The sequence below is a fragment of the Notamacropus eugenii genome, chromosome 2 (genome assembly GCF_028372415.1).
Source record: "Notamacropus eugenii isolate mMacEug1 chromosome 2, mMacEug1.pri_v2, whole genome shotgun sequence".
NCBI classification, from domain to species: domain Eukaryota; kingdom Metazoa; phylum Chordata; class Mammalia; order Diprotodontia; family Macropodidae; genus Notamacropus; species Notamacropus eugenii.
Window position 1 is genome coordinate 148,871,446 of NC_092873.1, and position 72,089 is coordinate 148,943,534.

Below are 72,089 nucleotides of genomic sequence, written 5' to 3' on the forward strand. Positions count from 1 at the left end.
AACTCATAGTAATTGCTTTAATTTCCTCATGATTGATTGCACATTCACTTTTTAATTTTTAAAACGAATGATTTGTTTTTCTTCTTCCTTTTTTGAAGTCATATTGATCAATGGTTCATCTATTTTATTTTTTTATTAATAAAAACCAGCTTCTACATTTTTATTGGTTCAATTTTTTCCCTTTTAGTTTCAATTTTATTAATCTCTTCCTGATTTTCAAGATTTCTTTTGGTATTTAATTGGGAATTTTTAATTTATTCTTTTTTCTAGTTTTGTTTAGTTTCATGACAAATTCAGGGATCTACTTTGTCAATCATTTACTGATGTATGCATGCATGTATGTACATATGTATGTATGTATATGTAGATATAAAAGTTCCTGCAAATACCATTTGGCTGCATTCTACAAATTTTGTTATGCTGTCATTATCTTTAACGACAATATTGATTATTTCTCTGATTTGTTCTTTGACCTATTTATTATGTGGGATTAGATTATTTAGGATTAGATTAATTTTCAATCTATATATCCACTACCATTTATAGAATATAATTGTTATTGCATTATGGTCTGAAAAAAGATGAATTTGGTATTTCTGTTTTTCTGCATTTGTTTGTGAAGTTTTAATGTCTTAATATATGGTCAATAGCTGAGAAAAACGTATTCTCCTTTCTATTCCCATTCAGTTTTCTCCAGACATCTATCATAGCTAACTTTTCTAAAATTCTAGGCATCTCATAACTTCTTTATTTATTTTATGACTAAGTTTATTTATCTCTGAAAGGAGAAAGTTGAGGTCCCTCAGCACTATATCTTTACTGTTTATTTCCTCAGTTAACTTTTCCTTTAAGAATTTCAATGTTATACCATTTGGTACATATAAATTAAATATTGATGTTATTTCACAGTCTACATGTGTAAGCAAGAGTTAGTTTCCCTGCTTATCTCTTTTGATTAAGTCTCTTTGTTTTTTTCTTTGTCAGAGATCAGGAGATCATGACTGCTACTCCTGCCTTTGTTATTCTAGCTGAAGCATAATAGATTCTGCTCCCTCGTGTACTTTGTACTTAAAATGTTTCTTATTCATAATATATTTTTGTTTTCTTGTTTCTAATACATTCTACTTTCTGCTTGTATTTTATAACTGAGTTCATCTCATTCACATTCATAGTTATGATTGTTAATTGTGCATTTTCCTCTATTCTATTTTATGTTTATCTTTCTCTCTTTTTATATTCTCCCTCCTCAAAAATATATTTTGTTTCCGTCCATTGGTTTCTTTAATCTGCCTTCTCTTTTATCGCTGCCCCTTTCTCTTATTCCCTTCTTCTACTTCCCTCTTGGACAAGATAGATTTCTATGCCCAACGGAGAGAGAGTGAGAGAGAGAGTATACATATGGATCTAGATGTAGTTAGTTGTTCAGTTGTTTAGTCATATCCAACTCTACTTGAACCTCTTAGGGGATTTGCTGGCAAAGACACTGGAATAGTTTGCCATTTACTCCATTTATATGTAAATACATGTGCATGTGCTCATGCACGTGTACATGCACACACACACACACACATTTTCTCTCTTTGAACAAGCTCAGATGAGACTGACATTCAAGCAATGCTAGTCCCCCTCTATTTTCCCTTCCAATGCAAAACTTTTCTTGTGTTCTTTTTATATGTGAGATAATTTCCCCCATTTTTCCTCTACCTTCCCCTGTCTCCCACTGCATTCCTTTTTCTTGCCCATCTATTTGTGGACATCATCCCAACGTAATTAACTCACTTCTTGCCCTCTCTTTATGTTGAATCCCTCTAACTGTCTCAATAATGCTAAAGAAGAGTTACATGGGTCAACTTTCCATATAGGGATGTAAACAGTTTATTCTTATTGAATCCCTTATGATTTTTTTTCATGTTTACCTTTTTGTACTACTCTTAAATCTTATATTTGAAAATTAAATTTTCTATTGATCTCTGGTCTTTCAGGAATTTTTGAAAGTCCTCTATTTCATTAAATATCTATTTTATTTTTTTCTGAAGGACTATGATAAATTTTGCTGGGTAGTTTATTCTTGATTGTAATCCTAACTCCTTTGCCTTCTAGAATATCATCATTTAAATCCTCCATTTCTTTAAGCATGCTGCTAAATTTTGTGTGATCTTGATTGTGGCCACATCATATTTGAATGGCATCTTTATGGCTGCCTGAAGTACTTTCTCTTTGACCTGAGAGGTCTGAAATTTGACTAATATTCTGAGATTCTGATGTTTCAGAGCTCTTTATCTCTGCAATACTTCTTCTATTTCTCTTCTGTTTTCACTCTTTTGTCTTTGTGAACTTTTAGGGAAAATAATCTCTTAATGTTCTCTCTAATGTTCTTCTGTTGCTACTGTCCTTGGTTGTATTTGTTTATATTTCTTGTGTCTCTGTTATGAGGACAGATAGAAACAGAATTAGATTTGAAAAGCAAATTATTTGCTTAGGCTTTGTATTCTTTGTAGGAATTCTTTGAACACTTTTTTTTTTTTTTTTTACTAAATTTTCCATTAATAGGCTCAGATTTTCAATGCATGCCACCTTGGGTTGTACCTTTAATTCCTTTTTATTTTGTAAAATGTCATTTCATTCCATACTGTAGTTTCTGGTGAGTTTTTTTTTTTTTTTTTTTTGCTTAGTCATTTTACTCATATTTGATTCTTCATGACCCTGGTTGGGGTTTTCTTGACCAACATACTGAAGTGATTTTCATTTCCTTCTCCAGATCATTTGACAGTTGGGAATACAGGCAAATAAGCTGATTTCTCCAGGGTCACACAACTAATAAGTATTTGAATCTAGATTTGAACTTAGGAAAATGAGTCTGCCTTCCTGTAGGACTAATACTTCATCCATTATATCACCTAGCTGCCCTTTCTGGTGAGTACCATGTGTTATTGAAATTCTTTTCTTTTATATTTAAAGTTCTTTTGTTTTGCTTTGGTTTTCTGATTTGTAAAAGATTTGTGTATTCTTTCCCTTTGAATTTCATTTTCTGCATTCAGAAACTCTGAGCACTTTCCTTATATTGCTTATATGATATTACGATGGTCAATTATGCTGTTTGGGGTTAAAAAATTATCATACTCTTCTGATCTTTAGTTTTTATTTATCCACCCTTTTTTGCAGATCAATATATTTTTCTGAATGGCAATTATATATTTTTTCAGTGCAATAGGTTTTCTTTTTTGCTTCTCCAAGATTGTTCTTGATTTCTGTGTATTTATAATCCCATTCAGTTTTGTTTTTGTTTTTGTTTTTTTTTTTTTTGGTGAGGCTTTGCACTATGGATTCAGATTCTTCTATTCTGTCAATCATTTCTATTTTTCAGTCCATAAGTTCTGACAGTTCTTATTTCTGTTTTAAATCATTTAGAGCTATCATACCGTAATTCTGTTCTCCCTTGGTAATCCACAGATTTCTCTCCTTCATCAGGTATTGTTATCCTTTGTTTTGAAATATTTTTTCATAAAATTCAGGACAATTTTTTAAAGCTGTCTAGATACCATACTCTCCTCAGTTGCTAATATCTTCTCTGTTGGTTTATTAGCTGAAGTTTCTTTCTTCTGCATTTTTTTTTTTTGGAAATTTCTGTCTTGCCCCCCACCATATTCCCCTATTGCTCACTTTCCATAACACCACAAAGAAGAGATATCAACAATGACAGAATGTACATTCTGTCTGTAGATTTTTCTCTAGGTCAAGTAGGAAGTGAATGGGAGGTGGGGCAGAATTGCATTCTGTTGCAAGTCCATGGATCTTTGTTTTTCTGCTAGAGCATAATAACTAGTGGGAAAAGGAGTGAGTGAATTAGGGGTTAGGAATTACCAGGACACCCAGGTAACCCAAATGGAAATGGAGAGATAAATGATAGACCTGAATAGACAATAACATTACCAATGAAGAATGGTGCATAAAAAAGTTGTGTCAACAATATTATCCAGAAAGTGTGTGATTGGAAAATGTGATTTAGTGAGAATAAGGAAAATAGATGGAGTGCATGAAGGTATTACTTGTACCTAGATCTAGAAGCAGTCAATTGGATATGCTAAGGAGCATTTATGGGAAGACATTAACAAGAATGATACAGGATGAGATGCTATAAATGGATTTCAAAATACGACATTAGAAGGAATTCTCAGATGGGTAAGATCAAGACTTCGTTGAAGCTCAATATCTTTTTATTTTAAATCTATAACAAAAATTTAAATAAATGTTTTAAATACATAATAAAATAACTATCATTTACGTAATGCTTCAGGATAAGGAAAACCCTCTATAAACATTATCTCATTTGATCCTCACAATATTACCATGGAGTAGGTTCTAATATTGCCCCCATTTTACAGCTGATAGAATTGAATCTTAGAGAGATTTAAAGATGTTCTTAAAAATGCTTAACTATTAAGTGTCTACAGTGGGATTCTAACTCAGGTATTCCTGACTACAGGTTCATAACTCTGTGCACTAAGCCAACATGTTGCCTTTCTCACTGAACTTTGTGCATAGCAGTTTTATCTAATCCTGGTTTTAATACCTACCTTCATAAGAACAGAATGTACTAACTAATGAAAAGAAATGCTAGGGAAAGTGGCCTAGCCCTACCAGATCTCAAATTGTATTATAAAGCAGCAATCATCAAAACCACTTGGTACTGGCTAAGAAATAGAGGGGTAGACCACTGGAATAGATTAGGTACTCAAGACACAGTAGTCAATGAATATAGCAATGTACTGTTTCATAAATCCAAGGACCCCAGCTTTTGGTGGTTGACAAAAATTTCTGGGAAAACTGGAGAACATTATGGCAAACACTGGATAGAGACCAATGTCTGACACTGTACACAAGAATTAAGTCCAAATGGATACATGATCTAGATATAAAGACCGACACTATAAACAAATTATGGGAAAAAGAAATAGTGTATTTGTCAGATTTATGGAGAATGGAGAATTTTTTGACCAAACGAGACATAGAGAACATTATGAAGTACAAAATATACAATTTTGATTACATCAAATTGAAAAATTTTACACAAACAAACCCAAGGCAACCAAGATTAGGAGGGAAGCAGAAAACTGGGGAAAAAGTTTTGAAACCAGTGTCTGTGAAAAAGGCCTCATTTCTAAAATATATAGAAAATTGAGTCAAATTTTCAAGAATGCAAGTGATTGTCTAATTGATAAATGGTCAAAGGATATGAACAGGCAATTTTCAGAAGAAGAAATTAAAGATATCTATAGTTATATGAAAAATGCTCTAAATAACTTGATTAGAGAAATGCAAATCAAAACAACTCTGAGGTAACACATTACGCTATTCGGATTGGCTAACATGACAAAACAGGAGGAGGATGTATGTTGGAGAAGATGTGTGAGAGTTGGAACATTATTGGTGGAACTGTGAGCTGATCCAACCATTCTGGAGAGCAATTTGGAAGTATGCCCAAAGGACTACAAAAATGTACATACCCTTTGACCCAGCAATATTGCTTCTATGACTGTATCCCAAAGACATCATAAAAATGAGAAAGGGTTCCACATATACAAAAATATTTATTTCAACTCTCTTTGTGGTAGCCAAGAACTGGAAATCAAGCAGATGCCCATCAATTGCAGAATGGTTGAACAAGGTGTGGTATTTGAATGTAATGGAATATTATTGTGCTATAAGAAATGATGAACAGGAAAACTTCAGAGAGTCCTGGAAGGACTTACATGAATTGATGTTGAGTGAAAGGAGCAGAAAGAGGACAATGTTGTACACAGCAACAACCACAGCGTACAAGGAATTTTTCAGTAGACTTAGGCCTTCACAGCAATGCAATGACCAATATAATTCCCAATGGACTCTTGAGGCAAAATATCTTCCACATGCAGTAGAAGAACTATGGAATTGGATTGCAGAATGAAGCAGACCATTTTCTCTTGTGTTTTGTTTTGTTTTACGGGTTTTCCCACTCATTTTCATTCTTCTATTCAACATGACTAAGGTGAAAATGTATTTAATAAGAATGTATGTGTGTAGTGTCTATAAAAGATTGCACGCCATCTTGGGGAGGGAAGGGAGAGGGAGGGAAGAAGAATGGGAAGGGAGGAGGAAAATCTAGGATATATGGAAGTGATTGAAGAAAACTGAAAACAAATAAAATAATTAAAAATAAGTAAGAAAAGGAACAGAATGCATCTTAATTCTCATGATGTAAGCCATCCTTTGACTAGGACTCAAACCTTTGAAGGTCATCGGATCATGACAGAAAAGCATTTTATTATGAAGTTGTTGTTGGCTTTTCATGGATGAAGATTGTCACCCACCCACCCAAGACTGATACATAGAGCTATTAAAGAGCATAGGAACCTTGCTAAGAGCTCCAAGATCCAGTTTCTTTTCTGGAAGATCCAGATTCTTAAGCTCTTAGGAAGATCATTGTCTCACCATCAAGAATCAGCTCTGATTTTTTCATGGATCTTTAAGAGCTTAGAAGGAAAGCTAAAATAAACCTAGGAATAAAATATTCACTAGGATCATCTGATCAAAGTATAAATTCCTCAAGGCTCTCAGTTGTGCTGTAAAGAACTTAAATGTAAACTTTTCTATCTGAGTGACATTTTTCAGCTACAATGAGGTCACACTTATATTGCTGGACTTGGAGTCTGAGAACCTGTTTCAAATCCTGCGTGATTTCTAGTTACTGGTCATGTGACTTTGAGGTATTAACTTAACCTCTGTCTTCCTACATTTCCTCAGCAATAAAATGTGGGAGATAATAGCACTCTACTTCTGTGGTCATTGCAAGGATCAAGTGGAATAAGCTTTTTGCCAATCCCAAAGCACTATGGAAATACTTGTTATTATTATTGATGTCGCTATTGTTGCTATTGTTATCATCCACAGAAGATTTCCCGGTCTCAATCCTTTCTCACCCCTGCTCTATTACTCTAAACTTTGTACAGATTTCCTTGTCTTTACATTTTAGACTCATTGTCACCGGTCTGAATCCGAACTGTGCCTTTCTCTACCCTACTTCTACTATCCTTAGACTGTCTGATAGCTCATATTTTAATAACAGTGATAATCATATTCTGGCTGCCTTACTTGATGCTATAATTGTTATCTGCAGGAAGCTAGAAGGCAAAGGATCCAGAATGTGGAAGACAGAGTCAGGAAGATGTGAATTTAAACTTACCAGCCGTGTGATCTTGGACAAATCACTTGACCTCTATGCCTCCATTTCCTCATCTTTAAAAAGGGAATAAAAATAACACACACCTCTTAGTGTTATGAAAATGGAAGAAATACTCTGGATAAAGTGTTTTATAAACCTGAAAGGGCCATATAAATACCAGATATTATTAGTACTGGAATTATAGTAGACAAGGGTTCAAATCCCAATTCAGACAACTTACAAGCTGTGTGTCACTTAGCCCTCTCTCAGCCTCCATTTCTTCTTCAAGAAAATGGATATAATTATAGCACCCGTTTCATGTATCTAAAGCATTTTGCATAGTTTAAAGAACTAATACTTTATTATTAATATTATTTATCATATAATCTGATGTATCTGCCCTTAAAACTGAAGGACAATAGGAGAGGAATATTGACATTAAAACGAGTTTCTTTAGGGGAAACATTTGATATTATTGATAGAACTTTGCAGTTTTCCATGCCCCAAGATGTTTATAAATTAGCCCTACCTTTTTGGTATGAAATATAGTGTCTGACAGAAATAGCATTTACTATTCATCCACAACTCTAGAATGTCTATCCAGAAAAAGTCCTTGTGAAGACTCATATGAACTTGATTAGAGTAAGCAGAAAACAATATATTCAATTACTAAGCTAATTCAAACAGCATTAGAGAGAGGCAGCATGGAGTAGTGGAATTGTGGTCAGAAGGACCAGAATTCACATTCTACCTCTGACACATACTGTCTATGTGACCCTGGGAAAATCACTTAGCATCTCAGTGCACTAGATAACTTTTTTTCGGGGGAGTGGGCTCATCTCAAAAATGGATATAAACTAGAAAAGCAGTAAAATCTCATTTAACTATAATCACAAAATGTAACACTGGCAAACAGTAGATGGGACATCAATTCTTCATCTTGGTAGAGAGATGGGGTTTGGTATTGCTTACCATTTCCTCCCCCTTCCCCCTCATGTTATAAAAGTGGATTCAGAGTTTAGAATAGAAATGTGAGAAGAAATGTGAAATAGAAACCAAAATCAATATAACTTTAAAAAATAAAAAGCTCCACCAAGTGGTTTCTACTGATGACAGTTGAAGAGATGGCCTTGCTTTTCCTCTCTTTTGTGCCCTCTCTTACTTAACAAAAGCTCCTGGGCTAGTCTTCAGTTTAGCTGTGGTTTTACTTGTGGTTGAAATATCCTTGTAATCACATTAGTGGTGCCTCTGTCTACTCTCTTCTACCTCTTGCCCTCATGTAATTCCTTGACTATTTTCCTGAGGCCTGCTACACTTTTATCTGTAAAGTTCGATTTTGCCTACCCTTTGGAGTAGCAAAACTTACTGCAAAAGAAAACATTTCGCTAGCAAGAGGTCTGCCTGTGCATTAATGATGTGACTACGTTTTTTCTTCCAAAGAAGATAGTCTGTCTATCCCCTAAATCTGTTGTTTTTAAATTTCTAATTTAATGATAAAAATAATTTATTATTAATAATAAAAATAATATTAACCCCTTTAATGCCTAACACATCTTTCGTATTAGGAGGGAAATCCTTAAAAAAGTAAAGGTATACTGGCTAGGGTGATACACAGCACCTACCTACTCTGAGACTACTATGCTAGCTGTAAACACTTCACATGAACTCAGAAACATTGGTCAAATGGGTTCTGGTGACTTACTGAGTTAGCACCATGTTTTTTTTTTTTTTTTTTTTTATGGAGGCAGCTAAATGACTCAGTAGAGAGAGTGGAATCAAGAAGACCTGAGTTTAAATCCAATCTCAGATACTCATTTGCTGTGTGACTCTGGCCAAATTACTTAATCTCTGCTTACCTTAATCCACTGGAGAAGGAAATGGCAAGCCACTGTAGTTTCCTTGCCAAGAAAATCTCATTCAGGGACACAAAGAGTGGGAAATGACTGAATGACTAAATAAACTCTAGTTTGGTGAAATTGCTACTGTGAATCTAAGAAACATATAGAATGGCATAGTGCTAGGGTTGGAAGCTCAATTCCATGTGGACAGTCTCGGGCGGGTAAAGGTGGGAACTTCTAAATCTTAGAGTTCTCATGAGACCCCCCCAGGAAACGACTGGGAATCGAGGTGAACCGAGCTATCTCGTGTATTTCCGCCTCTTCCCGTGAGAAACGTGATGGGAGAGAGCTCTCCCCGCCCTCGAGATTGTCCCGGATCTGGGCACACTATTGTTATCTAACAGCACGGTATTCAGATGCAAACTATGCTGCTGGAGAGTTTAAGTAGGATCAGGAAAGCCTGAAAGCTCTCTGGGGCGGAGGGGCGCGGAGCGGACAGGACAACAAGGCTCCGCTTTTCCTCTCTCCTCTCTCCCCTCCCCCTCTCTCCCCACTTACACTTCTACTTCCAATCTCTTATTGTAATATCTTTGCCTCCTTGGGAGATTCTTCGCTCCCTCCTAAGGAAGAATTCCCCTGCACTTGTAACTAGACCCTGAAATAAAGCTCAACCCTTGTTCGACTCTGGAACGTCCTTTCTCTCATACGAGCATCCAGTTTGGCCAACCGAAGACCTCCGATAGAGGTAAGGGAAGACTCGGGTAGCCCTCAGGCCTCTAGGCCTGGCAGCATAGGGTTCCCATGTTCCTTCTTTCCCCTTCTATATTTCATTGAAGTTTTCATTTTTTCCATTTTTGTCATTTCTGATTATCCCCTTATTCTAATTATAATTTCCCCCAAAATTGATCTCTCAATTATAACTAGGAAAAAGAGGTAAACAAAATGACTGATAATAGTAATTGTCTAACCATATATGCAATATTTTTCTACATTTGTCCTGAGAGAATGGTATGTGTCATTGTCTGTTCTCGGCCATCATTATTGTCTTTGAATTACCCAGATTTCTTCCTTTTAGAGATATGGCTATTTAAATTTTAGTCATTATCTATGTTGCTCTCATTCCACTTATTTCACTTTGATTCAATGCAGACATCTTTCGAAAATTTCTCTGAATTCTTCATATTTATTATTTCTTATTCACAATCTTTTTCCACTATACTCATATGACATTTACAAACAATCTTTACCTTTTCTTTTCTCTTTCTCTGTCTCTCTTTGTCTGTCTCTGAGTCTGTCTCTACCTTGGTTTCTCTGTCTCTCTCTCTCTGTTTCCCCCAACCCTGGGCAAAATAAAATCAATCTTACTATCTAGAAGATGAAAGCCTTCAAAAAAAAGGCTTCAGTAGTAACTTGAGATAATTTTAATAAGCTACTCTTTAATTCTTGATTAGAAGATGAAAACAATTATTTATTAAAATTATTTTTTATCATACTTAGTTTACATAATTTTATTGTTTAAGCTCTTTATCTTTTTAAAAAGACTTCTTTCAAAGTCCAGTAATGAGAGTCCCAGACTGAGGATAGGAAAAGGATATGCATACCTGAAAATTTCAGTGTGAAAGTGGAATGTCTATTAAGCTATCCTCCTAGGGAGTTATTTGGATGACCTTTTCTTCTGCATGTCTCACAGAAAATTCCATCCAGAACCAGTAGACCCCATAGGGTAAGGAAAAATAGGTTGGATGTATTTCCCATAGTCATTTACTATTGACTTCTAACCTCTTGCCTCCAGGGTGGAAGTAAAGAATATCATTCAACTCCACATTATAAAACTTTTGTGCAAAGGGAGTTGGAGTCTAAGAAGTCATTTTTTATCTAGTAGGTTTACTTTAATTTCTCTTTTAATTGTTCACTAAAATGCTGGTGTGGATTACTCTCTATCACTCCTAAGTAAGACCCCTTCTTACAAATTAATATAATTTTTTTTTAGAGTCACTAGGTATTTCAATTCTGCATTTATGTTTCCTCATCACTGGGGAGGTATACAAATCAATGAGTTCACGAATTGACTTCAATATTAGAGGACTTAAATTTATTTAGCTCAAAGTTTAGCATGGACTAATTGCTTAATAAATATTATTTATTTATAGAAATTTATAGAAAATTAATAGAAAAGGTATAAACAGTAGCTTTAGGAATGAATATGAAATTGCTTCCTAAGACATACACATTTAACATATCTGTAACGAAACTTAGTTTGCTTAAAATACCATTTCCTAAAATATTTACAGAATGAAGTAACTATAAAATCAGAATGTAGAGTCAAAAAGTCTCACCAATAGAACTCCCCTGATATATTAGCCAGTTCTAAGGAATAGCTATCATGCCTCCATCTAATACTATTCAATGAACAACCATTTACTAATCATTATTATTATTAATCAATTAAGTCCTTTCCCTGAAGAAGCTTATAATCAACTGCTATTGAAATCTATTTAAATCTGTGTTATTTCAAAAGTGTTGTTTCCTCCATGTCTATATGATGACTTTACAACTCTTATAATTTTGCATATTATCTCTCCATTACTAAAAGTTGTAGAAATTTATTCCAACCCCCTTTTCTATGTCATCAATACTGTTAGCACCAATCCTTACTACTATCCCACGCTTCACCTCCAAGGATTACTTGTATGTTTTTTTCCTACTAAATTTGTTTTTTGTTAAACAGTTTTACTCAATTTCTATTTTTCTTCTCAATGACTCCCAGTATCTTCAAAGTCAGGTTGACTTTGTTCATGACTAACAGTGTCTGGCTAAATTCCACTGTGGTAATGCTGGATTTGTCATTAGTGCTACTCTTTAGGGAGCTATATTTTGGAAGTGATCTACTCAGTATATAGAGCAACTCTAATGTCAGAAGACTGTGGTTCATATCTCATCTCTGAACTGCATGACCTCCAGCAAGTCACTTAACCTCACCGGGTTTCAGTTTTCTCATCCATAAAATGAAAGAGTTGGTTTAGATGCCTTCTACGGTCATCTAGATGACCTTAATCTCTAGATGGCAATCTAGATGTCTGATCCTACAATTACGCCACTTTCTCTGATACTAATATTAGGCAAAACATATGTTAGTGGAAGTTTGTTCTTTGATATCTGTATTCGAGTCCTTATATTTTTTCCATGAATTTTACAAGGTGTGACATGGTGTTCCTGACTTCTTAGCTTCTCTGATTTCACCTGATAAAATTATTTGCATTTTGCTTGGTATTCTGTAGACCAGATCTTTCTAGCCTCTTCCACTCTGCCTCTATTTGAACACCCCTCCACCCTCCAATAAAAATCAGCTGTCCCAGGTGATGGGTGAGCTAATCTGCTAAATTAATTTGATCAAGGTGTTTGTAACAAATAAGGGTTTAATGCCTTAAAGTATGAGTATTTTCTCTAATGTCTGAAGCTTCTCCAAAGGAGTCAATATCTTGGATTTGGACTTGATAGATTCTGGACTCTTATTTCCACAGATTATACAGTCATAACAGCAAATTTTAGAGAATAGAGAAGCCAGTTTTTTGCTTAGAAATCTCTGGATTCTACTTCCCATCTCTGACACAGATTAGCTGTGTGACCCTGGACAGATCATCCAGTGTTCTACGGAACTCTAAAACTGTAAATTGTAGAATATGCATTGTCTCTATATGTAGAGACCATTTCCTCACAGGGAGTTTTGTATACCAAGAATCAGAGGTTCTCAGACACAAGAAAATATACAGAAGGTAGCATGATTTAACGCAAAAAGATATGATCTGTGAGTTAGAAAACAAGAACTACTCCCAGATGGAATTAACACAAATGTCCAGTTTGTAAGAAGGAAAATAAATTTAGAGGAACCTATAAGTTTCATCCCACAATGCCTAACCCTGCCCTTTTACAATGGTTGGGGAAAACATCAACTCATGATTCCAACAGTATGAATTTCAGCAGCAAAAAGCAGCAAAAGTTTTCAGCTATAAAAACTAAAGTAGCATTAATAACAGGCAGACAGCTCCCTGTTGTATTAAGGAAAAGATATTCACTCAGGTGTGTATTTCCATCCCTAGGAGAAAGCTCATTAGGATGCATGCAGCCCAAGAAATCAGGGACCTACCTGGGAAAAAAAAAAAAAGATACTTCAAATATTTATGAGTTTTTGAGTTTACCCTGTGAATACATGAGCTCACTAAACTTGGACCTATTCACTCTAAGGATTTTTTTTGTGCAAGTGGAAACTGTGTCCTTGGTTTGGGATTTTATTTCCATACTTGCTCTTATATCAACTGTGTAACTTTTGTTGGGTCATTTTCAGTTATGTTCAACTCTTGACAACCCCATTTGGGGTTATCTTGGCAAAGACACTAAAGTGTTTGGACATTTTCTTCTCCAGAACATTTTATAGATGAGGAAACTGAGGCAAATAGGATTAAGTGATTTGTCCAGGTTCACATAGCTAATAAGTAACTGAGGCCAGATTTAACTCATGGAGATAAGTCTTCTTGACTCTCAGAACAGCACTCTTGTAGTAACTGCTCCTTTTTAATATGTGTACATATTTATGGTGATATACATACAAAAAGAAAGAAACAATTCCTAGACAGGGAATAACCAAGATCTGGTTTCTGGTCTTGGAAATATCATTATCAATAGAAATAAAAACAATAACAGTACTTTGATACTTTAAAGGATTATGATCTCAAGAATGTGAAACCATTCTCTTGGTTCTACTTGCAACATATAAATATCTTCTCATCTAGGCCATTCTTGTTCATCTCTAATTTTTTTAGAGGAGCTACCAACGTAGTATGGCCCTCTTTTTAGGGTTCTAAATATTTTGTGCTTTTAGTGAAACTTTTTGCCTTTTTGTCTTCTAAAGCAAGGCAGATATGAATTAGTGGTTAAATCGTAGTTCTCTGAGTTGGGAAAAACCAGCTTAGCTTCATCTGTGATACATATTGGCTTTGTAATCCTGGGCATGCCATTTAATATTTTGGTGGTCTAGTTTCTGTAAGAATTCATGTTGAGGTGAAAGGATCAACCTGCATAGATCAACCAGGAGTTCTCTATACCAGTGAAAGTACAGTTCCAGTCCATTTCCTCTATTCCTTTTCCAATCAAGATGACAAGAGTAACTTGCATTTTTATATTACTTTACCATTTTGAAATGAAATTACTTTACCATTTTACATGCATGATCTACTTTGATCCTCTCACTGTGGGAAAGAATTATTTTCCATATTTAATAGGTAAGGAAGCTGAGAGAAGTACATTATATACTTGCCTTTCTTATACTAGGTTTCTATCAGTCTAATACTCTTACTTCCATTCCCTACAGAAGGTAGTCTGTATTCCATGAAATTGATTCCCTTTAATAATGAGATTAGGAATTTCTTTGACTTTTCAGTTTCAGAGAGTCTCCTAGAAGCACAGAGAGTCTAAGTGACTTGTCCAGGGTCACACAGTAGGCATCAGAGACAGGACTTGAACCCAGAAATCCTGGACTTCTTAGATTGATTCTACAGTCTTTGCGGACTCCAAGACTATACTTATTTTGTATAGTTTTATAGACATTTATTTATGTACCTGTTGTTTCCAAATGAGTTCCAGCCTGAGAAAAGCTTCTGTGGAATTCAACCTCAGTAACTTTAGTAAAATGGGAAATCCTTGAGGGCAAAAAATATTTTAAAAATCTTTTTATCCTCAATGCCAAGCAATAAGACTAGTATTTACTTGGCACTTAATAAATACTTAGTGATTATTTTATTGAATTTTCTGGAATTATTAAATTCCATATGTTCTCTTTCCAAATCCCATAATCTCTCCATCAAACCACATTGCCACTAACCATATGTGTGATCTGGTAGAAGTCACAACCTCTCTAAACCTCACTTTTTTCTGTAAAATGGTAAGATTGAGTGAGATGTTTTCTAAGTGGTTTTCTGATTTGAAACAATTGATTTTAATACACTATCTTCAATTTCTTAACAAGAACTTTTATAAGAATTTCAGAACTAGGTAAAGAGGGGTATTATTTTGCAATGGTTATACCTCAGATAATATCAAATGAGTTTTGGTCTATTCCTCCCACAAAAAGAGACATTCATACCTTATGGAATTTTGTTTCTTCAGTAACTTTTTATATTAAACTTTTTAATGTTTCTTTCTTTATTTTAAGTTTTCAACATTAATTTCCACAAAATTTTGAGTTCCAAATGTTCTCCCCATCTCTCCCCTCATCCCACCCCAAAAGGCCAAGCATTTTGATTACCCCTTCCACCTATCTGCCCTCCCTTCTAAAACCCCTCCCTTCCCTTATCTCCATCTTATCTCTTGTCTTGTAGGGCAAGATAAATTTCTATTCCCTATTGCCTGTATTTCTTATTGCCCAATTATATGCAAAAACAATTCTCAACATTTGTTCCTAAAACTTTGAGTTCCAACTTCTCTTGCTTCCTCCCTCTCCACCCATCCTCACTCAGAAGTCAGGTAATACAATATAGGCTATATATGTGTAGTTTTGCAAATGACTTTCATAATAGTCATGTTGCATAAGACTAACTATATTTCCCTCTATATTGCCCTCCTATACTGCCCCCTCATTTCTTCTGTTCTTTCTTTTGACCTTGTCCCTCCCCAAGAGTGTTTACTTCTAATTGTTCCCTCCTCCCTTTTGCCCTCCCTTCCATCATTCCCCCCACCCTGCTTATCTCTTTCTCCCCTACTTTCCTGTAGTATAAGATAGGTTTTCATACCAAATTGAGTGGGCATGTTTTTCTTTCCTTGAGTCAAATGTAATGAGAGTACACTTCACTTTTTCCCCTCACTTCCCCTTTCCCCCCTACATTGAAAAAGCTTTTCCTTGCCTCTTATATGAGAGACAATTTGTCTTATTCCATCTCTTCCTTTCTCCTCCCAATATATTTATCTCACCCCTTAGTTTTATTTTTTTAGATATAATGCCTTCCTATTAAATTCACCCTGTGTGCTCTCTGTCTACACACACACACACACACACACACACACACACACACACACACACACACACACACACACGCGCGTGTGTGTGTGTGTGTGTGTGTGTGTGTGTGTGTGTGTGTATAATCCCTCCAACTACCCAGATACTGAGAAAAGTTTCAAGAGTTACAAATGTTATCTTTCCATGTAGGAATGTAAACAGTTCAACTTTAGTAAATTTCTTATGATTTTTCTTTCCTGTTTACCTTTTCATGATTCTCTTGATTCTTCTGCCCGAAAGCCAAATTTTCTATTCAGCTCTGGTCTTTACTTGAAAGTCCTCTATTTCATTGAAGGACTACTTTTTTCCCCTGAAGTATTACACTCATTTTGCTGCATAGGGGATTCTTGGTTTTAATCTTATTTCCTTTGACTTCTGGAATATCATATTTCACACCCTTTGATCCCTTAACTTAGAAGGCTTCCTGTTATCTTGATTGTATTTCCACAATACTAATTTTTTTCTTTCTTTCTAGATGTTTGCAATATTTTCTTCTTGACCTGTTAACTCTGGAATTTGGCTACAATATTCCTAGGAGTTTCTCTTTTCAGATTTCTTTCAGGAGGTAATCGGTGGATTATTTCAACATTTGTTTTGCTCTCTGGTTCTGGAATATCAGGGAAGTTTTCCTTAATAATTTCATGAAAGATAATGCCTAAGCTCTTTTACTGATTCACATAGTCACATAATTTTTAAATTGCCTCTCCTGGATCTATTTTCCAGGTCAGTTGTTTTTCCAGTGGGATATTTCACATTATCGTCCATTTTTTTCATTCTTTTGGTTTTGTTTTGTAATTTCTTGGTGTCTCATAAAGTCATTATTTTCTGTCTGCTCAATTCTAATTTTTAAAGAACTATTTTCTTCTGTGAGCTTTTGAATCTCCTTTTCCATTTGGCTAATTCTGCTTTTGAAAGCATTCTTCTCCTCCTCGGCGTTTTGGACCTCTTTTGCCACCTGAGTTAGCCTGTTTTTAGAGGTGCTATTTTCTTCAGCATTTTTTTTGGGTCTCCTTTATCAAGTTGTTGACTCACTTTTCATGATTTCTTGCATTGCTCTCATTTTTCTTCCCAATTTTTCCTCCACCTCTCTTACTTGATTTTCAAAATCCTTTTTTGAGCTCTTCCATGGCCTAAGACCATTGCATATTTACTTTGCAGGCTTCAGAAGTCTTGACTTCCTCTGAAGCTATGCATTGTTCTTCCTTATCTGAAAGGATTGAAGAAAATACCTCTTCCCCAAGAAAGTAACCTTGTCAAGTCTTATTTTTTACCCTTTTTTGGGCATTTTCCCAGCCAGTTATTTTACTTTTGAGTCCTTTGTCAAGAGGAGGGTATATTCTTGGGACCTGTAAGTTCTCAGTTCCTCCAAGGTGGCACAATCAAGGGAGAGGAATTTACTCCTCTTCTGGCTTGTTCACTGCTCTGGGAGCAACCAAAACCTTTTCTGCCCAGAATCTGTGAGTAGTAGAATTCCCTCTCCACAACTGCCTCCAGCTCTGCCAAGCCAGCATTCCTCCTCACCCCAGGTTGGTCCTCAGGGCTGAGATTCAGATCAGCTACTCAGTTTTCCCAGGGGCTTTAGGCTGAGGGCTCCACAAATAGATGCTACTGCTGTAGATGCCACTACAACTACTGTCACTGCTGCTGCTGCTGCTGCTGCCTCCACCACTGCCACCTGTGACCAGGGCTGGAGAGGACCCTGCTCCCTTCTCTCCTAGTTGAAAAAGCCATCTCACTGACTTTTGAAGTTGTATTGGGCGTTTGTGGGTTGAGGGATCTGAGAACCTCCGCTGCTGCTAGGGATTCCATCCCTGAGGCCTGTTCTGGTCGTGTTCCTCCTGGTGTCACTCAGGCAAGGCTGGCCTCTGCTCCACTCCACATCAGTGAGAAAGACCTTTCCTGTCAGCCTTCCTGGTTACCTTGGGCTGAAAATCTCTTTCTCTCTGTCATTCTGTGATGTCTGCTGCTCTAGATTTGATTGAGAGCCATTTTTTACAGGTATTTTATGGGCTATGGGGGAAGAGCTAGAATATGTGCACCTTTCTATGGAACCTTCTTTCTCTGTCCCTCTAAAATTTTTAAAAAGTAGTAAAAATGGGAAACTTTTATGGATTATAAAATATAGGGATAAAATTTTGCCACTTTTCAATATCTGAGTTACCATCTCCTTGGGAAATTACATTTAATTATTCTTTTAGAGTCATTTTCAATAAACATTGTCCTGAGAAAAATTAAGGCCTTGCAATATAATAAAATTCAAATTGCTTTAAGTATCTTTTATTAGTATACTGGTGTAGACAAGTATTTTGGGACTTGCCAATTTGCTTTTATTTTGCTAAGAAAATGAATCAGAAGAGGTGCAGTAGACATTAATGGCTTCAGTGAGTTGTATTAAAGTGCTTCTTAACATTAAATTCATTCATTTTGCTGGATTTTCAAATTTTCCCAAAGATGTTTCAAAATGAAATTTATGTATTTGCTTACATGTTGCATTTTAAAACTTCTGTTCTTTCCAGTTTTAGCATAATTCTTCCCTTCCTTATTAAAATTTAAATTTGATGTTTAGTTTAAGTTTCTGCTCATCTTCATTTCATGTCATTATAACCCCATTTCACTCTGATACATGTTAGCACTGAATAATTATTTCAGGTGATTTCAGAGCATGAATTAAATAAGAATGCACTTGAAGTATTCATAAGCTGTCCATAAAAATGATACTTACAAATTCAAATAATTCATGTCTTATATGAGACCAGATATATTTAACTAAAAGAAAGAGACTGAAGGAGGATGAATAGTGAGAAAAGAGAGAGAGAAGGGAAGAGAAATAAGAGAAGGAGGAGCAGAAGAAAAAGGAAAGAAGGAGGAAAAGTAGTAGAAGAAGAAAAAGAAAAAAGAGGAAGAAGAAGAAGAAGTTGGAAGAACAGTAAAAGGAGAAGGAAGAAGTAGAAAACATAGCAGATAAGGTAAAAGTGCATGAGGAAGGAGAAAGGGGATGGGGAAAATAGGAGGAAGTGTGTGTGGAGAAATGAGAAAAGAAAGGTGTAAACATAAGGCAGAGTGACAAGGATAGAATGGAAAGGAGAAGTAAAAAGAAAAAGAGAATTGATTTTATTGGTCTAAACTACTCTTATAGGTCTTTTAAAGGTAAATCATTTTTGCACATCAAAATAATTTTCTCCTATTATCATTATTGTGTAATATCTTATTTTATATATATATGATATATGTGATATATGTATAGTTCATATTGATTAGTGAATATCAATAATTTTTTAAAAGAGAACAAGGTTTAGAAACACAGGTACCAGTTATTTCATCTAAGACTTATCATTAGCATTTATACTACTGAAGGGAGGGTCCTAGTTTGACCTTAATAATGATCCACTTATGTCAAGTACTACTTTTTGATTATTCTCACCATTACCAGAGCTCTGTGGGTTTGGTGGCAAAAAACACTTTTTCACCATCAGAAATTAAGGGAGAAAATGGGGAAATGATTACCCTAAGATACCACATAACACCATACCACAGAATCATTATACCACAATTGCAATTTTTGTACAGGAATTCTTGGACTTTGGAATCTGAGAAAGATCAATATGTTCATTATCATGAAACCCATTTTTCCCCTTGATATGCAAATATGGGAAAGGTCTGTCAATTCCTAAGTTTGATGACAACTCTTGGCAAAGAAGATGATAACTCATTCTATGGCTTAATAGATTATTCTATGGTGAATTTAGAGTTGGAAGGGAATATTAAAGTTCAATGTACTCATTTTACAGATGAAGATCTATAGCATACAGAGATTAGATAACTTGTAGGCTCCCAGACACTAGGTAGCAGAATCAGGATTTGAACTATAACCAGTTCTCTCCACTTTATCAACCAGTTTCTCATGCTGCCTTGGGAGTTGCCTTTGGGATATAGAGGATACCTGCATTTCCCATGGTCACACACTAAGGATCAGAGGCTGAATTTGGACTCAGTCCTCCTGGAATCCAAGTCTAGTATGCTATTCACTCTGAGTTACCTTTGCCTTTTCTTTTCTTTGATATTCCAGGCATAGAGGCAGTATCAAATTTACTTCCTCTGTACTAATAAGATTTTGTTTTCAATTTCATTAAAAGAAAGAATTTCCTTAATATTGTAATTGCTTTATTCATTCAACAAATATTTGTTGTTTGTACTTAATTAGCCCATTTGTCCAAAAGTCAGAGTTTTTACCTATTGCTTATTATGTATGACTGTTTAAAAATGTGCATAGTATATCTGAAATGATGATCCTTATTATTTTTAAGTAGTATCAAAGTGTGTCCAATCACAAGGAATTAATAGTTAGACACAGATGAATGTTGAACAAGATTTGTTCTCAAGGTCTCAGATGACAGATATAATTTGATTTTTGATTTATGTAAAATATGGCTTCAAGTGAAGTGAACAAAAAGAATTCCTCCTTACCCAGGAATGACATGTTAGACAGAAAAGAAATTGATTGGGGGAGGGGGTTATAGAAAAATCCCTGTAATTCCAAGGTCTGTAGAAACTTGAAGCAGAGAAGGTAAACAATTGTTTAATATAAAAATATAATGGAAATACTTTTCCTTAGAGGTGGGAAAAATATAAAAACTGATAGCTCATTCCTACAATGCTGAATAAAAACCAAAAACATTTTTAGCATTGGTAGGTTTTTTTTCCTCCCAGAAGATTTTTGAACAATTATGGAATTTTTCTGGTAGGGGTTGAAATGCAATAAAATTGTGAAAATAATGGTGATATAATTAGTACTATTTTATGGATATTTAACCAAGCATTTATTTCCCATTTCACTGTTTTAAACACTACAGAAGGACTCAGTGCAAATAATTCTTGACATTCAAAAAAAGTAACATCGTTTGAAAAGTTAACACTGAATTGAGACCTTACATTTTCACTTTTAACCTTGAGAAACTCATGATTATCAGTTAGCAGAAGAATTCTGAGATCACTGAGATAGAGATAGAGAGGACCTCAGAAGCTGTCTGATTCAAATTTATTTTTACGAAAGATGAAACTGAAGCCCAGGGATGTTAAACCAATATCACTCAGGTATTAAGTGGTGGACTTGGCATTTAAAGCTAGGTCCTTTGATTCTATGTCTGGTGCTTTTTCTAGTATACCATCTGAAAAGGATGTGACACTGAACAAAATGCTATGCTGAGTGAATGTTTCAACTGTGATCCATATGCACTAGTGACTATAGATGTGTGAAAAGTAACTCCAGAACTATATGTAGCAATTTTGATGCCGCAGACAACTTGACCCAAATATACTGTAAAATACACTTTTAAAACAGGGGTACAGAGAGACACAAAGACAGAAAGTGATATGAATTGAGGTACTTCTATACTGCTCCTAGATATTTTGCATTAGAGAAAAGAGGTACCATCAAGCTTCTTAGGGAGGAAATTCATTTGAGTTTCAACCTCTCATTTGGATCAATAAACTTTCCATATATGGACTTTCACTTTTAATTGCGCTTGCTGAGTAGAAGTTAAGTTTGTTTCTATACCAGTTAAATGAATGTAAATGGCGTCAATCAATGCCTTCTAAATTTAGGTTCCCTGGGACAAAGTCCCAGTCACTTTGCCCCACTGCCTCAAGGGAACACATAAGTGATAGAGAGAATTAAATGATAGAAATTGGATAATTGCCTAAGTAAAGTTAACTGAATAATATTAAATAAGGAACTATTGCATGTTTATAAGTTGTTTAGATAATGGTAAAGTGCCTAGAGTTTTGTTTCTTTTTGAAATTGGGATTTTTATTAGTTTTTTATTAGTATCTGTAGCTTCTTCCTATTAGTATTTGAAAGTATCTGTTAGGTAACATAGTAAGTGCTTACTAATTTTTTTTGACTAATAAAAGAGTAGTGACTACAAAGAGGGCTACTTGAAGAATAAGTACAGATTTTTCAGAAGTAGCTTGACTTAAGAAAAAAATAGAATGTCATACTAAAACAACAACAACAATGTTCTCAGGGAGGTTGCAATACCAGACAGTTAGTTTTATTTCATCTTAGCTGGAGTACACTAATTAGCATGCAAAATTACATTCATGGATCTGCTATATAGATTTGTCTATTTGATTCATCACAATTGGAGACTTATTATAGGAATGAAAATTGCAGTGTTGGGAAATATATGGAACCATTTCACTTCTCATGTCTATCTACTATAAACCCCTGGCTTCTTTTCTTCAAGGTGCAACTTACCAGCTAACTCCTATATGAAGCCTTCCCAGATCCTTCTAGGTGTTAGAAGCTTCTTAATCTTGAAATTATTCTATATTATTTTTCAATTACTTCATGTTTGCTTATTTACTTGTTGTCTTTCCCTAGTAGAAGATATCTCATGAGACGAGGATTGCATTGTTTTTATTTTTGTCATTTTTGGTTTTGTCTTTGTATTCTAGTGACTAGAGGAGGATCTTTCATTAGTAAAACACTTAATCAGTATGTGTTGAATTGAATCAAGATGCAACTGTCCATTTTTCAAGTGGGCTTTTTGGAGTCGATGGACAGTAAGGATAATAACTTTGTACTGATTGTGCATAATGTTCTCCAAGGGGCATTTTGGAGAGTTCTTAAGGTATCAGATTCAATGAATCTTGGGTCATCTTTGGTTTCGTTATTATTGACTATTTATACCATGTCATTTTGCTGGATATAGCAGAATGTCATGCATTGCTATCTATTATTCTAAAATTGGTGACAAAAAATGTCACTTCCCACTTAATCATTTTCTGAAAGAGTAGTGAGAGGGTTCTCTTCATACATCTACTGAAAGGCTAATTAAGCAAAAGTAGAGAAGCTAGATACGAAATGGGGAGTTTTCCCACCGGATAGTTTTATCCATAATAAACCACTTAAATTGTTCACTCTGTAGTTCCTGCATTTACCCCAAGGAGAATTGTATCTTTAATTAGAATGTTGAAGAAGTAAAGGTGCCCTCTCCTCTTCCATTTCACTTTTGGTGGCATGCCTGCCCCACACCTAATTAACTCTGATTCCACTTGGGCATTTGATCTTTGCTGACAACAAACAATTGCTAAAAGTTTCTGGTTAAAAGTCAAAACAATCAATAATGCAAGAATAATGTACTCACAAAGACAACTGACTTAAATAATGAAAGCAAACCACTGGGAAACTTAGGCACCTGATCTCCTAATCACTTGAACAAATCAATGAGGCTAGCAGATGGTAAGTATTATCTTCTCTTGTCAGATATGGTGGAGGATCTTATCAGCACTGGGCTCATGGCCTCTGAATACAGATTTCCCATTTTTGACTATAGCATTCTATCCACAGGGGAAGATGGTCCTGTCAATAGCAAATTACTTCAGAACTCTGACAGGTCTTTCTACCTTTGGCCTTTAGAATTTCTGTTTTCTTATTGACTTGCACAGTTGAGCATCCTTTTCATACTATACCGACTTCACTTTCTGCTGTGCTCTTCAGAAAGTTTGCCCACTGCTGTATTTATTGATGTCTTCTATTGCTGCTCTCCAACATACCACAAGCCCTGTAGGATTCTGAACTGTTCTGGCTGTTTGGAAAACTACATAAAATGTGTTGTGATCTTTTATTCCCTGGTCCCATTCTCACTCATCCCTCTTCTCCTTGACTCTGAGAATTCCCATCAAGGTTCAGTCATTTCTGATGTTGGACTTGCTAGTGAGTTGCCATTCTTCAGTCCTAGATGCTCCACTGGTTTGGGCAAATTTGATTTTTGGTACCTGTTCCAGCAAGTTTATTATGCTTTTTAGAATTTTGTTTTTGTTTCTTAAAAATAATTACCAAAGGAAATGGGAATGTAGGAACTTTCAGTTGCTTCTTAATAATCAACCAAAATAATTTCCCTTCCAGACTATTAGTAAAATGATTTCATATGTTACTGGTTGCCTGCATTTCCCGTTTGCTCCACTCTGCATTTCAGTGTGTACCTTAGGATTCTTCTCTCTATATTTTATTTGTCAGCATCTTTGTCTGAAACTTTGGTCCATTACTTCAATAACACATGTAACTTCTACCTGGCTATTATTTCTATAGCCTTTTAAAAATAAATTTTGCCCAGGGCGACTCCCGGGCCTTCGTCTTCTACTTACCTATCCCCGGTCTTTGGACGTCTCTGGCCCCTCTCCTGGTTGGGGGAGGGGAATTCCCTCTCCCTGTTGGGGGAGGGGAATAAACAGGCAGAGCACCCGAAAGGAGTTGCAGCCAGCAAGCTTTATTGCGTTTCTTCTCCTCCAGCTCTCGTGGTCATCCCCTTTTATTATCCCCTGTCTCCTCCCCTGTACCTCCCATGGGCGGGCGAGCTCCTCCCAAGTGCCTCCCCATGGGTGGAGCCAGCCTGTTACCAGGGCCATCCCAGTACCCCACAAGGGGGCAGGTTCGGACCCTCAGGAGTCTCACGGTCCTCACGGGGGACCCCGGTCCAGAGCTGTCCCCCAACAAATTTACTCTAAAATTTAATTTGTTTTCATTTTATCAGGCAAATGATGTATTGTAGTGTCTTGGGTTACTGATATCCTCATTGTTTATATTATCTATTATTTAATCATTGACTCCCCTGAATATAGAGGGCAGCAATTTTTGGTAGCAAGAAACTGGAAAAAAAGTTAAGGTCAATTGTGTGGGGAATTATGGTATGTGAATATAATAGAATATTGCTTTAATATAAGAAATGACTAATATGAGTATAGCATCTGGAATACTTGCATGTGGGGCTCCCAAAGGACTACCTCAAGACTGTGATATTCTGTAGATCTGAATATACTAAGAAACTACAGGTCAGGAACGTCCAGTGATTTGAGTACACAGGAACAGATTTTTCAAAGCCAAGGCATTTAATGAGATAGCATAAGTACAGAAGTAATAGAATAGCCTAGTAACCTAATAGCCTAGCTAGGTTCATAATGCCAGTGAGAAGAGTGGACACACTTAGAGAATATTCGTGGAAGGTACCCACTTCAGAAACTTTATGTGGCACATATGTTCATGTATGATGAGACACGTCACCAACAGTGCTGGACCACCAATGCCTCCTGTTGATGAAATCATGCAGCTCCCACTGAACTTATGTTCCACTGCTTTCACCTGACATGTAGTATCTGCTGAATAGTGTGTTGTGTTTAGATGGTGACTCACTATACTTGTGGTCTTTATTAGATTTTGCTCTACATGTCTGTTGGGCAAGGTAGTTGGGGTTTTACTGGATGTGGTTGCAGGGCTTTTCTCTGATTTGAGTTTCTGGTATTAACTGGAATTATCAATTCAAGTGGCTGATATATTCTCTCAAAAAGTACAGAAAGGAAAAAGTAGTTTTTGCAATCTCCTTTTTAGCTTAGAGCTCAAAGGCTGAAGTCTCAGCTCTGTTGGTGGGGAAGTGAGGTCCTTCACATGCACCAGGAAGAAATTCTTTATTTTTTTAATTAATTAATTTGTTTTCAGTTTTCTACAATCACTTCCATGTATCTTAGATTTTTTCCCTTCTCTCCCCAAGATGCCATGCAACTTTATTTAGGTTCTAGACATTCATTCTTATTAAATACATTTTCATCTTAGTCATGTTGAATAGAAGAATTAAAATGAATGGGAGAAACCATGAAAACAAAACATAACAGAAGAGAAAATGGTCTGCTTCATTCTGCAATCCAACTCCATAGTTCTTTCTCTGGATGTGGAAGGCATTTTGCCTCAAGAGTCCATTGGGAGTTTTTTTAGGTTCTTGCATACCATGAGGAAATTCTTAGATTCTTTCTCTTCATAAAGAAAGAGAGACAGAGAGAGAGAGACAGAGAGAGAGAGAGAGACAGAGAGACAGAGAGAGAGAGACAGAGAGAGAGAGGGAGATATCAGTTCCAGGATTTTTATCTGTTTGAAGATTTTCTCTCTATAAGGAAGGTCTTGCCTCTGTGTTCATTTAAGAATATAGAACAGTCAGGCAGCTTATTAGAGTCCATAAACATTCAGTGGTTTTGAACCTTCCTGTATCTGGGACCTAATCACAGTCCTTTGTCTCAGACAGTTATTTGACTTGTGGTTGGAAAGTCACAAACTCTTCTTTGGCTTGTCATGTTAACAAATTTCAACCAAAAGAAAAAAGAATCAATCAAAAGATATAGGATCACAAGATCACTTTCTTTCAAAGACCTGACTTACATATTAATCTTTATTATCTATAAGTTGACAACAATAAATCTTTCAGCCTTTGAGCTAAAAAAAGAAGGAATGTAATAAAATGGATTATAGCTTGAATTAACTTATTCAAAATAAATCAAGTAGAACCAGGGGAATAATATGCATAATGACTACAATAATGGAAGAAAGAACAACAAAATCGATTGTTATGGCCAGTCTCTGTCCTACAGAACAGCAGCAAAAATGTACTATTCTCCTTGAGGTAGAGAGTTATCAGATATAATAGATCAGTTGGTTGGGGGAAGCATATTAAGCAATGGCTTGTATAAAACAAAATAAATAAATAAAAGCAAAAAGTGAGGAAGTTGTGAATTGTTAAGAGAGATTTGATAAAAAGTGTTTAACATAATATGATATTTATGTTACTTTTGTTTTAGTCATGCAGTGAGTATCCAATAAATGTTGAATGAATAAATGAATACAATTTTCAAAATGTGTATTTTTGTACCATGTTCTTTCTGCTCATTCAGTTCTAATATTCACTATTGTGTAAAAATGTATAGTTATTATGTATTGGAAGTTGTGATATAAAAGACAAAAGAGATAGGTAACTAAAAAGATAATGTATGGGTATATATTTCAGTACTCCAAGAATTTTTCATAAATAGCATGGGACACCAATTAGTTTGGTTAATAATATTTCTATACTTTAATAGATAGTGTTAATGAGGTGATATAGAAAACAAAAATCATTATCATTTGCTGTCTAATACTTTGTCAATGCACCTCTTTAAATTGAGATAGGCTAACTCTCCAATCTCAGACAAAAGATGTATAGTTTTCCACTGACCCACACTTATAGCATCACATATTTAGAGCTGTAAGTGACCCTGAAATCTGTTAGGTCAAACACCCTCATTTTACAGATGAGGAAATTGAAATAGAGAAGTTAAGTGGCTTGCCCAGTGTTATGCATCTATTAAATATTTGAGGCAGGATTTGAATGCAGATCTTCCTGATTCTAAATTTAGCACTGTAGCTATCATGACATCTAAATTAATCCTTTTAGGTGTGATAAGACCTGTGTTATGTTCCACTGACATAGCCCTTAAGAACCAAATGTATATCTGAACTTTTACATTTTTCATGTTCTTCTTCTAGTATGATAGAGTAGTGAGAACACTGGATTTGGAGAATAGAGCGCAAGAGTTTGGATCCTGGTTTAGTCACTAGATGCCTATGTGACTCTGGGCAAGCCACTTATCTACTCTGAGCCTCAACTTCCTCATGTGTTTGTATTGATTATTGTTGTTTTCCAGTTGTTCAGTCAAGTCTGATTCTCTGTGACTCCATAGACCATAGCACACTAGACCCTTCACTATTTTTCAAAGACTGTCCAATTTATGCTCATTGTTTTATGACACTATCCATCTCATCCTCTGCATTCCCCTTTTGCTTTTGCATTTAATCTTTCCCAATATCAGATTCTTTGCCAATGCCCTTTCTTCTCATAAGTTTTTAAGCTTCAGTTTTAGTATTTTACCTTCCAGTGAATAGCCTGAATTTCTTTTTCTAAATATTGACTGATTTGATCTCTTTGCTGTCCAATGTATTTTCAAAAGTCTTCTCCAGCACCACAGTTTGAAAGCATCAATTCTGCAGTGCTCAGCAATCCTTACAGTCTCACTGTAACAGCTATACATTGCTACTGGAAAAAAAAATCATAGCTTTAACTATATGAACCTTTGTTTGCAAGGTGATGCTTTTTAGAGTTTTGCCTAGTTTTGCCATAGCTTTTCTTCCAAGGAGCAAGTGCCTTTTAACATCATGGCTGCAGTCATCATCTGCAGTGATCTTTGAACACAAAAATACAAAATCTGACATTTCTTCCATTTCTTCTTCCTCTATTTGCCAAGAAGTAATGGGACCAGTCGCCAAGGTCTTAGTTTATCATTATTATTATTGTTATAATTATGTTAAACTTCAAGACAGCTTTTACACTTTTCTCTTTCATTCTCATCAAGAAGCTTCTTAATTCTTCACTTTGTGTTGTCAGAGTAGTATAATCCACATTCCTGAGATCTTTTCCTGGCAACCTTAAATTTTATCTTTTGATTAATCCAGCCTGGCATTTTGTAAAATGTATTCTGCATATAAGTTAAATAATTAAGGTAACAATATATAGCCTTATTATATGTTTGTATATATACATACATACATATATGTACACATATATGTGTACACATATACACACATATATACATACATATACATATGCACATACACAGATATACACATATACATATACATATATATGCATAATATATATACATACATACACACACATATATGTGTGTATATATATATATGTATACTTCTTTTCCAATTTTAAACCAATCAGTTGTTACATGTTCAGTCCTGACTATTGCTTCTTGACCTGCATAGAGGACCAGTACTGCTCTTCTCACCCTTTTATTGACTATGAGAGCTACTCCATTTATTCTAAAGAATTCTTGTGCACAGTAGCATATGTAATGATTACATGAATTAAATTCATCCTTCTTACGCATTTAAGCTTTTTAACATGCAAGATGTCAGTTTTGACCTCTTTGACCATATATGGTTTACTTTGGTTCATAGATCTTACATTCCAGGTTCTCACAATATTGATCTATACAACACAGGACTTTCCTTTTGTCACCAGGCACATCTACAGCTGAGCTTCCTTTCACCCTTGGCCCAACCATTCTATTAATACTGAAACTACTTAGAGTTGTCCTCCCCCGTCCCCAGTAGCATATTGGACACTTTCAATTTGAGGAGCTCATCTTCTGAGGTTATCTCTTTTATCATTATAATACAGTACATAGCGTTTTCTTGGTAAAAATACTGGATTGGTTTGCCATTTTTTTCTCCAGTTGGTCACCTTTTCTCAGAACTCTCCATTATGTCATGTTTGTCTTGAGTAACCCTGCACAGTTTAGCTCCTGATTTTATTAAGTTATGGAATTCCCTTTGCCATGATGATGCAATGATTATAGCATTGATTAAGGAATGACTGAATAAATTATGCTATGTGAATGTAATGGAACATTATGGTGCTATATGAAATGCCAGTTATGATGAAACAAAGAAGTATAGAAAGACTGACATGAAGTAATGCAGAGTCAAGTAAGCAGAGCCAAGAAAATCATGTACAAAGTAACTGCAACAGCATAACTGAAAAGAATAGCCACACAACAAGTCACAAATACATTTTGGAAATTTTTACCAAAAATAAGCATGTATTTGATAGATGTTTGAATATAAATGATGTTTCTGATGAGGGACATGAGAAAATACCCTAAACTCACATTTTACTGAGGTGGGAGATTCATGAGTGGGGTACATGACAAATGTTTTTAGATTTGTTAGATGTAATTGCCAAATATGCTATTTTTTTATCCTCTTCTTTTTCTTTTCTATTTTTAGTTTTAGACAAAATATTCTTTGTTGCATGGGTTGGTTCTCTTGAAAGGACAGTGGGAGAAATTATGGTGATAAAAAAGGTATCAGTAAAATTTTATTTTAGAAATGAATGCATTTGATTAATTTTTGTTAAGGAAATATCTATAAAGCTTTTGTTTTAAAACTTCTCAATATATTTTTCTTATGTTGAAGATAGAGGTAGGGATTAGATGTGTGACTTCATTGGTATAAGGAACTCCCAGTTGAGATAAGTACCTTTACCAAAGAGGTAAGCACTGTTTTGACAGCTTAGAATCTTAGAAAGTTGCCTAGAGTCATAACAGGTTAAATAACTTCCAAAGTTACACAGCTAGTAAATGTCCTTAGAGGGACTCTATCACTTGATTTGAAGGCCATCTATCCATCATACCAGGATGTCGCTCTTCGTAAGCATATCAAGAACAAATCTGGACTATGAATCTTTGATCCCTATTACCCTACCAACCCATGCCCTTCTCCCCATGTTTTGTGCTTTTTGCTATGTGCTTTCTTTAAACAAGAATTTACTCTCCATATAAAATTTTCTCTCTTATGCTAATTGTGCTTGTTTAAAAGAACACAGGAACAACCTACTGACCTAAAATTGCAACTGTCCAGATAAGTTGAAAAGGAGATACTATCAGGTAAATATATGATTTTAACATTAACATTTCTGGGTTTTACCTGCTCAACGAATTCTATATTTTCACAGTAGCAACAGACTGGAACTGGACCACGTGGGAAGTTAGTAGATAGGATCAGCAATATGGTTGATCAGTGTGGCACCTTGTGGCACCTCCTGGAAAGTGAAACAGACTATAAGTATGGGGACTCAAATGCATCTGACTGATTGTGGTAGACTTTGAAACATAGCAATTAAATCAACTGAGTCTATAAAACATGTTAATAAATACATGTGCTTAGCAGTGTCAGGGGGACATTGGTTCAGAGATGTCATTGAATATTTAAAGTAGATTTTTATGCCCATCTGCCTTTCAGTGGGTCAATATAGTAGCTCAGTCTAATATAGTAATATTACATGCTAGGAAATAAAAGAGAGGGACAGAGTAAGGCCTTCTAATATACATATTATCTCTTCCAGTAGCATGTAAGCTCTTGGAGCAAATAAGTTTTTTCATTTTTGTCTTTCTATCCCCAGTGACTTTCATGGTCCCTGGAACAAGAGAGTAATAAATGTTGGTTGTTTGTTGATTGATTGCTTGAGTTGGGGGGTGAGAGTGAGCATCCCTAACTTTTTTAATCTCACTTATTTGTGACAATTTAAAGGAAAAATATACACACATATATGTGTTATATTATATTCACATGTATATACACAAGTTTTTTCTAGGAGCAAGTCATACATAGTAGGAGATTTGGCTTAAGGCCAACAGTATACCTGGGACCTACCACTCTCAGACCTGGTCAAGGTTAGGCAATTAAAATCAATTTAATGTGTGTTTATTAAGAGACTTCTGCTACCAGGTACCATGTGAGTCATTGTATGTACAAAGGCAAAAATGAAAACAGTCCCTGTCCTCCAGGAATTTCAACTCTGTTCTCCAGGTCTTTAGAGTATTTTCAACTTAGGGATCCTTTAGGCCTCCCTCTGAGTAAGATGTTGCCCTTTTATGGTTGAACTAACCTAGTTCAGTTGCTGGGTCTGGAGGCCAAAGGAGAGACTTATTACAGTAGTTCTAGCATCAAGTATCAAATTTCTTTGAAAGCCAAAGATATGTAGATAGAGACACATTCAAAATAATATTTGCATAATAGATGCATATTGATACGTATAGACACAAATGTACACACATACAATGGGTTTATATTGATATGTTTTTATGCCTATCTATATATCTTAGCTATCTATATATTGCTAAGTCTCACTCAAGTATATCTGTGAATTTGTAGTAATTCAATAGAACAACGTAACATACTGAGATTGTAACTTTACCTTTGAGAATCACATATTGGTCTCCACCCTTTTCTTTTTTTTTTTTAACCAGAGCTCTAACTTCTTTTTGACTTACCTTTGACTTTGATCAGTTTGCTTTTAGTTCTCTGGATGATATGCAAGTTTGATAAATTTCTGCCCAGACTCTCCACAGCGTTGCATTGATGACAAAAAGAAGAAAGCTCCCCATTGTTCTGACATATTGCCCATCCCTGCTGACCTGAAAGCTTTTGATATTCAAGAAAGCTGCTTCCTTCAGTACAATTTTGCTGGAGGAGAGAAGCATATTCTCCCTTCCCTCCAGGTGGTCTTTAAAATCATGCATTTTAATACATCTTCTACTTAACAGATTTTCTTGTGGGAAATTGTGTCTGTGGACATGAACACAGAAAGAACCAGCTGACCTCAAATCAAATTTATCCAGGTAAGTTAGAGAGAAAAATAGCCAGGACCATATGTTCCCCTTCTAACATAATATTCAATCTTGACATTATGATGAAACCTAGAGACCACTTTACATCTGTCTTAGCTTTTAACAAAATTAGACACTTGAAATTACATCTGCCCTGATGAGTCTCTCCTATTACCTCTAGGCCTGGCGACTGCCAGAGAATTAGGGGACTAGATCAGGTCAATCAAAGAAAAACAACTTCCAATTCAATCTGAGACTGCATCAAGTAAATTCTAGTCTAAAATCAATCCCAGAAACTTGGAAATTGGTTAGTTCAGGTGTTTGTATATCAGACAGATGTTATAGGATTATGAATCTAAAGCTGGAAAGGAACAGAGACTTCCTAGTTCAAACTCTTCACTTTCCATATGAGGTAATTAAGACCACAGAGATGAAATAAATTGTATGAAGTCACCCAGGTAGTAAGCATGGTGGTGAGATCAATACTCACATTCTCTGACTTCAGAACTAGTATTCTTTCCACTGTGCTGTGCAGTGTCCCATGGTTGGCTGTTACAATTGCAGTGTAGAATTTTAGACTGTTGTAACTTACTAGAACTTCTACTTTGTGTGTGGGTATATATTTATGTGTGTGTCTGTGTATACACACACATATATATGTATTAAAGAGTCCCTATTCTCAAGAGTTTTCATTCTTTAGAAGTAGGACAAAACCCCAAAGGAAGCTAGACCTGGAAGGGGAGGGAGGAGAAGGGTACCAAAGGTAGGGAAGTGGAACACAATAGTGAGTGAGTTGAGCTGAGAGTAAAGTGAGTACCATGGCTTAGCTTCCCTCAAAAAATAGTGAGGAGAGACTCAGCTATCTAGGGAAGTGGAATCATCAGACTGGACAAGGCAGCTGGTGGGGGGCAGAACAGAAGAGAGAATAAGTTGACCTGGTGGTGAAGTGAATAGTATGAATGGAAGCCTAATGTTGCATCTTTATTCATTTCCTAACTAGTATAAACCAGATTGGTTTTTTGTTTGTTTGTTTTTTTAATAAAGCTAAAACTAACAATGTGATGCCACTTATGACAACCAAGTTATGACAACACAACTTCACTGTTCTATTTTTGTAAAACAATAACTTATTTAAAATTGGTTCATAGGGTTTCTGAGTGTATTTCCCTGGAAAAATTTACTTTATGGTGATGTTATGATCCATTGTATTGAAAACTCCCAGCCTTTGTTTGTTTTTACGCATTATTTTAAAAAAAAATGCTCAGATTGAAGGCCAGTGTCATGTTTGATGCCTTATGGAGCTCTAAGGACATGCCAGGAATTGTCACATAAATACATAGAGTAATAACCACCAGACAGAGTTTAAGGACTTGGAGGCCCAATTTATTTACAGCTATAGCATCATGAATTTCTGCTTGACTGTGATGTTTAATCTTATTTTTTAGTACATTTGAAAATCCTGACTCATGTAAAAGTCCTCAGTTAGATCTCTGGACCCTGTAGAGATATGGTTGCCAACACAACTTAGCAGCATGTATGTAAAACTGAAGATCCTTGATTTTGTGCAATTTGAGAAGAGTAATGAAAAGCCCTGCCTTTGTGAGTTTTATGGGTGGGAGAGTGAGGAGTTATGAAGCCATGAAAACAAACATTTACAGGGAACACATTTCATCTGCCTTCCATATTTTTACAATCCAGTCACCTTCCATGTTCCTCAATAAATTTCCATTGCCCCCTCACATGTATTAAATAAAATTCACATGAAACAAACTAGAAAATGACAGTGAGAATTCATAAATGTCTTTTTCTGAGAATAATGAACTGTAGAGACTTCCAATTTCTGGGCTAATGGCTAATCGAATTTAATCCAATCCAATCAGCATTTATTAAGCACCTGTGATCTGCAAAGCCCTGTATTTAGGGTAACAAAGACAGAAGGAAAAACTGTCCCTATCAAGGAACTCACATTCTATAGGGAGTCTATAGTATGTCAGCCAGCAGTTGGGCTATAATGATCTCAAGGGCAGGAAAGCTGTCATTTAGTTGATGAATAACCCCAATCTACTTGAAAATCTCCACTATATGCTATAATTGAGATCAGCTTAATGATGCAATTTGTCTCTATGAAAGCAGCATTTTTAGCTAAAACATTTAGATCAAGTAGTGTCTTTGGGGAAGGGAGATGTTTTAAAGTGGAGTATTTTGGTAACTTGGAAAGAACATTGGTTCTGTAGTCCAATGATTTGGGTTCAAATCCCACCTACAATATTTACTATCTCTGAGCAAATCACTTAACTTCCCTCTCCCTGATGTTCCTCATCTGTAGGGACCTCTGAGGTCATTTCTAGTACTAGATCTATGACCTTCATCTCATATATTTCAGGGGTAGCAGTTGACTGTGTGGAAGAGGTGGCAGGCACTAAAGTAGAATGAATTAGATGACACTTGGACAGGGAAAGGATGAGAAATTAATTCATTGGAATCAGGATCTAGGGGCTTTACATTGTTGTTGGGTTGACACAGATTGAGTTGCAAAGGCTAAGGTATCTTTAGACATATTTGAATTCAGGATAAAGTAGGGAGGGGTGACTTGGGGTAATGAACCCAGGCTGTCAGAAGCATAGGGGAAAGTGGTACAAGGACTGGAGTAAGCTGAGACATCTATTCCATAAATATAGACGAGAGGGAAATTAAGAAAAATTGTGGGTAACAGTACTAAGCAATGCCAAATAGAGATCAAAGATGGTCAGAGAACTAAGTCATGTCTACAGTAGAATAGAGAAATTAGAGCAGGTCTATGGGATGAATTAATAAATTGAAAAATATTTATTAAACACTTACCATTTCACAGGCAGAGTGCTAAGTACTATTTGGAATATGAGAGGAAGGATGCTATGAGTAAGTAGAGAGGAGCAACAGTAAGGAGTGTTGAATTGCTTTCTAGATTTTTGACTAATTGTGAGGATAAAAAAGGGGGATTCACTTTGTAAAAGTAGGGGGTTGCTTCTAATATATTATTAATTGACTTTATTTTTAAGAATTGTCATTAATATTTGGGACAACTTTATACAAAATATAACAATGTTAGCTCAGTTGATTTCTTATCACCTCCAGGATCAGTTATAAAATCTTCTGTTTGACTCTTAAAGCTTTTTGTAACCTGGTCACTTTCAGTATTTCTGGTCTTTTTACAAATCCTTCATCTCTATGTGATCCAGCAATATCTGTCTTCTTGCTGTTCTTTAAACACAACGCTTTTCCTTACTGTTCCTTTTTGCTTCCCAGCCCCTATGCCTGGAAATCTTTCCTTCTTTCACTTCTATCTCTTGACATCCTTGACTACCTTCAAAATGTAGCTCAAATTCCACCTTGTTTAAGAAGCATTTCCAGCCTTCCATTACCCTCCATGCTTAGTGCCATCTTTCTGAGTTGACTTTCTACTTATATTTCTACTTCTACATGTCTTGTGTATATAATTTATCTCATGTTGTTCTCATCAGAACGCAAGTTCCTTGTTTTCTCCTTTTCCTTTCTTTGCTCTTGAAAAGTACTTGCAGTCACCTCAGCAGGAATGTTACTACAAGAGTAGCCAAGAAAAGTGTTCCTACCTGCCAGAAGTAGAAATTGTCTAAAACCAGTGTAATAGAAGTGATACAAATTACTTCCAAGATCTCACGCTGTTACAGCTTACTGCACTTTAGCAAGAGAGGCTGGCAGATATTTGCTCTTGCTGGGCTAATGAGAAGAAAGGTGGGCTACTGTAATTTTATGTGCATTTGCTATTTTCCCTTGCTTTCAGTTCTAACCCAGAACTGAGACTCTATTCATGCCAGGTCTCCCTTTCACCTTTCCCACATTCTGTGAGTGGTAGGGGATTTAATTTTAGGACTATTCCTCTAATATCCTGGAAAGAAAAATGTGGAAGACTAGTAAAATGAGGTCTGGGAATATGATCAGAGGCTGAGCTCTTCTATGTCAGAATGCTGACACCTATTTCCTTGTATTTTAACCATTATGTCTCTGTCTTTTGATTACCAATGTCCTGTGAATGTGAGTAACCTCCTCAATCCAGAGAATTTCAACTGACTTGAGAGAGTAAAAGCTAGAAACAGCTTTAGGTACTGGGTTTCATATTTTAATGTTATTTATTTTAGTAATTTTTCATCTTCCTTAAATTCTTTATATCAGTTCTTTGCAAAAGCTAGGCCCATGTGACTGGAACTATTGGAACACTATTTTCCATTAGGAGATACCTCTACAAACTGTTTTTTGTCCTGGAGGAGCTTGACCTCTAATGAGAAGGTTTAAACTCCCTTTTTTCACACCCTTTGACTCATTACATTCCTCTAATCCTCAGATCCCTGAGGGGAAAGTATTGCTTAAGGCTTAAATTTGTGCTTGTGTCTTCTCATAAGAGGTATTCATTATACAATATGCATCAGGTATGGGACTTTGTTTCCTACAGACAAAAGAAATGATAAAAATACCATATTCATTGGTCAGACTTAAGCAAATAGTAATATAATGTCTGTTTCAATCTGCCAAGAGATTGAATCATAAGCATCCAAAGATGAAACTGAAATAGGGCATGGATGAATTATAGAGTCCATTTGTTCATGGTTTCCTCATGGAAGAGGGTCAAGAACAGAGTGAGTCACCCTTTTCTCTACTTTTCATAGGAAATCCTCAAATTACGTGATGATCCGTAGAAATTCTAAGGAATGGATCACAAGAGGTGAAACTACTCTTTTTATAAATATTGACTTGCTCTTCTCATTTAGTGGGCAAAAAATAAGTGGATTGTTTTGTCATCTAAAAGCACAAACCCTTCACTATTGAATCACAGATAGACTGAAACAGCCAAGAGCTCATAATGTAGGAGGTACTCAACTGACGAGACATACATGTGATCAGCTGAAAGTAGGAAGAACTCTGCGCATATTCTGTAAGGTTGCCCCACTACAATTAGCTAGGTTGAAGTCAGAACTGATAAGCATAGATAATAACATGCTTAACCATTGGGAACTACATGGTCTGTAGGTTTCATGTACTTACACATGTGAATAAAAGACCAAGATGAGATGATTGGCTTTGAATTTCACTATAATGCCATCTAGGAGATAACTCAAATGGTGACTATTTCCTCACTGAATAAGCAATCCAGTGATATGTTGTGTTTCTTAGAGTTTGAAGACGGTACTGCATCAGACAATATAGACTTCTTATACAACACCAGTGCCCCTACATTTCATAAGAGGCACCCATAAAATGCACACACAGAGTAAAAGCACCACAAACATAATAACTGATCTAGTTTCAAATCATAAATATTTCTTTTCAGAGTCAAATAAAAATTCCATGTTTCAAAATTCCATTTTGTTTTAGGGTAATTGTTAAAGAAGAGGAAGATGATATCTTGCCTCAGAGAAATTAGACACTGATATCAAATGTAAGACAATCTTATACATAAAGTATACTTGAATAAAAATTATATAAAGTGGGTAAATGGATTATATACAGACCCACCACCAAAATCATTTATGGGTGGTGGTGTATCATGATCCAAATTAAATTCAATAGATACTGATTATTACCTATGTAGAAGGCTGTGATATAGGTGCTAAGAATACAAATCTATATGCACAATAATCTTATTATTGATGACCTTATAATCTCATTGGGATTTGGAGGAAGATACATATACAGTGATAAGTATGATATATGGAGAATGTGATAAGTATATAAGAGAAGTCCACATTCAGTAATATGAAAAATTTCCTTATCAAACACCACTTAATAGCAGTAAAAGTGAATGGAATTGAGTGATTACTTTTACCTGGGAATATGTAATTGAAAATTTTCCTGGTTCCTCTCCTCCAAAGTTTGTCAGATGGTTCATCTCATAGATACAGAACACTGAGTAAAAAGACTGAAAGAAATATTTGACCTCTTTACTGCATCTAGAGTTTAGAAACTGGCTTGAAAGAATTAATATGAAAGTTATAAATTCAGGCCATCTATCAGTAAAATGGCATCTTCTTTTTTTGCTATTTCATATCCTCTCATATCTTAGTTATGGAATGTGCCCTTTTCTTCATCCTCTGCCTTGGTTCTATGGGAATATATAGTGAGACTTTCTCACCAACTATATTTCAAAGCCACAGGATGAATTAAATTCTTCCCCTCACCTTCTTTTTCCTTCTAACATTTCAGACAATTATAATATTCAAAGATTGTGAAGTGTAGATTTGGGAATGAAAGCAGTAGAAAATGCCATCTCTCCTCACTAGTCATTGCCCTAGGAATTCCTGAAAAGTTGGAAAACTCAAGTAACACACTTCAGAAGTAAGACTTTTTCTATAAAGGAAGTCATATGCTATTATGAATGTGCATATGCATTATATATGTATGTATGTATGTGTGTATGCATAGGTATACACACATATATACAAATATATATGTTATTATGTCCGTTAATTGTCTCATGAACTAGGTTTTCGTTACATAGATAGACAGAATGAGATTTGATTTAAAAGCCTGGAAAAAATACCTTTTCTTAAAAGCAATGTGGAGAGAAAATAAAGCTTTAACGGCTTTGTCCTAAGTTAATTTTCATTTTAAGTCTACCATTACAATCTGTATCATTCAATAAAATTTGCTGGGACATATATATTTTATATGCAGTATCATTTTTTTTACTTTAGAGTCTTAACAGATTTATAACCTGACCACCTGTTTAGAAAGCATTTATTGCTATATCGCGGGAAATGGACAACAGAGGCTGATAACTAGATGAGTCTCTCTAAAATAAGTCTCCTCAAATTTATTATAAGGTTTTTAGGGGTATTATTCTGAGAAGAGTTCAAGGAAAAGTTGGCAGTTGAGCTGAGCACCAATACCTTTCAGGTTCCAGTGACTTTCCATATTTGATTTTCATCATTTACATTGTGAGACAAGGAGAGCAGGAATTTTGTTCTCTATTTCTTTTAGATGAGAAAAGGAAGAATTAATGTGGTGAAGTGACACTCAAAATGACACAGCAAATAAGAAACAGTGAGTAACAATCTCTAAACTAAGTATTTTTTCTTTATATCCAAAGTTTTTTCATCTGTACCACATTGTCTCTTTTAAGTTCTTCATGGTAAAAAATCTAAATATCTTATTTGACTGTATTCCTCCAACTGGCAGTATTTTAATTTCTCTTGACTCTGGATCCTCCTTCTCTGGACCTGACACTACTTCCTTTTCTAGTGCAATGGTCTGGAGAACTAATTAGAAGTTTGCTCATGGCCATAAGCAATGGGCAAAAATCTTCTAGGTGCAATCTCTCACACAAAGATATCTATATTTTGTCATTGTTCTTTCTCAGACATGTTACAAGTCTATGGTAATGAATGCCAAGAGTGTATCATCAGGCATTCCCTTTTACAAAAAAAAACAAACAGTTTTTCTCTCATTAAATAAAACATATAAAACTGATCATTCCATTCTGGAATTACTGATTAGAACAGTCACAAAAGACTTTATTGTTTTTCTGTATGTATTCTTTCCTTGTCTAGTAGGACACATGTGAGTGTGGGGGGCTGAAGTTCTGACAGGTTACATGTTTGACTTATACAGAACATCTGAGACATACACCACAGCTTGTTAATTTTTTACTTGACAAAAACAAATTTGCAAAGATATCTGATTTCCATGTTTTTAGACATCAAAGATAAGTCCTTCCTCTCCTGAGTTTTGTATGTAGTCATAGAAGATTGATCTAAGAAGTATCAGCAATTTTTAAAAGAAATGTTGAAAGAAGCTATTTTATTGTTTCTTCTGGCTAACATTTTATAAACAAAATCTATAGAAATATAACATATAATAATAAAAAGGAACCTTAGGGGTCACTTGGGACAAACCAGCTATTCTACAAATTAGGAAACCAAAGACCGAATAGTAAAACCAGATTAATGATGGGGACAGAGTTTTGATGGCTGAATAGAAGTGGGATCTGCTAGAGCTCACATTCCCAATCCCTCAAAAAACCTGTAAAAATAACTCCAAACAAATTCTAGAGCAGCAGAAGTCACAAAATAACAGACAGAAAAAATTTCCAGCCCAGGACAATCTGGAAGGTTGACAGGAAGGTTCTATCACATTGGGCTGAGAGCAGAATATAGTTCAGCATTGATTGAACCAGTGTGGACAGGGTTGTAGTACACCTTAGGAAACTGAATTGCTGGCTGCTGCTGTTTTTTCCAGAATTCCAAACCCACAAATGCCAAAGATCAGTGGGAAAAGTCTCTCACCTGGCTGAGAGAAGAGTATGGTCTGTGACCAGCCCCAGTCCCAGTCCCAGCCCCAGATCTGGCCCCAGACCCAGGATGGCAGCAGCCTTTGTTGAAGTGGAGACTGTTTATGGAGTCTTCCTCTTAATAAAGAGCTAAAAAATCAAGTAATTGGCTAGAATAATTAGCAAATGGGGGAGATGGAGAAACAGACTATAAATTCTTATTTTCTCAGTGAAAAGGTATTTTTTTTACATCCTTGGGGACAAGGAAGGTCAAAGTATACAACCAGAAGAAAACAACAAAGTCAGAGCTCCAACATTCAAAGCCTCCAAGAAAACTATGAATTGGTCTCAGGCCATGAAAGATATATAAAAGGATTTTGAAAAAGAAAAGTGGAGGAAAAAGTGGGAAGAGAAATGAGAATGATGCAAGAAAATAATGAAAAAGAAATCAACAACTTGCTAAAAAAACTGCCCACAATGCTGAAGAAAATAAAATGTTTAAAATTAAACTAACTTAAATGGCAAAAGAGGTCCAAAAAGCTAATGTGGAGAAGAGTGCCTTAAAAAGTAGAATGGGTCAAATGGAAAAAGAGGTCCAAAAGCTCACTGAAGAAAATAATTCCTTACAAATTAAAATTGAGAAAATGGAAGCTAATGACTTCATGGGAAATCAAGAAATTATTAAACAAAAAAATGAAAAAAAAATAGAAGACAATGTGAAGTATCTCATTGGCAAAGCAAATGACCTGGAAAATGAATCCAGTAGAGATAATTTAAAAAATATATATATTTGGACTACCTGAAAGACATAATGAACAAAAGAGCCTAGACATCATTCTTCGAGAAATTATCAAAGAAAATTGCCCTGATATTCTAGAACCAGAGGGTAAAATAGAAATGGAAAGAACCCAACAATTACCTTCTGAAAGAGATTCCAAAAGAAAAACTCTTAGGAATATTGTTGCCAAATTCCAGAGTTCCCAGGTCAAGGAGAAAATATTACAAGCAGCCAGAAAGAAACAATTCAAGTATTATGGCAATACAATCATGATAACATAGGACTTAGCAGCTTCTATACTAAGGGATTAGGGGCTTCAAATATGATATTCCAGAAGTCAAAGGAGATAGGATTAAAACCAAGAATCATCTACCCATCAAAACTGAGTATCATTCAATGAAATAGAGGACTTCCAAGCATTCTTGTTAAAAAGTCCAGAGCTGAATAGAAAGTTTGACTTTTAAATACAAGAATCAAGAGAAGCATGTAAAGGTAAACAGGAAAGAGAAACCATAAGAGACTTATTAAAGTTGAAGTGTAGAGAAAGGGAAAGGTAGCATGTATTCAATCTTTTCACATTAAGAGGCAAGAAAGAGCTTTTAGGGGAGGGGAAGAAGGGGAAGGTGAGAGGGAATACTTGAGCCTTCCTTTCATCAGATTTGGCTTCAGGAGGGAATAACATACATATTCAGTTGGGTATGGGAATTTATCTTACCCTACAGGAAAGTAAAGGAAAAGGGAATAAGAGTGGAAGGATAATAGAAGGGATGGTAGATTGGAAGAGGGGGTATCAGAAGCAAACACTTTGGTAGAAGGACAGGTCAAAGGAGAGAATAGAATAAATGGAGGGCAGGAAAAGACAGAGGGAAATACAGTTAGTTTTTCACAACATGACTGTTATGGAAGTGTTTTGCATGACTACAGAATTGTGTGAAAACTCTGATGCAATTTTGTTTATTTTTGAATTATATTAGTATTTGTGACATTTTTAGCTTATTCATAAGTAAAGGATTATGGTTAATATCTAAATATGTCATAATTTTGTGAATTTTATTTTTGTGTAAATGAAAGTCCCCTTCCCCTGATCCTGAAAGGATTCTGAGAAATAAAGTAGCTACTAGAAGGTATTGTCTTACAATGTTGTTAACACTAGCACGCTAAGAGGGCTTAAACATAACTTAATTGTTGTGATCCTTCTCTAGGAATATATACATGCCAATTACCATTGACCAGGTTTAGTCTGTCTGTTGAAACAGTTTTACCAGGGTGTCACCCCTGTGCATACTTACAGCTTCTTAGAGTGACAGGTGAGGGTTGAGTGAAAGGACACAAAACATGGATAAACATCCTTGAAAAGGACTTAGCAAACCCTCACATGAAAGTGCTACTTCTCCTTGAACACCAACAGGTTTCTATTTTATTGGTGAATTAGGGGAAAAAATGATAGAAAAGAAGATGTGTGTGTGTGTGTGTGTGTGTGTGTGTGTGTGTGTGTGTGTGCGTGTGTGTGTGTGTGTGCGCGTGTTGTATAGATTACTGCATGGTTGACTTAGACAATTTATTTTGTTTGCTTTCATATCCTTGGCTGATTTCTGTGAAACTTTCTAATCTAAAAGTTAGGTAGAGACATGGAGGTTACGTAGCTTTGTGGCTCACTGGATAGAGTGTTTGGTCTGGAATCAAGAAGACATGAGTTCAAATCTGTCCTTAGATATTTACTAGCTGTGTGACTTTGGGCAAGTCACTTAATCTCTATTAGTTCTCATCTACTGTAGAAGAAAATGACAAACCACTTCAGCATCATTGTCAAGAAAACTCCCTGGAAAGTATCGGTGTGCTTTGTTTCACAGGGTCATAAACAGTGAGAAGGAATTGACCAATAAGGACAACAAATGTGAGATCACTCTTCCACACAGATGGACATCATCAGCGCAGGCATAACTTATTACAAATTTGAAGAAGATTAGAAGTTTGACTCAGGAAATGCAAAGTTAGCAAACAGCAAAAATACCAGAACAAAATAAACAACAACTAAATAAAGGTGTCATTAAGTTTGCTCATGGACCCATTTCTATCTTATTGCAATTATACTAAGCCAGTCTCTAAACTTTAAAACATCCTATGCGGACACATTAGACAAGTTCACACTCAGGATTTTTATTCAAACATTTCTTGTATGAGGATGCCTTGAATCCATGAGATTAATCCACAGACAAATACAAAGAGATTGGAAAATGCTTCCACTAGAGCCTCATAAAAATTTATGGGACCTTACTTTGTTCTTAACTTTTATGAATATAGTTCACACAAAGAAGGACACGTATTGTTCATTTATTTCCCAGTCTATAATTGTACAAGTCGCTCTTGTTCTTTCTCTTTTCTGTCTGGATATACAGACTTTGTGTCAGAAACATTCATCACGTGCAAGTAGAGGTACACGTTGGTGATTTTTTCTCATTTTTCTTGTTTCAGATACCTCTACCTGAGGAAACCTCAGAAATTACACTCATGGAAACTGAGTAGAAGACAGACATTTTATAGAAGGAAATTTTATTAAAATAATTTTAAAACCAAATGGAAATCCAGGGCTCTGCCTTGAATTCTCTTTTATAGACTCAGTTATCATATTAACTCTCTTGGTTCAGCTATTACAACCACACAGACAGCTCTTATATCTATATATTTAGGTCTCGCCTCTCCTGAACACCAGTCCAGTATTACAATCACTTAATGTACTTCTCTAAATGGATACCCCATAGATATTTCAAATATGATATGACCCAGAAAGAAATAATTATTAAAACCACAACAGAAAAACATTCTAGGTGGTTCAGTGGATGAAGCATTGGGTTCAGAATAGGAAAGACTCATTTTCATGAGTTCAAATGTGCCCTCAGACACTTAGTAGCTATGTGACCCTGGGCAAGTCACTTCACCCTATTTGCCTCACTTTCCTCATCTGTAAAATAACCCGGAGGAGGAAATGGCAAACCACTTCAGTTTCTCTGCCAAGAAAACCCCACATGGGAACACTGAGAGTTGGACATGACTGAAAAAAAGACTAAGCAACCTAATATTCTTTTGAGGGTACCATCATTCTCATCATTCAGTTTCACAACTTCAGAATCATCATTGACTTTTGCATCTCCCCCACTACTCACATCCAATATTTTTTCAAGTATTTTTCAATTCTACCTTACATCTCTCCTCTTCTTTCCACATGCATTGTCCCCCATTTAGTTCAGGCCTTCATGCCTACCTCTCGCTTTAACTATTGGAATTATCTTTATATTGATAGGTATTTTTACCTCCAGACTCTTTCCTCTCTCTAACCCATCTTTAAAACAGCTACCTAATTGATATGCCTAAACCATAGGTCTGACCATATAATTCCCCTGCTCAAAAAACTCCATTGTATCCCTGATGTTTCTATGATTAACTACACATTCCTTTGTTTTGCTTTTAAAGTCCTTCACAAACTAGCTGTAGCCAACCTTTCTAGGATTATTGCACATAACTCTCCTTGCCTACTTTATATTCCATCCAAAGTGACCTATTTGCCATTTTTAATATATCACATACCATTATCCTAACTCAGTAATCCTGCACAGGTTATCTTCTGTGACCAGAATGCCTTTGCACTCTATCTCTCCAATGGAGAATTTCTGGCTTTCTCCAAAACTCAAGTCAAATATTATCTCCTAAAGGAAGCTTATCTTGAATATCCTTGCCCCCTGACCAAGTACTCTCATCCTGAAAATTTCTTTATACACAACATGTTTAATTTGCTTGCATACATGCCATTTCCCCCCAATAGGCTGAAAGTTAGTTGAGGTACTCTCTCAGTTTCATCTTTATATTCCCAATGCCTGGCACAAAGTAGCCACTTAATAAATAATTATTTGTTAGTTGACTAGATAAATTACCTTCTAATACTCACTGTTGTCTTTTTGAAAAATAAATCTCAGCACATCATGTCATCTCATGTTGACATATTCAAATGGAGGAAGAGATCAAGAAAATCATTCACCTCTTTCTCTAAAGATAGTGTCTAACAGTAAAGTAAATAGTGTCAGAAGCTTAGATTCCTGTATTAGTTGTTTCTTCTCAAAAGACAAAGACCATATTCACCTATTAAAAGAATTAAATCCACAGAAGGCCAACCTTTTGGCTGCTGCCAGGGTAGTGACTGCATCTTTAGTTTGGAATTCTGTACCTAAGTCCCAAATCATGTTAGTGAGCCATGTAATATTTGCTCTTTTTAAAATAGTTCTAAAGTTGCCATGATGATACATGATTTCCTCTATTTAATTTGCCAAATGAACCTGTTATCCTCACTTTAACCTTCCCTTCTGAATGCATAATCAAATTATTTTTGTTAATAGGATGCATATTTTGAAACTAATATTTCAGGCTAGCTGTTACAGGAAAAATAATGGGGAATAAAAAATGAACAGCAGAAGGAATACATTATACAGTTTCTGAAAATCTAATTATAATGATTATTAATGATTTTTGAAGGGTTTCCAAATATCTCCACCTGAATATGTTCAATATAAAATAAGGACGGAGCAGCAGAAGTGTGGGAGGGGGAAAGGGCAAGGTACTTTGTAAAGTAAAATTCAGTAAAGATAAGGACTAAGAAAATTGAAGCACAAATTTAGTCACAAGACATTTTAGAGGAGGCCATTGAATCTACTTGATATCTTTCCTTTAACAAATGTGGAAACTAAGACTTAGAGAAGTTATTATACATTGCACATTAACTTTATGCTTAGATCCATCATGACTTTCTTTGGTGCTTTATAAAACAGTGATCAAATATTATAGTTAAAAGAAAATCATTTCACTTTTATTTTGGTTCCTAGTTTGAAGGATTTTCTTCTCTTATGAAAGCTTACTAAAGACTCCAGGTAGTACAAATTAGATTGGGATTTCAGTTTGCATTTGTGGTTAAGAAATAAGTATTGGAGCATGAAATTTGCAACCCCCAATCGCAGTCTGCCACTGTTAGAAATAGTCAAACCCTTCCTTCAAAATCATAAGCGAACTTTCCACAAAAGATATCTGAACTCTAAATTTTGAAATGGAAAATGAGATGAAACTACTCTTCTTCTGTAACCAAATCTGTTTCCCATATGCAAATAAAATAGAAAAAAAACCAAAAACATATTAACAGCATAGGCAAATGCACAGAGTTCAAGATTTAGCCAGCAAACCAGGTCAATCAATTATATACAGTACATACACAAAAAATATTACCAAAACAACTTAACAATTCAAAAGTATGTTTAAAAAAAAAAAACAAAACTAGAGCTTCTTTGCACACAAAGAACAAAGACTGAAATGGAAAATGCAATTTGGGGCAAACCCTGGAGTGCTTCTCATGGGAGTAGAAAGATCCCTGGAAGTAATCTGCATTTCCATTTCCAATCCATCTGTTTATTCCCTTTGTAAATCTGGCCAGTGACCACCTCCTTGGACCTGTTTCCTCATCTGTAAATTGAGGGTGATATAAGATCAGTGAGTTTAAGTATTTTTCCTAGTTCTAAATTCTATAATTCGACAATCTTTCTTATGCATTTAAGGTAAACTTACAAATGCTGTTTGCACATGGTGAGGGATTAAAACTCAAAAGGTTCTGTAGCACACAGAACTGCAGGTAAAGGATGTTTCTAGTACTGGAAATAAAGTAGATGTCTGTCAGTTGGGGAGTGGCTATACAAATTGTGGTACATGAATGGAATATTATTGAACTAAAGAGATGAAGAATATTAAGAAGACAGAGAGGTGTGAGAAGACATGAACTGATGTAATATCAATTATGCAGAACCAGGAAAATGGTGGACATTACCTTCTTTGACCTGCATCCACAGAGGACAGGGAGAGGTAGGAGAGGGGACTGATCTTCTGCACAGATAGTTTACCCAGATTCCCAAATTCTGAGGTTTATTTGATTTTGATGGTGAAGTGGTTTATAGGAAGAAGGAAGAAGTCATTACAAGAAAGAGAATGGGAGGAGGTCATTGCTGGGGAGACAGGAGTCTCTGTGTTGCATTGGAGAAGACACGAGAGCAGATAAGCTCACAATTGTTCACAAAGTGCTGAGAGTTATTATACAAGTGTGGGAGACCTGTGTGTGGTTGACTCAGAGTTGATTAGAAGAAGAGGCACTGAAACTCCCTTCTTCCCCTTCTCTCCCAACATACCTTTCTTCACTCAAGCAAAAAAATAATAGTTTCCCTATCAATAGTCAAAACCTACATTTCATGTTCCCACTGCAGCTTTCTTGCCTTTCAAGTCAAGTCAGCAAGGATAAAAGGGCAGCTGGGGCTTTGAGAACTTTGGTCATCTCTTGAAAATTCATCTTCACTACTATGCCTTTAAAATATGATAAAACTTTGTGACAAACAAAACCCAGGTTGTTTTTTGTATTTTAATTAACACAAAGAGATTCAGTCAAGAGAGACCAAAATGAAGTTCCTTTTTCAGAGAAGAGTGATATTTTCTGGACAGGAAGAGTTATACTGAGGCCAGGATTTATACAGAGCCATAGAAGCAGAGCAAGGCCAATATTATAGTCTACATGAGCCAAAGCAGAAATACTAGAGACAAAAGATATCCCAGGTCTAATTTTTTGTTTGTTTGCTTTTTTGTTTGAATGAAATCACAAACTGAGAAAGTCTGCAGTCTAGAAAGATCAGCTACTTTCAATTTGATCTTTTTTGGGTGATTTGTCCCCTTTGTCAGTGTCCTTTGTCAAGTTTAAAGCAAATTTAACCATAGAAAATTAGTGAGGATGGTTACAGAAGAGGAGTACTATAGCATGAAGGTTTAAACTGAGTGATTCCACTAGAACAACCCAGTGATGCCACTAGGGTTTATAAATGTTCTCACAAGCTCCCCTGGTGGTTCAAGATAATATAAATGGAAGACTGCCACAAGCAGCAGCAGCAGAAAAATAAAACAACAATAACAATAACGAAAATCACATTAAATCTGTGTGTCATGTAATTAAAATGAATCTCAGTCTCAGAGAAATGAGAAAGTTCTTCCCTTCTTTTCAAAACTGAGGGCTAGCAGAGAAGAAAAATACATCTACTTTTGGACTCAATGGATGTATTTTGTTCTAGAACTTTTTTTTCTATTCCTTATTTATTCTTTGTTATAAGGGATGGTTTTCTGACTAGGGAAGAAAGAAGATATAGATTGGCATAAAAATGACTTTAACCACAAAATACGATTACAAAAAAAAGAAATAAAATGACAATAGATGGATGAAAAGGGACAAGGAGAGACGGATGCAATCTCTAGGAGTGCAGTTGGAGAAAGATTGATTCTTAAAAGCTTTAAACCAAGGGTTCTTAATTGTGTATGTGTACGTGTGTGTGTGTGTGTGTGTGTGTGTGTGTTGGACACTTTTTGCAGTCTCTTGAACCTTTCTCAAAATGATTATTTACAATGCATTTTAAAATACATAAAATTACAAAAGAAATCAATTATTTTAAAATATAGTTGTTGAAATTAGCTATATTTATAAATACACATACATGCATATATATTTCAATCTATCTCTAGATAGCTGATCAACTATATCTAAAAGTAGATATAGATATTGTATATCATGTACCTAGATTGTGCTCCAAATAAAGGCATGAATCTTGTTCCTTCAAGGAAATGACTGTTTTCCTTCTTCATTAAAGATCTTAGTTAACATAAATTGAAAATGCCTGATCTATTGATCTTACTTTGCCATTTAAATAGTTAACTTTTGGAAAGAAAGTGCCAGTTTCTCTTCCTGAGACTCCACTATTGATCAGAGATTCTGACTCCTGAGCATTTTTATTTTATTTTAAATATATTATTTATTTATTTTTAGTTTTCAATAGTCACTTCCACAAGAAATTGAATTCATAGTTTTCTCCCTATCTTTATCCAGCCCCACCCAAGGATATTATGCACCCCATCTACCCCTTCAACCAATCTGTCCTCTCTTCTGTTACTCCCCCTTTCTTTCATCACCCTCTCCTCTATTTTCTGTAGGGCAAAATAGATTTCTATATCCCATTGCCTGTACATCTTATTTCCCAGTTGCATCCAAAAACAATATTTAACATTCATCATTAAAATGTTTGAGTTGCATATTCTCTCCCTTCCTCCCTCCCCACCCACTCTCATAGAGGAAGAAAGCAATTCAATATAGGTCAAACGTGTACAGTCATGCAAGATACTTCCATAATAGTTACGTTGTTGAAAGACTAACCATACTTCCCTCTGCCCTATCCTGCCCTCCGTTTATTCCATTCTCTCCCTCTAACTGTCCTTCCACAATAGAGTTTGCTTCTGATTATCCCTTTCCCTAATGTGCTGTCCTTTTGATTATCTTCTCTCTCCTATCCCCTTCCCTCCTGCCTTCCTGCAGGGTAAAATAGATTTTCATATCCACCTGAGTATGTGTTATTCACTCCTTACACAAAATTCCATGAGAGTAAGGCTCACTTATTTCCTTTCATCTCTCCCTCCACCCGCATCATGAAAGCTCTTTCCTGCTCTGTTATGTGAGATGATTTGCTAAATTATACCTCTTTCTTTGACTTACTCCTAGTACATTTCACTCAACAGTAAATTTTATTTTTTAAGCATCCTCCCTTGATATTCAACTCACCCTGCGCCATCTGTTTGTGTGTGTGTATGCATGTGTATATATATATGTATATATGTATGTATACATATATACATATATGCATATACACAAACATACATATTTATACATGCATTCACCCATGTACATATACATACCAACACAAATAAAATATTCATATACATATGTATTCTTACACACTTACACAGACACATGCACACATACATACATACACATAGATGTTCCTCTCACTACCCTAATAGTGAAGAAGGTCTCATGAGTTACATATATCATCTTTCCATGTGGGAACATAAACAGTTCAACTTTCATAAATCCCTTATGGTTTCTCTTTATTGTTTACCTTTTCATATTTCTCTTGATTCTTGTATTTGAAAGTCAAATACCTATTTAGCTCAAGTCTTTTGAACAAGAATACTTGGAAGTCCTCTATTTCATTGAAATTCCTTTTTTTCCTCTGAAGTATTATACTCAGTTTTGCTGGGTAGGTGAGTCTTGGTTTTAATTCTATCTCCTTTGACCTCTGGAATACCATTTTCTAAGCCCTTTGATACCTTAGTGTAGAAGCTGCTAAATTCTGTGTTATCCGGATTGCATTTTCACAATACTTGAATTTTTTATATCTGACTCTTTGGAATAGTTTCTCCATGACCTGACGACTCTGGAATTTGCTTACAATATTCCTAGGAGTTTTCCTTTTGGGGTGTCTTTCAGGAAGTGATCAACGAATTCTTTCCATTTCTGTTTTACCCTCTGGTCCTAGGATATCAGAAAAATTTTCCTTGTTAATTTCTTGGAAAATATCTAGGCTCTTTTGTCGATCATTGTTTTCACGTAGACCAATAATTTTTAAAGTATCTCTCCTGTATCTATTTTCCAGATCAGTTGCTTTTCCAGTGAGATGTTTCACATTGTCTTCTATTGTTTCATTCTTTTGCTTTTGATTTATAGTTCCTTGATTTCTTGTAAAGTCATTACCTTCCATATACTCCACTCTAATTTTTAAAAAACAATTTTCTTGAGTGAACTTTTGGACCTCCTTTTCCATTTGGCCATTTCTCCCTTTTAGGGTATTCTTCTCCTCATTGGTTTTTGGAACCTCTTTTGCCATTTGGCTTATTTTATTTTTCAAGATAGTATTTTTTTCAGCATTTTTTTGGGTCTCCTTAAGCAAGCTGTTGACTCATTTTTCATGATTTTCTTGCATTGGTCTCATTTCTCTTCCCAATTTTTCCTCCACCTCTCTTATTTGACTTTCAAAGTCCTTTCTGAGCTCTTCCATGGCCTGAGATCATGTCATATTTTTAGGAGGTTTTGAATATAGGACCCTTAACCTTTCTATCTTCTTCCAGTTGTATGGTTTGATCTTCCTCTGATTGCACACTTTTCTCTTCCTCATCTGAAAAGATGTAAGAAAATATCTTTTAAGCAATAGATTACCCTTCTGTTGTCTTATTTTTCTCCTTTTTTGGCATTTTCCCAGCCAATTACTTGACTTTTGAGTACTTTGTCAAGTGGAGGGTATACTACCCCAGGCTTCAGCAGGTTTTCAGTTGTTCTCTGAGATATCTCTAGAGACACTTTTGAAGGTATCCTTGGCATTTGTGGGTTGAGAAATCTGAAAACCCACGGCAGTTTCCCATGATTCAGAACCTGGAAGCCTGCTCCAGTTCAGTCTGTGCCCCACCACTCATGCTGGACTGTGCTGTGCTCTGTGCCTGGTGTAACAGACCCTTATTTTGGGCCTTCCAGGCTGTTTTAGCCTGGAAATCTGTTTCACTTTGTCATTTTATGGCTTCTGCTGCTCTAGAATTTATTTAGAGTCATTTTTTTGCAGGTATTTTAAGGGCTTTGAGAGAAGAGCTTGAGCAGGTCTAGTTCTTCTCCTCTGGCATCTTGGCTCTGCCCTAAAGATTCTTTTAAATCTTCCAAATTTTATGACAATAATTTTCAAACATCTGTATTTCCATTAACACAAAAGAGACAATGTAGTATAATGGAAGAAGTCATGCTTGAAATCAGGAGAGAAACACCATATCTACCACTTAAAATCTGTATGACCCTGAGCAAGTCATTTTGTATCACCTTTCCTGTAATTAAATTGGCCTAGCAAATGGGAAATAAGTTGTCAACAGTCATACTGATCATATGATGCTTGAGAGTTAAACCCAGATATATTGATCTGAAACCTGGTACACTTTCCAGAGGACTGTCCTATGCACATTGCCCAACTATTCTTGAAAAGCAAGCTGAGGGATCAACCCTTCCAACTCCATCCCCAGCAAGGCACATATTAGCTAAACTTAATCTCTCGGCCACAATTAGACCACCTAAAAATGGTATAACCTTTGAGAATCTTGGACCATCTGTTGACCAGGAAGGCAACTTTCAAAGCAGGTTTTTTTTTTAAAAACATATATTATATGCATGTTTCTCGGTTTTAGATTATAATTTTTAAAAAGTTCAGTACAATCAATGCTACTTGACATAAATGATTGTCATTTTTTGTCTTTGTATCTCTAGCGCCTCTATAGCTAGATTTCAGTCAACCCTTGCTATTCACATCTAGAAGTTTGAATAACAGCAACTACTAACTGGAACAACAGCAACAATACATGTATTCAGACAGGGTGTCCCAAAAGTCTGAGTGTAGTTTTAAACTATTAAAGTTGAAAATTGAAAAACAACAACAAAAACCAAAGAACAAAACAAGACTTCCAAAACTAAGTAACCAACCAACCAACACAAAACAAAAATCTTTTTAAGATACCTTGAATAATACTTTAAGGTTTGAAATGCACTTTATACTGTCATATTTGGTACTCACAAGAACCTTGTGCCATGGGATGCTATTGTTATCCTCCTTTCACAGATGAGAAAACTGAAGTTGAAAGAAGTTAAGTTAATTTTCCAGGGTCACACAGATAAAAAGTATTGGACACAGGATTATAAGTCTGGTGGTTGCTCCTTATATTTCCAGTTATAACTCTTGGACACAATATGGGCAGATAGCATATATGAATTTCTCAACTGCCTTGTCTAACCTCGCCTCAGTATTAAACCAAATCCCATCAATATACTTCCTTGCTACTAAAATGTAATCTCTTTTATTATAGGGACTGTGGATGGAATGGCGACTAGGTGGCACAGTGGATAGAATGCTGAGCCTGGTATCAGGAATATTAATCTTCCTGGGTTCAAGTCTAAGATAGTTACTAGATGTGTGTCCCTGTGCAAGTCATATAATCTTGTTTACCCCAGTTTCCTTATCTGTAAAATGAGGTGGAGAAGGAAATGGCAAACCACTGCAGTATCTTTGACAAGAAAACTTCAAATGGGATCCCAAGAAATTGTACCTGACTGAAATGACTGAACAACAACAATGATAAAATGTTGATACAGACAATGCTGGTCTTCCTTCCCCTTTGCTCCTTACAGTATTCTTGCCATCTCCCTGAAATACTCTTGGTCTTTACCCCATACCACTTAATCTTTTTTGCCTTATTTCCTTATCTGTAAAATTAGGTGGAGGAAGTGGCAAGCCACTCCAGTATCTTTGCCAAGAAATCCCCAAATGAGGTCATGAAGAATCAGACATGACTGAAGTGACTGAATGAAAAAAATGCAATGGATTTCATGACTTAAAACATTGGTAGACTTTATTACTTTTTTTTTTTTACCTTTAATGTATATACTCCTTTGATGCAAATTCCATAACAACAATGACAACAATCTATATAAAATTTGCTCTGTGCCAGACATTGTGCTAGGTACTTAATATCTCATTGGTAGGTGCCATTACATATTTCCATTTTACAGCTGAGGAAACTGGAATCAACAGAGATTAAGTATCTTGCCCAGAGTCACACACCTAGTAAGTATATGAGGGATTTTCCTGTTTTCAGATCTAGTGCTCTATCAATTGCACCACTTTGTGGCCAACTCCTCTACAACTTAGCAGATGGTTTTTGAGAGTGGCTTCAGCTTTGAAAAACAAAAACAAAACTCCTCAACATGATCATATGGCCAGTCCAGGGGCATATCTTTTCGTACTTAACTAAGTCAGCCCCAGGAAAGCAGGTATTCTTTTTTTCTTTTTTTCAAATCACATCCATACTTTATTTAAAGCATTTAATATCATGAAAGCAATTGATAAACACTTACATGAAAATAATGTATTATCTGTCAAGCAAAAAGTGTAAGCCAAAAAGTCTCAGAAGGGGGAAAAGCAACTTATTAATATTTTTTTTATATCATTTATTTATTTATTTAACTTTGAACATTCATTTTAACAAAATTTTGGGTTACAAATTTTCTCCCCTTTTGTCCCCTCCCCCCACCCCCAAACAGCGAGCAATCTAATTGCCCCTATCACCAATCTGCTCTCTCTTCTATCATCCCCTTCTGCCCTTGTCTCCATCTTCTCTTTTGTCCTGTAGGGCCAGATAGCTTTCTATACCCCTTTACCTGTATTTCTTATTTCCTAGTGGCAAGAACATTACTCGACAGTTGATCCTAACACTTTGAGTTCCAACTTCTTTACCTCCCTCCCTCTCCACCCCTTCCCTTTGGAAGGCAAGCAATTCAATATAGGCCAAATCTGTGTAGTCTTGCAAATGACTTCCATAATAGTTGTGTTGTATAAGACTAACTATATTTCCCTCCATCCTATCCTGCCCCCATTGCTTCTATTCTCTCTTTTGATCCTGTCCCTCCCCATGAGTGTTGACCTCAAATTGCTCCCTCCTCCCCATGCTCTCCCTTCCATCATCCCCCCCACCCTGCTTATCCCCTTATCCCCCACTTTCCTGTATTGTAAGATAGGTTTTCATGCCAAAATGAGTGTGCATTTTATTCCTTTCTTTAGTGGAATGTGATGAGAGTGAACTTCATGTTTTTCTCTCACCTCCCCTCTTTATCCCTCCACTAATGAGTCTTTTGCTTGCCTCTTTTATGAGAGATAATTTGCCCCATTCCATTTCTCCCTTTCTCCTCCCAATATATTTCTCTCTCACTGCTTGATTTCACTTTTTTAAGATATGATCCCATCCTCTTCAATTCACTCTGTGCATTCTGTCTCTATGTGTGTACATGTGCAAGTGCATGTGTGTGTGTTTAATCCCACCCAGTACCCAGATACTGAATAGTTTCAAGAGTTACAAATATTGTCTTTCCATGTAGGAATGTAAACAGTTCAACTTTAGTAAGTCCCTTATGACTTCTCTTTGCTGTTCACCTTTTCATGCTTCTCTTCATTCTTGTGTTTGAAAGTCAAATTTTCTTTTCAGCTCTGGTCTTTTCATCAAGAGTGCTTGAAAGTCCTCTATTTCATTGAAAGACCAATTTTTCCCCTGAAGTATTGTACTCAGTTTTTCTGGGTGGGTGATTCTTGGTTTTAGTCCTAGTTCCTTTGACTTCTGGAATATCCTATTCCACACCCTTTGATCCCTTAATGTAGAAGCTGCTAGATCTTGTGTTAAACTGATTGTATTTCCACAATACTTGAATTGTTTCTTTCTAGCTGCTTGCAATATTTTCTCCTTGACCTGGGAACTCTGGAATTTGGCCACAATGTTCCTAGGAGTTTCTCTTTTTGGATTTCTTTCAGGCCGTGATCTGTGGATTCGTTGAATACTTGTTTTGCCCTCTGGTTCTAGAATCTCAGGGCAGTTTTCCTTGATAATTTCATGAAAGATGATGTCTAGGCTCTTTTTTTGATCATGGCTTTCAGGTAGGCCCATAATTTTTAAATTGTCTCTCCTGGATCTATTTTCCAGGTCAGTTGTTTTTTCAATGAGAGATTTCACATTATCTTCCATTTTTTCCTTCTTTTGGTTTTGTTTTGTGATTTCTTGGTTTCTCATCAAGTCATTAGCCTCAATCTGTTCCATTCTAATTTTGAAAGAACTGTTTTCTTCAGTGAGCTTTTGAACCTCCTTTTCCATTTGGCAAATTCTGCTTTTGAAAGCATTCTTCTCCTCATTGGCCTTTTGAACCTCTTTTGCCAATTGAGTTAGCCTATTTTTCAAGGTGTTATTTTCTTCAGCATTTTTTGGGTCTCCTTTAGCAGGGTGTTTACTTGTTTATCATGCTTTACTTGCATGTGTCTCATTTCTCTTCCCAGTTTTTCCTCCACCTCTCTAACTTGATTTTCAAAATCCTTTTTGAGCTCTTCCATGGCCTGATCCCATTGGGTGGGCTGGGATACAGAAGCCTTGACTGCTGTGTGTTTCCCTGATGGTAAGCATTGTTCTTCCTCATCAGAAAGGAAGGGAGGAAATACCTGTTCACCAAGAAAGTAACCTTCTATTGTCTTATTATTTTTTCCCTTTTCTGGGCATTTTCCCAGCCAGTGACTTGACTTCTGAATATTCTCTTCACAACCACTTGGCCTCCAGATCCTCCCAGCCAGAGCTTGGGGTCTGAGATTCGAATGCTGCTTCCCAGCCTCAGGGCTTTGGTGGGGGCAGGGCTGCTATTCAGTGTGAGATCAAGGTCAGGTGCTCAGGTGGGGGCAGGGCCACCTGACAGGGCTCAGTTCCCTCAGGGGATTTATGCAGAGACCTTCAACTATGGATCCAGGCTCCTGCCATCTTGGGGAGCCCTGGTCTGCTCCCGCCTCTGCTGCTGTCTCTCGAGGGGGCCTGAGTTATGGGGACACCTCGCTCCCCTCTAGGTGAGCCAAAAAAACTCTCTTACTGACCTTTAGTGCCTGTGGGTGGAGGGACCTTCATGGCTGCTGGAGATTCTGTCCCTGAAGCCTGCTTGGATCAGCTCCTCTTGGTGCTGCTGTCAAGGCAGGGCTGGGCTCGGCTCCGGGTCCGCAGCATGAAGGAGCTTTTTCGAGAGATTTTCAGGTCCCTCTGGAACAGAAATCTCATCTGCTCCATTGTTCTGTGGCTTCTGCTGCTCTAGAATTTGTTGATAATTCGTTTTTACAGATATTTTACGGGCTGTGGGTTCAGAGCTAGTGTATATGTGTCTTTCTACTCTTCCACCTTGGCTCCGCCCCCCATTCTTTCTAGTGATTAATAAATGTTTGCTGAATTAACAAATGTTTGCATTAAACAGTTCCTAAGTTAACTGATCCCTGGGGCGTCATCCATAACTTCCTTTTCTGAAACCCACACCCTGACTTGTCTCTTTTCTTTTAGATGGTCCATGGCCTGTGTAGTTGGAATTTGTTACCTGGCTGTCCTCTATAACACAACATGAATATAAAACTCTCCACAGTAGTTAACTGCTTAGGCATGGCCCTTCATATATATTCTCTTAAAAATGGATCGTATCTACTGCCCCAACATAATTGATTTTCCAATCTGTTCCTTCCTCACTGGTATTGTTTTATAGCAATATACAACCTGGTATAGCCCAGTGGATTTTTATTCCCCAAGATTCAAGGATGAAGAGATGTAGGCACACAGATACATTGACATACATTGAGTCTTCAAGCATCGTTTTTCAGGGTCTCAAAACCTGGAATAGATCTTAGATGCTAATATTAAGAACAGTCTGAGGAGGAATTTTTTATTTCCCCCCATAATGGAGGCAGACTTAGAGAGGGATAGTAATTCTCCAGTTATCAAAACTTTCTGCATTATATGTCTGAGTATATTGCTCCTCAGATACAGACAGAATTAACCAATTTCATGAAAATAGAAGGCATCCTTGAGTGTGGCAAGACTCATAATATCCAATTCACTTTCAAACTGCTTAAAAGTACACCCAAGGTGTGCTTTTTATTAGACTTGAGTGTCACTTTAGGACCCATATTGTTGTTACCTACAGTAGGACATCACTCAAGAAGCTCAAATGTTGGATTCTAGTCTGCAAGGATCTAAGATCCAGTTGAGATCAAAGGCTGCTTTAATAATGTTTTCCAGAATGGCCTATAGAGTAGCTGTCATTATTGAACCAGTGTTATTCTGAGAAGAAGATTTCACCAATTTACCCCAGTGCTGGACACATCCCTTTAGATAATCCCCTCCACACAACCCCTTTGCCTACAAGGTATACCCTCTTTCCCTGCTACCTCTTAGAATCTTTTTTTTTTTTTACTTCATAGATAAAATGAAGTACTTCTTTCTCCCTGAAATTTCCTGATTTCCTTAGTTCCTAATATCTTTCCCTCTCCTATCATGAAATAATCTTACATTTATTTGTATATATGTAATACAGGTTGTTCCTAAAGTCTTAGTACCATTTTAAGCTGTTAGATCTTAAAATGGCACTAAGATACCCTTTATGTATGTATGCTGTCTTCATCAAGATGATGCCAGATCCATGAGGGCAAAAATTGGCTCATTGTTGTCTTCACATATCTACTTCTCTGACACATAGTAAGAATTAATAAATGTTTCCTGATGGACTGATTGATTAAAAGAAAGAAAGAGGGAGGCACTCTCCTGGTAGATGATACCTAACAATGACCTACCTCAGCCCTTCTCCCATGACCATGTCTTTTCATCTGCTACTTCCCCTAATCATTTCCTTTGCCTCATTAATATTGACAACCTCTCCTCTCTACCCCCTCTCTCACTTGTCAGTAGTACCTGATGACCTTATGTTCATGAACAAGGAAGCATAGTTTCACAAGTCATGGTTAATTCATTGGGAGCAAGCCATTGTTCTGAAGAATTATTCACTCCAATCTAAATGGTACCTTAACCATTTCATCTTAAAACTGACCTGGTATACCTCCATCAAACTCCAGATGAACTCCTTGAATCTGAGGCATTAGAGGGCCATCCAGTGGCAAAATATGTGAAGCAGTTAAAAATGTAGAAACAGAAATTAATGGAAACATTGGAGTTCTGGAGAGAGATTGTGAATAGGCTCCTTAATGGTAATAATATGGATGGCAGTAAAAATGATTACTAAGAGAGAGAATATAAAAAATAAAAATGACCAATGACAGAAGCATGAAAACAGCCCCACATGTAAGGAGTAGAAAGAATATGAGAAAATTGTAAAGGATCTAAAGAAAGAGGAATCATAAAGGTAGAGAAGCAGGAAAAAGCAGCGTCTCTCCAGACAAAGCAAGTGAGCCTATACAAAAGGAGGAGATATACTATAGAGAATGATGTTCAAATGCAACAGATAAATCAAGAAGGATGAAAGCTGAGAAGAGGTTGTTAGATATGGAAATTTTGAAATTATTTGTAACCTTGTAAAGAACAGTCTCAGAAAAGGAAATAAAACAGTGAAGAAACCCCAGTATAAGTGCTAGGCAAGTGAAAAGTGCCGAGGAATAGATACAACAAAAATAGCTTACAATTTCAAGAATTTTGGTAGTGTGGAGGAAAAGAAAAATGGGACGACAGCATGACAATGTAACTAGATCAAGAAGATGGGATATTTTTCTTCTATTTTTGTCTGTTGTAGGAACTGGAAGACATTGATATTTAAGGGTGGAGGGGAAGGAACAAATAGAAGGAAAAATTGAAGATGAGGCAGAATGTAAGATCAATGGAGAAGGGAGATGGGAGGGTAATGGGATCTAGAGGACAAGTAGTAGGATTGATTTTGCAAGAAGGGAATTCCTCAGGTCCTATATGGAAGAAGAAAATTGTGAAGGATGCCATTCTACATATTTATCTCTCTTGAGATAATTCTTATTATCAATGTTTCTTTTCATCAGACAAAAATTTGTTATTTAGGCACCTTGAACATGATTATTAGTTTTTCTAACCTAGGTCTTCTTTAAAGCTATTTTACAAATGAAATAAAAATTAAATGAATTATATAACAACAAAGCTTCTGTTAGCCCAACAGTTTTCCCCTTCAGGTGTGGAAAATTTATAGTGGATGACTGCTTCCCTGTTTCTCTAGCTCACTCACCAGTGATTTATTGGAATTTAAGGAAATAATGTGTCCATTGTAAGGATAAGATTGAGAGACACCATTCTGTTCCTTGACTGGGCAATTCATTGGATTGGAGCATATAACCCAAAGAACTACTATTTATTTTTCAGCTATTAGAAACATATAAAGTTAAAATTATTAGAAACTTTGGATATTATTTAGCTCAACATCTTCATTTTATAGGTGGGGAAAGTGAGGCTCAGAGAGGTCAAGCGTGACTGGGAAAATTGAGAATAGAATTCATTGTACCACACTGTAACAATCGTATTCTAAGTAGTTGTCAATCGCTAAGTTATTTGAAAAGTGAAATTAGTAAGCATAAATATATTAAGAATGGAAGTACTTCTGATGATCTGGAAAGACTAAATGTGCTCCTTTGTCCCTACCACCATTCTCCTCATTACAAATTGACAATTGGATAGTGAGTAGATCATCATGGGGCTGCCAAAAGCCTTTTAAAGCTAAAGACCTTTTTAAAGGGGGGGGGGGCATTATTGGCAAGCTATTGTTTATTGTCTACTTCTTCTACATTTTGGCACAACATTGTAGGAGGAAAGAATAAGAGCAAAAGCTTTGACTGCTTATCGCCTTCTTTCAAAGTCATTCGTCCCTTGGGATATAGACTAAATTTGGACACAGAAATATGTAGAATATGTCATGGCCCCTATCCAGGGAAAAAATAGCTGCATCATGATGGTGATAAGTAGTATCTGTGAAGTTCATTAGCACTAGGTGCAAAGAAGACCTCTAGATCCACTTGGCTTTGACAGACACCTAAATATTTATAATATCATTTGTGGCTGCAATCTCAGCCTGCTGCTTCTTTTCAGGGGCAGAATGATAACACTGGAAAGAATGCCTTTGCCTTTGGAATAAGAGCATTGTTCAAATCCTGCCTCTGAAGTGTACTATCTGTATGGCTACCCAGAAGTCATATAATCTTCGTGAATCTTAGGTTCCTTATCCGCATAACAAGAGGACTATGTCATAGGTCAGGACTGACCAAGTTGTTTGGGTGTCTTAGATTCAGAATTAAAATGAAATGAGAGATTACTGAGAGCCAATATGAAAGAGTAAGCAATAAATCACTGTAACTCTCTTTTATTCATCTCTGAACAAGCATAAAACAGTACCCCCCAAAAATCCTGAAACAGGAGAATCAGAAAAAAAGATGGGATAAAACAATCTTTTAGACCAAGAAACTTGGAAGATTGGCAAGATATATCTGTCTACTTCAGGTAAAAGTAGAGCACATTCCAAGGCAGGAAGTATCCCAGGAAACTAGCTGCAAATCCCACCTCAGCAAACCAATGGGAGATTCTAAGCCTCACTATGGTGGAGCAGGAAAACACCAAACCGGAGCCACCCTTCATCCCACCCCCACCATGTACCTAAGCATAGCCAGGGAAACTGGCATATGGTAGCTCCAAGAACCACCATGTGCTTCAGTGCAGTCAAGGGCATCCTTCAGGAGCCAGACTTTGAGTGCTTCAGTGTTGCCTCAGGCAAACAGGCATCCTTCAGTATGATAAGAAAGTAGACCATAACTCCAAGCCCTTCAGTGTAGCTCTGGAGAAATGCAGAATTACTCCAATAGGCCTCAGAATATTTCAGACACCACCACTAGGACCCCAGCTCAGCACAAAGTAATTTTCCAAGAATCTGCACCCTCCAGGAATGCCAGCCAGCCACCACCACAGTGTCTCAACAAAGCACCAGACATAAGGATACCCTAAGGGCCTCAGGGCAACATTAGACTAACAGCAGGTAAACGGTCAGGGCCTACAGTCATTGGAAGAAGAAGGCTGAGACAGTGTCTCTTCTACATTGCTGGTAGAGCTCAAATATAGTTAATTAATTGATCTATTTATTTTTATTTTGCAACATTCATTTCCACAAGATTTTAAGTTCCAAATTTTCTCCCCATCCCTTCCCTCCCCTCACTGAAAGATACTGTACATTTTGGTTACTTTTTCCTCCAATTTACTCTCCTTTCTATCACACCTCTCCCTTTCCTTATCCGCATCTTCTCTCATTCCTTGTAGGGCAAGATAGATTTCTATACCCCATTACCTATATTTCTTATTTCCCAGTTGCATGCAAAAGCAATTCTCAACATTCTTTCCTAAAACTTTGAGTTCCAAATTTTCTCTCATCCTCCCTCCCCACCCATCCTCACTAAGAAGTCAAACAATTCACTAAAGGCTATACATGTGTAGTTGTGCAAAAGACTTCCATAATAGCCATGTTGTGAAAGACTAGCTATGTTTCCCTCCATCCTGCCCTGTCCTCCATTTCTTCTACTCTTTCTTTTGACTTTGTCCCTCCCATAAAGAGTTTACTTCTAATCAGTCCCTCTTCCCATTTGCCTTCCCTTCTATCATCACCCCCACCCCACTTATCCCCTTCTCCCCTACTTTCCTGTAGTGTAAGAAAGATTTTCATACCAAATTGTGTGTGCATGTTATTCACTCCTTAAAACAAATGTGATGAGGGTAAGCTTCACTTTTTCTCTCTCACCTCCCCCTTTATCTCCTCCATTGGCAAAGCTTTTTCTTGTCTACTTTATGAGTGATAATTTGCCCCATTCCATTTCTCCATTTTCCTCCCAATATATTCCTCTCACACCCCTTACTTTTGTTTTTTAGATATGATCTCTTCCTATTCCACTTATCCTGTGTCCTTTCGCTCTGTCTCTCTCTGTCTCTCTCTTTCTCTGTCTCTCTGTTTCTGTCTCTCTCTCTCTGTCTATCTGTCTCTGTCTCAGTCTCTGTTTCTCTCTGTATATGTGTGTGTATATATATGTATATAATCCCTCAGACTACCTAATACTGAGAAAAGTTTCAACAGTTAAAAATATTATCTTTCCATGTACAATTGTAAACAGTTCAACGTTAGTAAGTCCCTTATGATTTATCTTTCCTGTTTACCTTTTCATGCTTCTCTTGATTTTGTGTTTGAAAGTCAAATTTTTCATTCAGCTCTGGTCTTTTCATCAGGAATGCTTGAAAGTCCTCTATTTCATTGAATGACCATTTTCCCCCCTGAAGTATCATTCTGAGTTTTGGTGGGTAGGTGATTCTTGGTTTTAATCCTAGTTCTTTTGACTTCTGGATATCATACTCCAAGATCTTTGATCCTTTAATGCAGAAGTTGCTAGATCTTGTGTTATCCTGATTGTATTTCCACAATAGTTGAATTGTTTCTTTCCAGCTGCTTGCAGTATTTTCTCCTTTACCTGGGAACTCTGGAATTTGGCTACAATAAACCTAAGAGTTTTTCCTTTCAGGACTCTTTCAGGAGGTGACTAGCAGATTCTTTCAATATTTATTTTACCCTCTGATTCTAGAATATCAAGGTAGTTTTCTTTGATAATTTCATGAAAGGTGATATCTAGGCTATTTTTTTGATCATGGCTTTCAGATAGTCCCACAAGTTTTAAATTGACTCTCCTGAATTTATTTTCCATGTTGATCATTTTTCCAATGACATATTTCACATTGTCTTCAGTTTTTTTCATTCTTATGTTTTTGTTTTGTAATTTCTTGGTTTCTCATAAAGTCATTAGCTTTCATCTGCTCCATTCTAATTTTTAAAAATCTATTTCTTCAGTGAGATTTTGAACCTTTTTTTCCATTTGGCTAATTCTGCTTTTTAAAGCATTCTTCTCCTCATTGACTTTTTTGACCTCTTTTCCATTTGGCTTAATCTGTTGTTAAAGGTATTATTTTCTCAGCATTTTTGGGGGTCTCCTTTAGCAAGCTATTGAATTGGTTTTCATGATTTTCTTGCATCATTCTCATTTCTTTTCCCAATTTTTCCTCCACCTCTCTTACTTGATTTTCAAAATCCCTTTTGTGTTCTTCTGTGGCCTGAGACCACTGCATATTTTTTGGAGATTTGGGGTGCAGAAACCTTGAGTTTCATGTGTTCCTCTAATGATATGTTTTGTTCTTCCTCATCCAAAAGGATGGAAGAAAATACCTGTTCACCAAGAAAGTAACCTTCTGCAGTCTTATTTTTTTCCATTTTGTTGATATTTTTCCAACCAGTTACTTGACTTTTTAGTCCTTTGTCAAATGGAGGGTGTACTCTAGGGACCTGTAAGTTCTCAGTTCCTCCAAGGTGTCACAATCAAGAGAGAGGAGTTCACTCCTCTCCTGGCCTGTGTTCTGGTCTGGGAACAACCACAAACTTTTCTGCCCAGGATCTGCGAGTAGAATTCCCTCTCCAGGGCCTCCAGCAGCTCCACAATGCCAGTGCTCCTCCCCACCCCAGAACTGCCAATTAGGGATGAGACTCCAATGGACATATCAATTTCCTCAGGGTCTACTGTAGGCTGAAATCTCCTACAAAGGATGCTGCTACAGCAGGGATGGTAACCACCCTGGAGACAGGGCTGGACCCTGTTCCTTTCCCACCCAGGTGTAAGAGCTTTCTTACAGACCTTTTGAAGGTCTGTACAGACCTTTGAAGCTGTCATTGGAATTTGTGGATTGAGAAATCTGCAAACTGCAGCTGGTGCCTGTGATTCCATGTCCTGAAGCCTGCTCCAGTCCTGTCTTCCAGGTGCAGCACTCTGTGTCCAAGACTGGGCTCCACTCCATTCTGAGCCCAGTGCAATAGTCTTTTCCTGTCAGCCTTTCTGGCTGCCTTGGCTGGAAATCTCTTTCACTCTCTCATTTTTTAGCTTCCCTGCTCTAGAATTTATTTAGAGTAGGTTTTTCCAGGTATTTTACAAGTTATGGAGGGGGGAGAGCTAGAGTAGATCTGTCCTCCTACTCTGCCATCTTGGCTCCACCCCACTCCAGAGTTTAAATTTAAAAGATAAGAAAAAATTTAAAAAAGATAAAAAAAAATAACTAGCAACTAAAGAATCTGACCATGGGAAGTTATTATGGTGACAGGGAAGACAAGACACAAACTCAGAAGAGTATAACAACGTCAAAACATCTAAGGGCAAAACCCCAAAGAAAAATGGGAAGTGGTCTCAAGGAAAGAAAGAATTCATGGAAGAGCTTAGAAATGTATTTAAAAGTCATGTAAGAGAGGTAGAAAGAAAAAAATGGGAAAATAAATGAGAGTTATGAAAGAAAATTATGAAGACAGAGTCAATAGCTTGGAAAACTGCTTAAAAAGTAGAATTGGCCAAATAGAAAAGGAGATGCAAAAATCTACTAAAGAATACAGCTCCTTACAGTGCACAACTGGCTAAATAGAAAAGAAAATACAAAAGCTAATTGGAGAAAATAATTCCTTAAAAGTTAGAAATGGGCAAGTGGAAGCTAATGACTCCATGAGACATCAAAAATTAAAGAAAATCAAAAGCATAAAAAATGCAAGAAAATATGAAATACTGCATGGGTAAAACAAGTGACCTGGAACATAGGTCAAAGAGAGACAAAATAAGAACCCTGGACCACCTGAAAACCACAAATCAAAAGGAGGACCTGGATATCATCTTTCAAGAAATTATCAAGGGAAAGTTCCTTGATGTCCTGGAACCAGAGGGCAAAATAGGCATTGAAAGAATCCACCAATCCCTTCAGGAAAATGATTCAAAAATGAAAACTCCAAGGAACATTATAGTCAAATTTCAGAACTCTCAGGTCAAGGAAAAAGTACTATGTGGCCAGAAAGAAACAATTGAAGGATCAGGGAAGGGGAACAAAACAAGAATTACACAGGACTTGGCAGCTGCAACATTAAAGAATCAGAGGTCATGGAACATAATATTCCAGAAGGCAAAGAAGCTGGGACTACCACCAAGAATTATTTATCTGGCAAAATACATCAAGAGAAAATATGATAATTCAATGAAATAGTAGGATTTCAAGCTTTCATAAGAAGACTGGAACTAAACCAAAATTTAACAATCTATATTGAGATGCAAGAGATGTACAAACAGGTAAAATGGAAAAAGAAAAAATAAGGGATTCAATAGAACTTATCTACTTATAGCCCTGTATAGGAAAATGATACCTGTGATTCTTAAAAATTATATCACTAACAGTATATCTGGAATGAATATACATAAACAGAGGGTATGGGTATGAATAAATGTTGAAAGGATGACATACAAACAAAGTTGAAGGGTGAGAATGAGGAGTACAATGGATGTAGAAGAAAGGAAGAGATAAAATGAAGTATATTATCTCCCTAGAATAGGCATAAACATGTATTATATTGGAGGGGAAGATGGGAGCATGGACAATGAGCATTGCTTAAATCTTACTCTCATTAGTATTGACTTAAAGAGGGAATCATATACACAGTCAGATGAATATAGAAATCTATCTTTACTGACAGGAAATTAGAAGGGGAGGAGATCAAGTAAAGAGGGGTGGGAGTAAATTGTAGGAGAGCTATTGGGAGAGGAGATCAGGGAATGTGGTGGGCAGAAACAAAACACTGACAAGCATAGAAAGGGTGATAGGAGAGAGAGATGAGACAGGAGAAACAACAGGAGGGAGGGAAAAGCATGCATAGTAATCATAAATGTAATGTGAATGGGATGAACTCTTCCATAGAATGGAAACAGATAGTAGAGTGGATCAAAAACTAGATTTCTACAATATATTTTTTTACAAGAAATACACTTGAAGTAGAGAGAGATTTAATAAGTGGCCAGAGCAGAATGTCTTCTGTTTCAGCTGAAGCAAAAAAAAAAAAAAATGCAGGAGTAGCAATCCTTGTCTCACATAAACTAAAAGCAGAAATAAACCTAATTAAAAGAGATAAGGGAGGAAACTACATTATGCCAAAAGGTACCATCGACAATGGAACAATATTAATGCTAAACATATTTGCACCAAGTGGTATAGAATCTACTTCCTTAAAGGATAAGTTAATTGAGTTACAGGAAGAAAAGAAAGCAAAACTATGCTAGTGGGTGACCTCAACTCTCCCCTTTCAGTACTCAATAAATCCAATTAAAAATAAACAGGAAAGAGACTAAGAAGGAAAATGAAATATTAGAAGAATTAAAAATGACAGGCCTTTGTCATGATTTAGACATACTATAAAGGGAGGGGGGAAGTTCATGATCAAACAAGAGATAGAGAGCATTACAAAATTTAAGACAGAAAATTTTGATTATATTAAATAAAAATAAAATTAATAAAAAAACTTTTGTGCAAATAAAACCAATGTAACCATGATTAGAAGGAAAACAGAAGGACTGGAAACAATTTTACATCTAGTGTCTCTGATAAAAAGGCCTCTTTTCTCAGATAAATAGAGATTTGTATGAAATATAATATAAGCCATTAAAATGACTCTGAGGCACCATTTTTTACCTATCAGATTGACTAATATGATAGAAAAGGAAAATGATAAATGTTGGAGAAGATGTTGGAAAATTGAAACACTAATACATTATTAGTGGAGTTGTGAAATTATCCAATCATTCTGGAGAGCAATTTAGAACTGTGGCCAAAAGGGTAACAAACTGTATGTACTCATTTACCCAGCAATACCACTACTAGCTCTGTATCTCAAAGAGATCAAAAAAGGGGGGAAAGGACCTACATGTGCAAAAAATATTTATAGCAACCCCATTTTCTGGTGGCAAACTATTGGAAACTAAGGGGATGCTCATCAATTGGGGAATGTCTGAACAAGATGCGGTATGTGAATGAAATAGAATACTATTTTGCAATAAAAATTGATGAACAGACATTTCAGAAAAATCTTGAAAGATTTGTACAAACTGATGCAAAGTGAAATGAACAGAACAGGGAAAACATTGTACACAATATGAGCCACATTTTGTGATGACCAACTATTAAGGACTCAGCTCTTCTCAGCAACACAATGGTGGAAGACAAGTACAAAGGACTAATGAATTGAAATGCTGTGTGTTTGTGGAACTCAATACAGATCAAAGAATATTTTCTCACTTACTTCGTTTTGCTCATGTCTTTTTACTCTTTGGTCTGTTTCTTCCTCCAAGATAAGGAAATATTTTACGTGATAGCACATGTAGAAACTATATCAAGCTGCTTATCATTTTCAGAAGTGGGGAGGGAGAAATATTTGGAACTCAAAATCTTCTACAAATGAATGCTAAATGTTTTCATGACATATAACTGCTAAAAATATTATTTAAGATAAAATGAAGTGAGATTCTCATGTCATTTAGCAGCTAATGAAAGTAAAATTACTTAACTGCAGTCAAGGAAGCTATAGCCAAGTCTGAGAAAAGCTTATATGTACTCTTAATGTGCATTAGGAAAATTGATTCATTTGAATGAAGATGTTCTGGCAAATTTTCATTATCCCACTCTTCTGTCAGTTATCCAAAATCTGACAGAAGAATTCCAGTTTCATGTGTCCTACTTGTTTTTGCACTCTAAACCTATTAAATTTCAAAGACAGTTTCAATACCTTTGTAAACAAAACAAAACAAAATAAAAAACCTAGCCTAATGTAACTGGGATGGAGCCTTTAGATATTGTTCCAACTGCATTCATTGAGATTCTGTCTATTTCTAGATCTGCGATTCCTGACAAGGGACTTAATGTTGCCCAGTCATCATCCAGGCATTACTCCTCACTGAAAAATTTCAAGTGTTTTAGAAATAAGTCAAAGTGATGGAGAGATTTTAGGAAAAAATGTTGTCCTAGGTACTGGGGACTTAAGACCTCTGAGCTCTGCAGAGATAACTTTAATTTGTCTTTCAAGGAGTAGATAGACATAACTGAGAATATTTTTTGTGAGGATCTATTAAATTAGAAATTAGAGATATGATCTTAACTCCCTATTGTGTGATTTATTTCAGTTATAGCCAGCTTTGGTAACTGATATCTCAAGCTCTGGGTCTGAGTATCTTAAAAAGTAACAACAGTTTACAAAACTAGAGGTTAAGATTAGAGACAATTAAATCTGCTGGCTGAAATCTTTCACTGTTAGCAATAACTTTTCCAGAAACACAGTGTTATACATAAATTCATATTTTTTCTTAAGTAATAGGGCGTTCATGACAAATTCTTCACTCTAAAATCAGGAGAACTGCTTGGTTTTAAAAAAAATTGCAAACAGTAATTTTCAGCATCAGTAAACATAAAAATTTCAATATAGAAGGAAATAAAAAAAAGAAATAAGAACAAGAAAAAAGCTTACCCAAGGAACTGTGAATTTGCTATATTCAGCTTGTTTAGTTATATGCATATAAACACACTTATCTACATATATTCATATCTTCAATCTACATATCTACACGTATTTGAGTATGAGTGTATTACCCTATATATGATATATATATTATGTATACATATACATTATATATACATATATGTGCATATATGTACATATATGCACATATATGTGTGTGTATATATATATAAATAAACAAGACTGCTTTCTTTCTGTACTATTCTGCACTTCTTTTCCTCTGTGAATTTAAAAATAAATGTTTTGCTATTTTCCCCTACATATCTATCTCTCTTTACTAACTCACCACTTCCTTTTCCTGAGTAGAAGTTTCCCTTGTAACAAATGGATATAACCCAGCAAAACAAATCAACATAGTGACTTTGAGATGTCTGTCTCTGTATGTATCTCTATTATATTATTTCTCTGTCCAGAGGTAGAAAATATGTTTCATTTTCAGGCTTTTTAAGTCTCCATTTTCCACTACTTTAATCAGAATTTTTACATCTTGCAAGATTATTTTCCTTCACATTACTACTGTTATCATTTCATAAATTGTTTTGCTTATTCTACTTATTCAGTCAAGGGAAAAACATCTTATGCATATGTTTACTTGATTGATAACTTAAATAATTTCACCCAGACAGGGTAAGTAGACAATTTGCTCCTTAGGCTTGGGAAGTGTTAAACACTGCCAATAATTTTAGATAGGAATATGAGTTATCTGGGTTTTGTTTCTTAAAGCCAGGGATTGTAGTGAGGGAAATGATTTTGAAATCAACTGCCATGAAGTTACATCATAAAAGCCACTGTCTCTAGTGACAACACATGTAGACTGGAGAGGTGAAGATTTTTTCCCCTATATTTTATGTTTCCTCTTTGTTTCTATTTTCCTGCACAGAGTGTGATGAGAAAAGAAGCAGTTAAGGGTATAATGTGACTACATCATGAGATTTTCATGGTCTAACTATAAAAGCACTCAAGAATAACTAAGTATTTGTACTTTATTGTTTGTGAAGGTGTCACAGATGGAGGGAGGAGGATTCTTGGTTGATAATAATAAATTTACAGATGAAAGTGACCTCTGAGGTTAACTAGTCCAACACACTTATTGGACAGATGAGTAAACTGAGATCCAGGAGGTGACGCAAATTAGAAGATAAGTAGTAGATAGAGCTCTGGACCTGGAGTCAAGAAGACTTGAGTTCAAATCCAGCCTCAGTCACCCATTAGCTATGGGATCTGGAGCAAGTAATTTAAACTTTGTTCACCTCAGGTTCCTCATCTGAAAAAAAATGGGGAAAATAATGATAGCACCTATCTCTCAGGGTTATTATGAGGATCAAATGAGATAATAATTATAAAGTACTTAGCCCAGTGCTTGGCACATAGTAAATGCTATATAAAAGTTTGCTGTTATTATTATACCTTGACAGTGATAATAAGGGTAGTTAAGTGGAAGAACCAGAATTTGAAGCCCCCTAAATCAACCTTTTTTTTTTTTTTTTTTTACTATACCAGTCTCCCAATAAAGGTACAAACATAGTAGAGGAGATATGAAGTAAACATTTTCTTGCCACAGGATTTTGAGTGAATTAGTTCTTCAAAAGTCTGTGTTAGGCAATAGGGAGAGAAGGAAAAAGATGAGAGGGGAGGAGATAGAAGCCAAGAGAAAAATCTCAAACATTGTTCTTTCTCTGGTTCACTTTCTTTCTTTAAAAAGATTCCATTCTTGGAGTGAGGATTCTGGAAAGATGATTGAGTAGGTCAGAAAATTCCAAGCTAATAAGATTTCTCCCACAAAAGAGTTAAAATAACACCTTCTGACCCTCCAAATTGTGCCAGGGAGATCCCAGGTTGTGCCTTTATTATTATTTATCTCCACCCACATTCTGTTTACTCTAAGGTGCCTGAGTGCAGAAGCAGTGGAGCAGAAAGCCTCTGGCTTCAGGCACTTACAGGAGGTGGAAGGTTTGGCTTTGCTTCCAGGCTAGAGGGAAGAACTGAAGATCTGGGGCAAGAGGCACCATTTTCCATATGCCAGGACTGGAGGTCATTACAAAAATTTAGCTATTACCACCAAAAATTCATAGGCAAAGGTGAAAGGATCCAACATTAGAAAGCTATTATGGGAATAGAGATGACCAGGGATCATCTTCAGAGAAGGATATTGAAGTAAAGGAACTCCCAAAGAGAAATGTCAAATGGTCACTTACCCAAAAAGAATTCTTAGAAGATCTTTGAAAAAGGGTTTAATAACCAAATGACAGAGATGGAGAAAAAAACCAAAGAAAAAAACATCATAATAATCCAAGAAAAACAAGAAAGTTATGAAAGGAAAGTCAACCAATTAGAAAAAAAAATCCAGAATATTAAGGAAGAAAATAACACCTTGAAAATTAGACTTGGAGGCAGAGCTAAGATGGTGGAGTGAGACTAACTGCTCACCTAAACTCTTAGACAAATTCCCTCATATACTTCTAAAAAGAGAATCTTGTCAAATTTTGGAGGTGCAGAATTAAATAGAAGACAGACTGCAGCAGTTTCACAGCCCAGGACAGACTGGAAGATGGAGGGGAAGAATCTCTTCCACAGGAGTGGAGGAGTTACAGTGCACAGCACAACATCCCTGCACAGACAAGCAAGAAAGCCCCAGGATGGCCTGAGGCAGTGGCAGCACAGTAGGATATCAGCTCAGGGCAAGAGTCAAGTGAGAACCCCAGAAGAAGGACCAGGTGTCTGCAGCAGCTGCAACTGAGACTTTCAGTCTGCAGATTAAATATCTGTAAGTCTCCTACTAGAACTTCTGGGAGCCAAAATGTGGAGTGATCTGTAAATACTCTCTGCCTTTCCCTTTGTTGACCTTGAAAGAACCATAAAATATTTCCCCAGAAAAATTCTGGATCAATGGGATCAGCAGAGGGGGCAAACAGTCTCATAGAACCTGAGGCTAGGAAAATCACTAACGGATATTCCACTTACTGTGGTGAAGGAAGAGAACTGTCCCAGGCAGTTGGAGCTCCAGGGAGTGGAGCCTTGCACTAGGACCTAGGCATTCCTTAACACTCCAGAGGAAACAGAAAGACAATAGGGCAGCCTGGATCACCAAGCACTGAGCTTGGCTTTGTTCTAGCTCAGCTGAGGAGATCTCCTGTGACCAGACCAACCCTCCCCCACACTAAATAAGTTAGAGCTCCAGGGCTAATCCAGGGAAACACAAACAGAATTCAACTTTGTTTTC

At 36.2% G+C, this 72,089-nt stretch overlaps 1 long non-coding RNA gene across 2 annotated transcripts; it reads left to right on the forward strand.

Annotated features, from left to right (window-relative positions):
- The first annotated feature begins 9,360 nt into the window (after nucleotides 1-9,360).
- Nucleotides 9,361-43,738, forward strand: LOC140523713 (uncharacterized). Of its 2 annotated transcripts, XR_011973449.1 has the most exons (5): nucleotides 9,361-9,781; nucleotides 30,327-30,394; nucleotides 32,054-32,128; nucleotides 39,107-39,169; nucleotides 43,645-43,738. It is a non-coding gene; the product is annotated as an uncharacterized lncRNA (long non-coding RNA). The 2 variants fall into 2 exon arrangements; XR_011973450.1 differs by lacking the exon at nucleotides 30,327-30,394 and having other exon boundaries at nucleotides 9,364-9,781.
- Nucleotides 43,739-72,089: the final 28,351 nt, after the last annotated feature.